General features: G+C 44.4%; 1 long non-coding RNA gene across 2 annotated transcripts; it reads right to left on the bottom strand.

Annotated features, from left to right (window-relative positions):
* Window positions 1–3330: 3330 nt before the first annotated feature.
* On the bottom strand, window positions 3331–47345 carry LOC147433770 (uncharacterized). 2 transcript variants are annotated; one of them, XR_015185298.1, is made up of 2 exons: window positions 46351–47345; window positions 3331–7691 (listed from the first exon to the last, which is right to left on the bottom strand). It is a non-coding gene; the product is annotated as an uncharacterized LOC147433770 (long non-coding RNA). The 2 variants fall into 2 exon arrangements; XR_015185297.1 differs by lacking the exon at window positions 46351–47345 and adding an exon at window positions 46195–46343.
* Between the last annotated feature and the right edge of the window lie 24744 nt (window positions 47346–72089).

Here is a 72089-nt window from a genome sequence, read left to right on the forward strand (position 1 = left end):
GACTTGGCTCTGTTATCACATAGGCTTTTTGCACAAGGACATGATTACCCATTGACAAGGTCGTTGATCAAGGGATTGTCGTGTAATTTTTTAATGTCCCTGTGTATAGGCAAGCATGTTGTGATGTCGATATCTCCAATGTGTAAGAGTGCCAACAACTCCCACATTTGCTTTGTCTTACTCTGTACTCCACCACAATGCTCATGCCAATACTTTGTAGTCAAACTGCACTCCTCTAAGGTGCCAAACCTCATGAACTAAATGCCTTGCCATTACACTATCATCCTCCACAACTACACCTTTTGCCATTCATTGAAGGTTGCATTATTATCCATCTTTTATCTTTGTGAAATTTTCACTAAATTGAATGGTTGTTGTTCCTTACCAGCTTTCCTTGAAGAGAGTCTTGAGTATGCTATAAGGGACATTGAGATCAATTGATTGAGCAATGCTTAGTGGAAGCACAAAAAGGTGTTGTCACTAAGAAAGGTCACTTGCAACTATACCATCATTGTATGATTACAAGGGCAAGCTCTAGGACCTCCCTTTAATATCGAACTTTAGAATGTGTGTGTGTGTGTGTGTGTGTGTGTGTGTGTGTGTGTGTGTGTTTTGGACAAAACTATCATTTTCAACTAATCTATTTGAATCAATAAATTTTTGGATCTTTGGAACATGTTGCGTCCCCAAGGCAACTTAAGATCTTTTGAACCTTTTATCTTATATATATCTATCTTAAAAAGGTTGAAGTACTCATCCACGTGGTAGCATTTCCCTTCCTCTCGCCTCTCATCCCCCTTCCCCTGGAATGCCAGCAACCACACCAACAACACTCCACGCTAGACAAAGGCCACGTAGCAGCGCTCCACAACAAACCTGCCAATAGTGCTCCTCAATATGCAGGTCTTGCCACTGTTGTTCCTCTGCTAGCTCCTTGACATGCTCTCTCTCTCTCTCTCTCTCTCTCTCCTTGAGTTGCGGGGTGTGTGTGTGTGTGTGTGTGTGTGTGTGTGTGTGTGTGAGACCACAATGAGACACCTCAACGCATCAACATCTCTATACAATCAACACCTCACTGCATCAACAGCTACCCCCCATCAACAATCTAAGCCCTTGCACCTCCCCACCATTTGTGCATTAAGCTTTTGTACCTTGTATTGTTGCTTTTGTAACTTAAGCTACCATCTCCTTTGCAAGTCAATTAAGGCCTTTTCACACACGTCCACCCGAACGTGTGTGCAAGTGAGATGGCCAAAATCCATTGGCTAGTTGTGACGTCCGCCAGAGCAGAAATGCAACTAGCTTCACCCCCTCGCCCAACCTCGGCATTCATTCTCTCTCTCTCTCTCTCTCTCTCTCTCTCTCTCTCTCTCTCTCTCTCTCTCTCTCTCTCTCGGGCTACTTTGGAGTCTTGCATAGGAGACTATGCAAGAAATGTAGGGCTCTCTCTCTCTGCCAAGCACCCCAGAGAAATGTAGGGCTCTCTCTCTCTCTCTCTCTCTCTCTCTCTCTCTCTCTCTCTCTCTCCGACGGTGCCACCGCCGAGGTGGTGCTTTATGCTAGTTTTTCTCTATTTCTCCTTTTTCCCTTGCCCTTAACTAGCATTTTTGAAATTGAAAATGGCACGATATTAAGCTGAGACACATTTTTCATGAACACTACTCCATTAACATGTCAAATGTGTTCTAATAATCACTAAATTTATTATAGAAAAAAATGTTGCCTTATTGAGACCATCGTGAAATCTTCACATTGTTATTAGAGTGTTGACATTTTTTTACCTCTTTTTTTTAAGAGGGGCATGAGTATTATAAACATTATTTTTTATGCTTTTGATATATATTGTAATTTAATTAGTTCATCATTAAGGATAATATCAAAAAAAACTTAATATTTTATTATGAGACCACATGTTTCAAAATACTAGTCATTATTTTATTTTATTACATGCGAATCTTGCTAGATCCGTTCATTTGCTGTCTAGCAATAGCGCACAAGGCAAGCAAAACTCCTGCAGCAGTGAATTCAGATTTGAACCTAAGATCAATAGTGCCAGAAGTTCTCGCGCTAACCACCTCAGTCGTCTGCTTTTGCAATTGCCATCTTGTGCCTTTAATCTCAAAAAAAGCTGTTGCAACCTCCTCCGAGCATGTGATCCACCTATGGTTGCCACCTGATGTTGCCTTGATTCTCACGTCCTTGCGTTGACATCCCCTTCAATTATGAAGGCCATCATCACCCCTCAAGATCATCGCCTTTTTTTTTATTTCAACTTGGTCATCAGAATCTATTCAAGATTCACCACCTACCTTCTTTCTTGAAAATCGTAGGGACATACTAGTCATTTCCCATGTTTCTCACACAAAGAAACCTCTTACTATGAAATCCTTCTCAATAGCCTTAAGTAGGCCATAGTGAATTTTCACCTTCTTAGAAATTCAATCCTTGTGCTTTTTGGATAACAGCTTTATTGGTGAAGGCTTTTCAATCTGTGGTTGCCATAGAGTGATGTTTAATAATATAAATAAACCTTGTGATGACAATTTTTTCCTAGGTGCTTTGTCAATTATTTCTATGCTTTGTATTACAATAATTTCATGTTCATGATATATTTGATCAATTTTCTTTATTTTTTATTTTTTGTTTCGGATATGACTGGTACAAGCAGGAGTTGAGGCTACCACAAAACTAGGTCGACTCGTGACAATTTTTTGGTTGATAGTGGTTCTAGTGATTCCAACAAGCTATACTGCAAGCCTGGCTTCTATGCTGACAACCAACCAATTGACTCCTAGGGTTAAAAGCTTTTCAGAGCTACTAAAAAGTCGCCTACCACTTGGATATCAAAGTCGAAGTTCTTATACAAGAACAATCTTGCAAACAGTATACCATGTAGATCCCTCCAAGCTGATACCATTGGACAGTAAGAGAGAATATGAACAAACTTTCCAAAATGAACAAGCAGCTGCCATCCTTGATGAGTCACCCTACATCGACAATTTTCTCAACTCGAAATGTGGCTCATATGTCAAAGTTAGCGATGTCATTACATTCGGAGGCTTGGGATTTGTAAGTGAATTCTTTTATCATGTTAATTCCTTAAGTTTCAAAGAGAGAACCTAGCTGAAGAAAGTATTAACAATGAACATTTGATCAGCTCTACACTAAGTAACATTAAGTAACACTAGTAAAACAGTGCCGCCTTCGGCGGCAACATGGCCCCTCTTACCCTCAAGCCCCTTCCTCCTCGCAAATTTCATAAAGCAAATCAAAAAAAGTATATTCTCTCTCTCTCTCTCTCTCTCTCTCTCTCTACTTTTGGTCTCATAGATCATAATGGCCTTTTGGAGGCATGGATATAACATTTTGTTTCATTTTGTTTCATCTCTATGCAAAGGCATGTTTGAATTTTCGAAAATAATTTGACACAATCATCACAACTTTCCAAAAAGAAGGCTAAATACTCCCAAAAAAAATTTAGACCCTAATCATATTGGCATACTCTACATTAAGTGTGACCCATGACATAACTTCAACCTTGGAAACCTGACTATTCTGCTCAAATTGTTAGCTGCTCTTGCTTTCTAGCTTCCAAGTATTCAATAGCCGATTACCAAAATGAAGCATTGTACCCAGATCTCCTGGAAAGACACCTTTTCTTGTGATACGCAAAAGTTTCAAAAGCGGATCCCGCTCGCTCTTTACCGTGACACATAATATTTATGAGACTTGGATGTAAGGAGCTCACAAAAAATTCCTATCACATAATTTCATGTGGAAGGAGTGGTGTAGGCTCCCAACACATTGGAGAGAGAGAGAGAGAGAGAGAGAGAGACGTTCGACTAAGCGTCATCCAAGTGTGAGATGAGAAGCTGAAAACAGCTGCCTCGTGCTTTAGAGATGCAAGCGCATGTGACTCCATCTAGAGAAACACCCTCGCTTCACATCCGCCAAGAACAGCCCAAAAGCTTCTTGGCCCTGCCCAAGTTCGAAAGATCCCGCAAATCATTACATTCCAAAAGATGATGACATCCCAGACAGGAAGACCCTCAAGCACTTTGTGCGCTTTATGAAGTGTACCATATTTGGCATACATGTTGACAAGGGAGTGCCAAGCACGACATTTTCTTTCAACAAACCCCGGCTGACAATATCATCGTGAATTCTTTTGCCCATAAAAGCATCTTGTGTAATGCCACATGACGTCAAGGCACAAGTATACATGGTTGCATCGGGAGAGATGCTCGCCCGAAGCTGACCCTTGCCTTCAAGATCCAAGCGCGCATATGATTGCATCTCGAAATACACCCTCGCTTCGCATCCGCCAAAAACAGCCCAGAGCTTCTTGGTCGTGCCCAAGTTGGGTAGATCCCGCAAATCAATGCTTTCCAAGAGACGACGACATCTCGGACAGGAAGCTCCTCAAGCACTTTATGAAGTGCACCACATTTGGCATGCATGTTGACCAAGGCAATGCCAAGCACGATGTTTTTTTTTTAACAACCATCGACTGACAATATCATAGCGAATTTGTTTGCCCATATCTGCATCTTGTGTAATGCCACATGCCTTCAAGTGTTCATTATTGCATTTGCAGAGATGCCTCCTCTCTACATTCGCTGAAAACAGCCCGGAGCTTGCTGACCCTTGCACTCATATTGCAAGCGTATGTAAGTGCATCTGGAGGGAGACCCTCCGCCGAAAACAGCCCAGAGCTTCTTGGCTCTTTCCAAGTTGGGCATATCCCGCAAATCAGTGCATCTCAAGACATAACGACGACATTCCGGACAGGAGGCTCCTCAAGCACTTCGTGTGCTCTATGAAGTGCACCACATTTGGCATACATGTCAACCAAGGCACTGCCAAGCATGTTGTTTTCTTTCAACAAACCCGACTGACACTATTATCGCAAATTCTTTTGCCCATATCAGCATCTTGTGTAATGCCACATGCCTTGAAGGTGCAAGTGTACTTGTTTGCATTTGGAGAGACGCCCTCTCTCTGCATCTGCTGAAAACAGCCCGGAGCTGACCCTTGCCTCCAGGTTGCACGCGCATGTGATTGCATCTTGAGACACACCCTCGCTTCCCATCCACCAAAAACAGCTCAGAGCTTCTTGGCCCTACCTAAGTTTGGTAGATCCTGCAAATCATTGCATTCCAAGAGACGACGACATCCCAGACAGGAAGATCCTCAAGCGCATTGTGTGCTTTATGCAGTGCACCACATTTGGCATACATGTCCACCAAGGCAGTATCACCATCTTGCTTGGTCTCATGTGCGTTGAATATGGAACCGCTGATGAAGTGCTTCTAGAGAGACACCCTTGCTTTGCATCAGCTGAAAACAGCCTATAACTTCTTGGCCATGCCCAAGTTGGGCAAATCCCGCAAATCAGAGAATAAAACAAATCTCCATCTAGAGAAACACCCTCGCTTCGCATCCGCCAAGAACAGCCCAAAGCTTCTTGGCCCTGCCCAAGTTCGAAAGATCCCGCAAATCATTGCATTCCAAGAGACGATGACATCCCGGACAGGAAGATCCTCAAGCACTTTGTGTGCTTTATGAAGTGTACCACATTTTGCATCCATGTTGACCAAGGGAGTGCCAAGCACAACGTTTTCTTTCAACAAACCCCGGTGGACAATATCATCGCGAATTCTTTTGCCCATAAAAGCATCTTGTGTAATGCCACATGCCGTCAAGGCGCAAGTATACGTGGTTGCATTGGGAGAGATGCCCGCCCGGAGCTGACCCTTGCCTTCAAGATCCAAGCGCATGTGATTGCATCTTGAAAGACACCCTCACTTCGCATCCGCCGAAAACAGCCCAAAGCTTCTTGGTCGTGCCCAAGTTGGGTAGATCCCACAAATCAATGCTTTCCAAGAGACGACGACATCTCGGACAGGAAGCTCCTCAAGCACTTTCTGTGGTTTATAAAGTGCACCACATCTGGCATGTATGTCGACCAGGGCAATGCCGAGAGTTCAACAGCGAATTTGTTTGACAATATCATAGCAAATTTGTTTGCCCATATCTGCATCTTGTGTAATGCCACATGCCTTCAAGTGTACATGATTGCATTTGCAGAGATGCCTTCTCTCTGCAATCGCTGAAAACAGCCTGGAGCTGGCTGACCCTTGCCTTCATGATGCAAGCATATGTGATTGCATCTGGAAGACACCCTCCACCGAAAACAGCCCAGAGCTTCTTGGCCCTTTCCAAGTTAGGCATATCCCGCAAATCAGTGCATCTCAAGAGATGACGACATTACGGACAGGAGGCTCCTCAAGCACTTTTTGTGCTTTATGAAGTGCACCACATTTGGCATACATGTTGACCAAGGCACTACCAAGCATGTTGTTTTCTTTCAACAAACCCGGCTGACACTATTATCGTGAATTCTTTTGCCCATATCAGCATCTTGTGTAATGGCACATGCCTTTAAGGTGCAAGTGTACTTGTTTGCATTTGGAGAGACCCCCTCTCTATGCATCTGCTGAAAACAGCCCGGAGCTGACCCTTGCCTCCAAGATGCAGGCGCGTGTGATTGCATCTCGAGACACACCCTCACTTTGCATCCACCAAAAACAGCTCAGAGCTTCTTGGCCCTACCCAAGTTTGGTAGATCCTGCAAATCATTGCATTCCAAGAGATGACGGCATCCCAGACAGGAAGATCCTCAAGCACTTTGTGTGCTTTATGCAGAGCACCACATTTGGCATACATGTCGACCAGGGGAGTATCACCGTTTTGCTTGGTCTCACGTGCGTTGAATATAAAACCGCTGAAGAATTGCGTCTAGAGAGACACCCTTGCTTTGCATCAGCTAAAAACAGCCCATAACTTTTTGGGCGTGCCCAAGTTGGGCAAACCCCGCAAATCAGAGAATTCCAATAGACAATGACATCCCGGACAGGAAGCTCCTCAAGCACTTTTTGTGCTTTATGAAGTGCACCACATTTGGCATACATGTCGACCAAGGCTGTGCCAAGCACGTCATTTTCTTTAAACAAACCCCGGTTGACAATATCATCGTGAATTCTGTGAGCAGACTTGGACACTCCAAGTCGAGATTCTACCACGACACAACAGAGATTCACTTCAAAACAGTTCACAGTTCACAATTGATTCGACACTGGCCCTGCGGAGTTCCGTGCCTGGAGATGTTGGCCCCAAAGACTCGCGCCCCTTTCGGTATTTCTTTTTGTATTAATCTGTTGCACAAAGTACACGGAGTGGCTGGGTCTCATTCTCAGACTCTGCGTCCAGATGCTCTGAGAAGTGAGAGGCCAAGCCACACTTATAAAGAGTTACAAGGGATGCCAAAAGCAGAGCCCCAAAAGCTGCCCATTGAAAATAAAGCAACTTTTAAAAAATAAATTCCTACTCTCAAACTTTGCGTGGAAACTAAAGCAACATTTGCGTAAACTTTTCCAACTTAAATTTGCGTAGAAAAACAGCCAGACATCAGCGTGTGCTTTTCCGTACTGCCAGCCACATCATCCCCTACGATGCCGTACACGCCACGTCAGCATAACAGCGTGGGTTCCAGAGAGCTGCCACGTCAGACTTTCCACCAGGGGCGGGTGTGTGCGTGTACAAGGCAGCCATGTGTGTACAGGGCAGCCACGTCACCAATTTGTGACATACCTCCCTCTTGAAAGCATTGTAATCACCCTCGATTACGCCTGCAAAACAGACAGAAGCCATAAACTGTCTTAGCAGACATTGACTGTTAGTACCGACGCACTAGGAAAAACACATCTAGCACATGTACCAATCGACAGTCACATCACAAGACATCTCTTGACATCACATGACAAATCACATTCACAAATTCATTCGGATCTTAGACCATGATTTATCGGCAACATAGCAATCACATCTAGATCCACTCAGGACCTCACAGATGCCCGATTTACTAATCCCTATTGCAACCATGTCTATCGAGATCATTTAGACCAAAATGTTGCAGTCATTTCGTCTATCAATTCCTGCACTTAAACAAGTCAAGAACAAATCAGTATCATATTAACTGGAATTCCAGCTCATAAAGTCATTACAGCAGAATACTGTCAACTCACAGTATCCCTGAAACTCAAAGACACATCAGTGACTTTAATATCAAAAACAGAGGCAATATGTTGACGAAGGAGCGGAGCAACTCCCCTCTTGTGCATACCCGCTACATTAGATTCCGCCCAAGCTGAATTCTGGGTTCCATTTAGAATAGACTATGCTAATCCAAATGCTTCAAGGTAAAGATTCACAATCAAAGGTGTATATGCTAGGTCCTCCTCCTCTATCCACTTCGCATCAAATGCAAGATAGTTCTTGAATTCAACCAAGAACTGCCTTATCGCTTTACCCTTAATCTTTCTGTCTTTATGTGCCCATATCTGTTCGGAAACAAGAATCTCCTCGTTTTCTTCCACTTTGGGTTGCTCATTAGGCTTCCCATCTTCGGGTACATCGTCTTTAAAAGGCTTCAAGAGACTCACATGAAAAGCATTGTGAATCCTCCAAGTGTCGGGCAGCTTCAATCTAAAGAAGACATCATTTATCTTTTCGGAGATCTGGAAAGGTCCGTAGTATCCAAAGTTTAGTATCACATACTAAACTTTGGAAAAAGCCTCTCCTTTCTCTTTTTCTTTCTCAGGCATGCCTTCTCAAAACATAAGAGCACCCAATCGTTCTCCTTCAATTTCAAATCGCGACAATGGAGATTTGCTACCTTTTTCTATCTTTCTTGAGATTTCTGCAAAGCCTCGCGGACCTTGACAAAAGTTGTGTCCAAGTCACGCGTGTACTCATTGGCTTCAAAAATCTTATCTTTCGTGCTTAGGAAGGGTGGAACCTTCATAGCACGTTCAATAATCTAAATGGCGCCTTCCCCGTCGAAGAGTGTATCGTGTTATTGTAGGCAAATTCCACCAAAGGTAAATACTTTTCCCATTGAGTCTTCTAATTCGAAATGTAAGACTTCAATAAATCTAGTACCACTGAATTGGCAATCTCAGATTGCTCGTCAGTTTGTGGGTGGAAAGATTACGAGAACTACAACCACGTGCCAATGTTCTCCGAAATAGCCTTCCAAAACAAACTCGTGAATCTGGGGTCCCTGTCTGAGACAATCGTCTCGGGCATACCATGTAATCTGAAGATCTGGGCCACAAACAGTCTCGCTAAGTGATCCGGCTTGACTGTTTTCTTCACTGCAATGAAATGAGCCTGCTTGCTAAATCTATCAATAACAATCCAGATACCATCATGACCACTCTGTGTTCGTGGGAAATCAAAAATGAAATCCATCGCAATACTTTCCCAGGGGCGGGTGGGTAGGGGCAAAGACTGTAACAATCCCTATGCTTTATGCATGTCAAACTTGACCTTCTGGCATACCAAGCAACTATGTACAAAATCGTCCACATCCTTCTTGAGTCTCGGCCAAAAGAAGTATCTCTCTAGCCCTTTCAAGGTGGTAGCAATGCCGCAGTGACCCGTAAAAGGTGGACAGTGGCATTCGGTCGTAACCTTTTCCATCAACGGCTGTGTAACGAAGAACATGGTTTTCCTCATCAAGTAGCCATCTCGAATGGAATATCCCGCTACTATCTCCCTATTCCGTATCCGAGTGAAAATATCTGCAAATCTGTATCTGTGGCATACTGATCGACCGTATCCTCGAAGTTCCTATGATGAATCGCAGAAATAGCCAGAACCAACGGCTTCCAGGGCAAAGCATCTGCCACCAAATTCTTTTGTCCCTGCACATGGACAATCTGGAAGTGAAACTATGACAAGATGTTCGCCCACTGCATCTGCTTTTCTAATAGCTGCTTTTGTGACAAGAAGTAGCGTAAACTCTGATGCTCTGTGAAGACAGTAAAATCCGCTCCGAGTAAGTAATGTCACCACTGAGTAAGAGCATGGATAACCGCCAAAAGCTCTTTCTCATAAGTCTGTGTTGTAATTCAGGCCTTGACAACATCGGCTCTCATAGGCAATGACATAACCTTCTTGCATTAAGACCGCACCCAGACTACGACCACGAGCATCACAATATACTTCAAATGACTTCTACAAGTCCGGCAAAGTCAAAATTGGTCCTGTAGTCAATTTCTCTTTCAGTGTTTGAAAGGCAGTCACCTCTGTGGGTCCCCACGAGAAAGGGACTCCTTTCTGTGTCAAAATATGCAAAGGGGAAGCAAGCTCTGCAAACTTTCTAATGAACCGCCTATAGTACGAACACAAGCCCAAGAAGCTTCTGCCTTCATGGACATTCTTCAAATCGGGCCAATCACGGATAGTCTCTATCTTGGCTGGGTCTATCTGCACTCCTGTTGCTGACACAATGTGTCCCAAAAAGTGTATCTCTAGTAGGAAAAATTCACTTTTCTTCGCATTAATCACCAACTTGTGATCTTGTAATGCCTGAAAGACTTGTAGCACATGTTCTCTATGTTCTGTCTCATCGTTGGGAGAAAACAATGATGTCGCCAAAGAAAGTGCAAACAAATAGTCTATACTCTCGAAAATCATGTCCATCATCCGGTTATATGTCGCAGGAGCATTGGTTAGCCCAAAGGGCATCACCAAAAACTCAAATAACCCAAAAGTCGTCCGAAAAGCTGTCTTGTAGACATCTCCCAGCTGTCTTGTAGACATCTCTTGGCGCGATTCGGATCTGATGATATCCGCTCTTCACATCGATCCTGCTAAAGCACGAGGATCCCTGTAGAATATCATTGATCATAGAAATCGGAAATCTGTTCTTCATGGTGATTTTGTTGAGAGCTCTATAATCGATGCACATTCTCCAAGATCAGTCTTTCTTCAAAACCAACAACACTGAAGAGCAATGCGGTGAAGTACTAGGCTGGACAAGACCCTTTTCCAAGAGGTCTTTCACTTAGTTCATATTCTCTTCATTCTGGGCTTGGCTTACATGGTAAGGTGGCCGATTCGGTGGTGTGCTTCCAGGTATCAGATCAATGATATGATCCTCAAGACGAGCGGGTGGTAACTCGCCTGGCAGGCCCTCTAAAAGCAATCGGCTTGAGTGTGGAGAAAATCTTGGCATTCTTTATCACATTCTGACATATTTGTCCTATTCTCATCACTCAACTCTCTCAAAAAGATAAGAGTAAACAAACAGACTGGATTTTATTAATTTTGAAACGGCCGAAGCCGATACAATAGGGACAGACTCGCCCTTAAGTTTCACATCAAGTACAATGGTTCGGCCCTTCTCTGTAGTCAAAGTCGCTTTTCTCGCCCGATAGACGACCACGGCGTTGTTCATATGGTACCAGGGAATTCCCAAGAGGACATCACAACCTTCCAAGGGCATTATGTAGAAGTCCTCGTGTCCCAAATACACATGACAATGCAACCGAAATTTGCCAATGACACGTGTAATGGCTACGTCCCTGCCATGTGCCACTAGACTGCCTCTGCTAGTGCTCCCATCCGATTGGGTGTGATCTCGAGCCGCGCCGGCAATTCAGGTAAAATGAAGTTTGCCTTGGCTCCTCCATCAAAGAAAATCAGGGCTTCCTGGTCTTTCACTCTGCCCCAAGCTCGGCAAAGTTCTGTACTCTCATCAATCGTGCTTGGGTCAGTACCCATGCAATCTAGAGCCAGCCCTGCTTTCATCTTGCCTTTTTGTCCACGTTCCTCAGCTGCTTTTCGAACTCTCAGAACTATCTTCATCCTTGTTGTTCTGTTCTTTCTGTGCCTTTTTAGGGCACTTCGCGGAGATATGCTCAATTTCCCTGCATCCAAAGCGCTTTCTCTCTTTGATGTAGAGAGCTCTCTCTCGAAGAGTAAGCTTGGGTGGTGCATCCTTTTCTTTCTTTTCTGGTTGCTCTTCTTCTTTCTACTTTCATTGTTCGAAGTTTGTTCGGTCCTTTGCATCATGATTTCATCTGTGGGTACATCAAACTGCCTTAGTGAATGGTAAAACCCCGTTTCGCATGAATTCCTAAATGGAATCTGACTTTTGCTCTAAGCAGTGATCTCGGATCTCTGTAGAAAGTCCCAAGGTAAACCGCTCAATCTGTTCTTTGAACGAGATCTTCTTAAGTGAAGAGACTGGTAGAAAAGAGCTCCAGAATCTCTCGCAATAAGCGTCCAATGAATCTCTCTTGGTCATCCGAAGATGGTTCCAACTAGTTCGTATGTCACGTTCGTACTCCCGAGTCAACCAGAAAGAAATAAAAAGCCTCAGCCATTTAATTGGCGCTTTCTTGTTCAATAGAAGCGTGGACCACCAAGTTTGAGCATTTCCCCTGCAATAAGAGGTAGTCCTCCGAATCTTGGAGTGCTCTGAGTAACACCCTCCAGAGAAAGCTATGTCAAATTGTTGTATGAAAGCCTTCAAAGCATATACCTAGATGAATCCAGGATAAGCCCAGATTCACCCTTGAAGGAAAGTGCAAGGTATAGACCCATGGTAGTCACCCACAAGACAATATAACCATCAGCTCCATCATGCATAGTATTGACTAAATACCACGACATCCCCACTAACGTCGTCAGTGCCCAATAGTGGGTGTAGAACTAGGTACTAACATATGCTCCCCAACACAGCACACACCACACGCACACACACACATGAGCATACATCAACACAAAGTTTAGCGTGCTAAATTTATGTCATGACTCGGGAGATCAAGGGCAGACTCAGCCATAATGAAGCCTAGCACTAAAAGAAGCATTAAATCGAAAAAATTAGAACAAAAATGAGGTAGTTGATAGGGCATACGCACCACAAAAGATAGAAAGAATTAGCACAATATCAACTGGTCGTAACTCGGACGAAAACTTCACAATGTGAAGTCTGCATGTCCGCAATACGACTAAAAAATATACCTAGATGAATCCAGGATAAGCCCAGATTCACCCTTGAAGGAAAGTGCAAGGTATAGACCCATGGTAGTCACCCACAAGACAATATAACCATCAGCTCCATCATGCATAGTATTGACTAAATACCACGACATCCCCACAAACGTCGTCAGTGCCCAATAGTGGGTGTAGAACTAGGTACTAACATATGCTCCCCCACACAACACACACCACACGCACGCACACCAGATATATAACATCACCCAAGAGGTGCTGAGTTCTCAGACTCTAGATCCAGGGCAGACTGCCGAGTGAGAAGCCTAGCACTAAAAGAAGCATTAAATCGGAAAAATTATCACAAAAATGAGGTAGTTGATAGGGCATACGCACCACAAAAGATAGAAAGAATTAGCACAATATCAACTCGTCGTAACTCGGACAAAAACTTCACAATGTGAAGTCTGCATGTTTGCAATACAACTAAAAATATACCTAGATGAATCCAGGATAAGCCCAGATTTACCCTTGAAGGAAAGTGCAAGGTATAGACCCATGGTAGTCACCCACAAGCCTTCAAAGCATCTCGAAATCCAGAAAATGTGTCAAATTTAATTGACTGTCACCTTCTTGAACTCTCGGACTTTCTTGCTTTTATCTTCGAGAAAGTCATACTGGTAGGCTTTGTAAAAATTCTTCTTCCTTGCATAGAATCTGCGGTCATCGGAGTCCGAACTATCCAAAGACGAGTCCTCCGTAGAATTGTTCGAAACTGGGCGAGATTTAGACTTCTTTGCCTTTTTCTTGCCCTCTCCGAAGAGTTGCTTTTTACTTCGCTTTTTGCCTTTTCTATCTTCTTCGCTCAAATCGAAAGAGCTAGAAGAACTCCAAGTGAAACCGGCCCGTGGGGCGATAGGCTTTGGCTTTCACCCGAAATTCTTTACTTTAGACACACACAGAGAGAACGTGCAAAGGAAACCTCTGATGGGAATTAACACTTAAGCACACACAAGGCTAGGAAGCTAGAATGCTCCGAGCAGACGCCGACAACCTGTAGGCCCCAATATTGGCTTCCCTTTCGGTATTTCTTTTTACTTCAACAGAGGGAATAAAACCAGTGATTTCCTACGAGCTGTCCCGCATAATCCGGGCTGAAATCCACCTGTTCTGGGCCGATTTTGGCAACATAACTATACTAGGACGCTTCACAGACAATATCCCCACGCAATAGATGACTTTCACGACGCATACGCCGAATTCACATGTACCTGCAGGGGATTAGCCACTAGCTAATCCAGTACCTATGCAAGAGGCTCTTGCCTCGGCAATCGTGCATGAACCCACACAACTATACATCAATTAAATGAAAAGCCCTCTTGTGGGGCATCACATAACTGCACGTAGGCGAGAGAGAGAGAGAGAGAGAGAGAGAGAGAGAGAGAGAGAGAGAGCAGTGTATCGTGTGCACAGGATCACTCCTAGCACCACACTGTACATAGAGGGGAAAGGAAGCACTTCATAGCTCTTAACCTGTGACAGAGAACTCCAAAATGAGCCTCCCAGCTATAAATTCAGCGCTACCTTCTCTTGCATGAGGAAAGTGCACAGAAATGTGCCACTTGGCACAATTACACGCATTTTCTTGTTTCAGGGTTGCCGCCTAAAAATCTCCCGACCAGTTGCCCAATTGACTTCGCGACAGAGTTGTAAAATGTTCCCAGTGTCATTCCAAAGGTAATGACGCGAACACATTTCACGGCCCAAAATAGCAGTTTCCTAAATTTTAGGAGATGCTTCCGTTGGGCTCCCAATGGTCATCTAACCATCTATCCTCATTGGGACCGCATCCAAAAGTGCAATGTGGCCCAACTATTGGATACTTTCTGTTGGTGATTCCACCTTGACTTTATGCCTTTTATTGAGTTCACTTCCTAATATCCACCAACTTGCTAAGTGCGACGGTGGGACCTACATGACCTTGCACTGAGCCTAGACATCCTCTTACTGTACGAAACAAATTCCAATGCCGTCCAACTTCCCGTCTGCGGGTGAAACTACCGTTCACATTGGCCATACAATGTCCGACCATTTGCAACTTCAAAAAGAGGATCTCAAAAATAAAACAAAAATCATTAGAAAGAAACCAACAACTAAGGTTAGCAGCTGCCACGTCCTCGTGACACGAAGAAGAAGAAGAAGAAGAAGGTAATCCTTCAAACCGCACACGCTTCTTCTGCTTTCTTGCCGAGGCAAAAGTAGATTGACGACCCAAATAACCCGAGAAGTCAATTCCTTTCTTCTGCTTTTTGTCATGCTTTTTAGTTTTGTTCTGCACGTCAACAAGCTAAGAAATCCGTGCATCAACCACCTCTTCTAATTCTTGCTCAGTAAACATCCTTGGAGTAGGAGGTTTCTTGAGTATCAGTTTGGGGGTTGGTTCCGTAGTTTGCTTCCACTGTGCATACACCTCGTCGAAGGAGGTCTGGGTCATAAATTTTGCAAAAGTAGATTGACGACCCAAATAACCCGAGAAGTCGGTTTCTTTCTTCTGCTTTTTGTCATGCTTTTTAGTTTTGTTCTGCACGTCAACAAGCTAAGAAATCCGTGCATCAACCACCTCTTCTAATTCTTGCTCAGTAAACATCCTTGGAGTAGGAGGTTTCTTGAGTACCCATCTCTTCAAGCTCCGCCGGAGTAGGCCGAGGTGGGCCGTACTCACGTGAATCTTCTTCATGATCTCTTCCCGCATCTCCAGATGCAGAAGGAATCGATTGATCTCTGTCAAAATCCATAAGTGCCACGTAAGAAGGATCGGATTTCCCTGTAGAAGAGAAATCGGCCGCGCTCTGATACCCCTATAACAGACTTAGACACTCCAAGTCGAGATTCTACCGCGAAACAGCACAGATTCACTTCAAAACAGTTCACAATTCACAATTGAATCGACACTGGCTGGCGAAGAGATGTTGGCCCCAAAAACTCGAGCCCCTTTCGGTATTTCTTTCTGTATTAATTTGTTGCACAATGTACATTGAGTGGCTGGGTCTCACTCTCAGACTCTACGTCCAGATGCTTTGAGAAGTGAGAGGCCAAGCCACACTTATAAAAAGTTACAAGGGATGCCACACGCAGAGCCCCAAAAGCTGCCCATTAAAAATAAAGCAGCTTTTAAAAAATAAAGCCCTCTCTCTCTCTTTCAAACTTTGAGTGGAAACTAAAGCAACATTTGCGTAAACTTTTCCAACTTAAATTTGCGTAGAAAAACAGCCAGACATCAGCGTGTGCTTTTCCATACTGCCAGCCACATCATCCGCTTTTTCTGGCACTGCCGTACAGGCCTACCACGTCAACAAAACAGTGTGGGTTCCGAAGAGCTGCCGCGTCAGCCTTTCCAACAGGGACGGGTGTGTGCATGTACAGGGCAGCCATGTGTGTACAAGGCAGCCACGTCACCAATTTGTGACAAATTCTTTTGCCCATATCCGCATCTTGTGTAATGCAACATGTCTTCAATGTCACGTGCACATCTAACCCTATGTATACGTGGCCAAGCTACTTCATGACTAGGGTTCAGTTAAGTTCAGTTCAGTTAGCTTAGGAAGTGTTCTGGCACTTTTGTGAGTCTGTTCGCAAGCACTTAGAGTAGATGCATATCCTCTGGTTACACACAGCATGATCATCAACATTACCGTCATATTCCATCAGGAGCATTTTACAATGCTAAAAACCTATTTTCTCTATTTTAGCCATTTTTCACTTATTATTTTTAAGTGACTTTTGTTGGGAAACTGGGTAGGGCAATTTGACAAGCAAGTATATAAGAAACCTAGCGCTAGCATTATCTAGCAGAAGAGGCAGCAGGGACCTGTGTCCAATAGTGCACCTTCTCAGCAAGACCCCCCTCGGACAGTCAACCTAGCGTTTTCAGCCATCAACAAGAATCAACCAACGTTTTTCATCAATTGCAGATCAGCCCCATCATTTTGCATTTGCAGACCAACCTGGCGATAGCAGACTCAGCAGATCCCCTAGCGTTTTTACAGCAAGTCAGAAATCAGCCTAGCGTTTTTGGACAGCAAAACCCTTAGCATTTTGCAGATTCACCGCGACAGAACCAACACATGCATTAGCGTTTTGCATTTTCAGCATCAAGACACCGCAGAACAGCCCCGAACTTTGCAGATCTCACCTTTCCACAACAGATCCTCGCCGCACCGTTAGATCAGCCAAAGTTTGCAAATTCAGCTCGGAAAACGCAGATTTCAGCATCTGCGTTTTCAGCGCGTCGTCGTCGCATCGTCGTCATCGCCATCGTCACTGACATAGAGTCAGAATTCAACAGATACCAGATCTGCAGATTTCTGCCATTAGAGTTTTAAGCTTTCAGCCCATCTCGTCGTCGTTCTCATCGTCGGCAAGTCCATAGCATTGTAGAGATTTGTGCAATCAATGATAGACCGCTCTCGCCGTAGAGAGTGGGGCCTTCGGAGGAGGGTTTGACAACATTCTGGTGTTGTATTCTCTCTCTCTCTCTCTTAGTCTCAACACCTTCATTCACAGTGTTTATCCACTTGTTTGTGATCATTTGCACTCTCTCACTAAAGGAATGGAAGGCTCTCCCTTCAGTAAGTAAAAGGAACCCTTGAGTACAGTTCGGAGCACTCATCTTGAGCAAAGTTCAACTTTCACTTCCGCTGCACCTTACATTGATATCAGAGCTTTGGCAGTGTTATGTATCACTCAAGGAAAGAACCACAAAAAAAAAAATTGCTTGTTGTCGTCGCACATAACCCAAGTCCACTTGGGCGTGTTGATTCCTAATCGTGTTTTTGGAGAGTGACAGGAAACCCAAGAAAGAAGGACTTGTCCAGCCTCCCCTTGTTTCTCTTTTCACTCATTGAGAGTGGACCGTGCACTTAGCGGCCGGCCAATCGACGTAAGGTGGGAAAAAGCAACCTTGGTGTGAGCACAAGGCCGCCAAGGGGTGCACCCGCGGGAAAGAGAAGAGCTCAGGTAAGAGAAGATTCTTCTCTAACACAGATTGCAAGCTAGAGAAGAACCTCAAGACTCAAGAACCTCAAGAACCAAGACCCACAAGAACCCAAGTTCCTCGTGAACTTAAGCACCCACGACTTCAGTATATGGCCATTACTCGAAGCGGAATGGATACTTCGCATGGAGGTGGTGAGCATGGAAGTGGCGAAGAAGAATTGTCCCCACCAGGAGGTTTTTCCGACCCTCCCCCTTCCCCATCTACGCCAAGGATTTCACTAACTCCTATGGAGGCTTTCAACAAGATGATGATGGACAGGAAGTTAGAACGCGAAGCAAGAAAAGCAGAAAGGCCGACTTTGAGCGTGAGCCCAAGCAAGCGCGCTTGCCGGCCGACAAAAGAATTGCCGAATTGGATCGTGAACACAAAGAAAGAATAACCGAATTCGATTGCAAATGCGAAGAAAGACAGTTAGAGCGTGAAGCACAGAGAGCCCAACACATGCAAGAGTTGGTCCTACTTTTTTCTAATGTAAAGGCGCAGATTGCAAAGAATCAAAAGAAGGAGACTCTCTTAGTCTTTTCTTCTCCAAAGCATGACACACATGATTTGCATGATAATGATAAGCATGATGATTTGCATAATAAAGACGTCATTGTTCACAAGGATGTGATTATTCACGAGCATAATGATGTGCATGACAAAGACGTCATTGTTCACAAGGATGATGGTTTAGTTGATACTTTGTTTAGTCAAGCTAACCTCATTGCAGATTCGATCAATCATAAAGAACCGATCTTAGCTCTCGAGTCGAGGTCCCACGAACCCCACAGCAAGTATTATGTGCGAGCATGATTAGTCAACAAGCATTGTTTGAGTGTTTCATTCGTGATAGTTTCCTGTATTTTAGTCACCGTTTTTATGTGATCCCTTTTCATAGGGATGAAATATTGTACGATGAACACAATTCACTCATGATTGAGCACAGATGTATGCAGATTACTCATGAAAAGATGAAATGTTTGCATTTAAGGAATTCGCATTCCATGTTTCTTCCTTGGTATGACACACTATCCAAAAGAGCACAAGAAGGATTGAGCATCAAGCATCGACATTTCCATAGTGATTTGCCACAGTTGATTGATTTAGATCGAAAAGTCAAGATTCGACCCCATTGTGTGCGTGTTTGATGAACGGTTTGGCACTCACTCTCTTTGTTCATCTACATTGCATGCACAGTCTTTAAAGAACTCTATAATTTTTCCAGCCACTTTACATGGAATGGGTCGTGTTTTTGTGTTGGAAGTGGTTTTGAGAGTTTTCATCCTCGGGAATTCTTGAAGAAGGTAGACGCATGACTATAGACGAAGTTGAAGCATCGAAGGAGCCACAAATGACTGTCGCTTTCAGAGCGGCCCAGAGAAGCAAGCGTTGCAGACCTTTATGAAGTTCAAGTATCACATGACCCACGCATCAGAGTTGGCCGGCGAAGAGTCCTTCCCAGGATTCCACGCACTGTTGGCGATCTCCCACGACGCCATACAGTTCGGTACCAGTACCTCAGTTTGAAATTTAGGGGATTTCGCGTCCAGATCTAACCCTATGTGTACGTGGACAAGCTACTTCATGACTAGGGTTCACTTCAGTTCAGTTAGCTTAGGAAGTGTTCTGGCACTTTTGTGAGTCTGTTCACAGACCGTGCATGTCCAGGCACTTGGAGTAGATGCATATCCTCTGGTTGCATACAACATGATCATCAGCATTACCATCAGATTCCATCAGGAGCATTTTACAGTGCAGAAAACCTATTTTTCCTGTTTTAGCCATTTTTTACTTATTATTTTGAAGTCTTTTTGTTAGGAAACTGGGTAGGGCAATTTGACAAGCAAGTATATAAGAAACCTAGCGATAGCATTATCTGGCAAAAGAGGCAACAAGGACCTGTGTCCAACAGTGCACCTTCTCAACAAGGAACCCCCCCTCCCCCCCCCCCCCCCCCCGCGTTTTTAGTCATCAACAAGAATCAACCAGCGTTTTTCATCCATTGCAGATCAGCCCCAGCATTTTGCATTTGCAGACCAACCTGGCGACAGCAAACTCAGCAGATCCCCTAGCGTTTTTGCAACAGGTCAGAAATCAGCCTAGCGTTTTTGGACAGCAGAACCCTTAGCGTTTTGCACATTCACCGCGACACACCCAGCACATGCATTAGCGTTTTACATTTTTAGCATCAAGAAACCGCAGAATAGCCCCGAACTTTGCAGATCTCACCTTCTCGCAGCAAATCCTCGCCGCACGGTTAGATCAGCCAAAGTTTGCAGATTCAATCGGGACAACGCAGATTTCAGCATCTGCGTTTTCAACGCGTCATCGTCGCATCGTCGTCATCACCATCGTCACCGACATAGAGTCAAAATTCAGCCAATACCAGATTTGCAGATTTCAGCCATTAGCGTTTTCAGATTTCAGCCCGTCTCGTCGTCGTCCTCATTGTCGTCGACATCGTCGGCAAGTCCATAGCATTGTAGAGATTTGTGCAATCAATAGTAGACCGCTCTCGCCATAGAGAGTGAGGCCTTCGGAGCAGGGTTTGACAATTCTGGTTTCGTATTCTTCTCTCTCTATCTCTCAGCCTCAGCACCTTCATTCACTGTGTTTATCCACTTGTTTGTGATCATTTGCACTCTCTCACTAAAGGAACGGAAGGCTCTCCCTTCCGTAAGTAAAAGGAACCCTTGAGCACTCATCTTGAGCAAAGTTCAACTTTCACTTCCGTTGCACCTTACATTCAAGGTGCACGTGTACATGATTGCATTTGCAGAGATGCCTTCTTTTTGCATTCGCTGAAAACAGCCCGGAGTTGGCTGACCCTTTCCTTCACAATGCAAGCGTATGTGATAGCATCAAGAGAGGTTCGCATCCGCCACAAACAGCCCATAACTTCTTGCCCGTGCCCCTCTTGAGCCTATGCAATAATTGATATGCTCCAAAGGACAACATTTTGGATAGGGCGATCCTCAAGTGTAGGTGATTGTAACAGACTTGGACACTCCAAGTCGAGAATCTACCGCGACACCACAAAAGATCACTTCAAAACAGTTCATAGTTCACAATTGATTCGACACTCGCCCGGCGGAGTTCCGAGATATTGGCCCCAAAGACTAGCGCTCCTTTCGGTATTTCTTTTTGTATTAATCTATTGCAAAGTACAAGTGGGTAGCCGAGACTCACTCTCAAACTCTGCGTCCAGATGCTCTGAGAAGTGAGAGCCCAACTACCTATATAAAGGTTTACAAGGGATGCCAAAAGCAGAGCCCCAAAAGCTTTAAAATCTGTCCCAAAAGCTGAAAATCAAAAGCTTGAAAAATAAAGCTAAAGAGGCTTCTCTCTCTCTGAACCTCTTGCATCAAATAAAGCAAAAAGGTTCTCTCTCTCTCTCAAGCTCTCTTGCATAGAAAAAGCAAGGCCCAAAAGCTCTCTCTTATTTGCGTAGCCAAAAGCAGAACACTGACTGACGTAAAATCCGCCACGATTTGCGGGCTGCCACGTCATCAACCGTACGGAGTTGCCACGTCAACATTTCGCGTCGTTTTCGGTTTTCTGCAACCAACCAGCCACATCACCATTTCTTGCCAGAGGGTGTGTGTATGGACAGCCACGTCACCAAGTTGTGACATAGGGCCCTCTTGAAAGCATTGTAATCGCCCTCGATTACGCCTACACAACAGACAGAAGCCATGAACTGTCTTAACAAACACTGACTGTTAGTACCGACGCACTAGGAACAGACATCTAGCACATGTACCAATCGACAATCACATCACACGACATCACAGGACATCACTTGATATCACATGAGAAATCACATTCAACATTCATTCGGATCTTAGACCATGATTTATCGGCATTGTAGTTAGCAATGGCATCTAGATCCACTCAGGACCTCATAGATGCTCGATTGACTAACCTCTATTGCAACCATGTCTATTCGAGATCATTCAGACCAAAATGCTGCAGTCATTTCGTCTATCAATTCCTGCACTTAAAAACAAGTCAAGAACAAATCATTTTCATATTTTTTCCGGGATTCCATTTCATAAAGTCATATAGTAGAATATTGTCAGCTCTCAGTATCCCTGAAGCTCAAAGAGACATCACTGACTCTAGTATTCTAAAATCAAGGCATCTGTTGACAAAGGAGCAGAGTAACTTCCCTCTTGTGCAACCCACTGCACCAGATCTCCGGCCAAGCTAAATCCGGGGTTCCATTTGGAGTAGACTATGCTAAACCAAAAGCTTCAAGGTAAAGGTTCACAATCTGAGGAGTATCTCCTAGGTCCTCCTCCTCCATCCACTTCGCATCCAATGCAGGATAGTTGTCACGAGGACGTGGCAGTTGTTAACTATGTCACGAGGACGTGGCAACTGTTAACCTTAGTTGTTAGTTTCTTTCCAATGATTTTTGTTTTATTTTTGAGACCCTCCTTTTGAAGTAGCAAACGGTCGAACATTGTATGGCCAATGTGAACGGTAGTTTCACCCGCAGACGGGAAGTTGTTGGCATTGGAATTCGTACAGTAAGAGGATGTCTAGGCTCAAAGCAAGATCATGTAGGTCCCCCCGTCTCACTTAGCAAGTTGGTGGATACTAGGAAGTGAACTCAATAAAGGCATAAAGTCAAGGTGGGACTACCAACAGAAAATAACCGACAGTTGGGCCACATTACACTTTTGGATGCGGTCCCAATGAGGATAGATGGTAAGATGACCAGTGGGAGCCCAACGGAATCATTTCCTAAAATTTAGGGAACTGCTATTTTGGGCCATGAAATGTGTTCGCGTCATTACCTTCGGTATGACCAGCGGAACGTTTAACAACTCTGCCGCGAAGTCAACTGGGCAACCAGTCGGGAGATTTTTAGGCAGCAACCCCGAAACGGGCAAAAGCCTCTAATCGCGCCAAGTGGCAAATTTTCATGCACTTGCCTCATTCAAAAAATTAGGCGCTAAATTTTAAGCTGGGAAGAGGCCTCATTTGGTTTTTGTCACACAGGTTAATAGCTATGGAGTGCTTTCTTTCCCTCTCATGTACAGTGTGGTGCTAGGAGTGATGCCCTGCACGCTACACACTGCTCTCTCTCCCCCCTACGTGCAGTTATGTGATGCCCCACAAGAGGGCTCTTCATTTGACTGATGTACAGCTGTGTGGGTTCATGCTTTTGTGCTGAGGCAAGAGCCTCCTTGAGCAGGAACAGGGGTAGCTGACTGCTACTCTAAAGCAAGCACCGGTGAGGGTCATAACCTCACCGGACGGGTGCGAAATCAGCACTGTGTATGCACTGTAAATTGACTGTTTTTCAGCCATACGGACGCCAGAACCATTGGAAATCGTGCCCCACTGGCAGAGGACAATTAGGGGACTGTTTGGGGCTGAAAACAGAGCAAAAACCAGTAAATACAGCATGCTGTATTTACTGTTTTTGGACAGGAATCAAAGGGTATACGCCAGTAGAAGTGAATTCTAGCAGGGAAATTGGTTTCACGCAAGTTTTGGGGCTGTTATGCTGCCGAAATTTGGCCAAATCAAGTAGTATCTCGCGGGATACAGGTAAAGGATTCCCACGACTCTACTTTGTAATTTATCCTCTCAAAGAATAAAGAAATACCGAAAGGGGCGCCAATTTTGGGGCCTACAGGTTGTCGGCGTCTGCTTGGAGCATTCTAGCTTCCGAGCCGTGTGTGTACTTACGTGCTAATTCCCGTCACAGGTTTCCTTTGCACGTTCTCTCTGTGTGTATCTAAAGTAAAGAATTTCGGGTGAAAGCCAAAGCCTACCGCCCCACGGGCCGGTTTCAAGGTTCCGTTGCCGGGACATCAATCACTTTTTCCTCAAAGAGTGAGCCTCGGTTGTTTTGGGTAAAGACACAGAGTACAAGAACGCGGGATTACACTATGGCCGACAAAGGGAAGGGCATCATGGAAGAGGGTTCCTCTTCAAAGGACAGACAGGAAATCCCTATGGTTTTCGAGATTGGCGAGAGCTAGTGTGTACCTCCTATCGATGTGAATGTCCCTCCAGTAGTACAAGGCTTTATGACTGGGCAACTTGAGGATGATGCGTTCAAGACTCGGTTAGTTGCCGCGGTGAATGTCTTTTCGCAAAACTGGTGCAGAATCCAAAGTTTATGGAGTTCTTGCAATCACCACCAGTGCAACAGCAAAATAGGCAACCTACACCACGTACGGAGCTTGTTGAGGCTCAAGCCCAAGTACTTAATGCGACTCAGCAGGATAGGGAACACTCGCATGTTGCGGAGTCAAGGGCTCCAAAATAGGTTCCTCCCGTGCTTGAACAGATGGTTGTTCCACGAGTTATGCCAGTTCAGCCCGCCACCTTCAGAGCCCGCATGTTGTCTTGAATGGACAGGAAACTGGTTACCAAGCAATGCACCCAATTTTTCCACCACCCACGGTACATCCTGGGTATTTCGGGGGTGGATCAATATTCCAAAATATTGTTGGTTATGCGCTTGGAAGTTAGTCATAGATGACAGGAACAGTGTTTGGGGGTATGCAAGGCATGATGCCAAACCCCATGTATGGTAGTATCGGCATGCAACAAGGATTTCAGTGCAACCAGGGCCAGTTTGGGGTGCCACAAGGTCAGCAGCCAGATATCGCACCTCTGACGCAAAATGTGAATGCCAAGATGCTGATCATGCCTACTACAGTGCCCATGTTGCAGACCATTCCTTATGACAACTTGGGGGCACTGGAGAAGCCGAAAGCTTACAAAGAAGGTGGTGCAATTGTAAAGTTCACTACTTTCAGTGGCTTTGAGGATAAAGCAAAGGCCCTCACTTTCCTCCAGCAGTTTGATAAAGCTTATGCAGGAGGGAATTTTACAGAGGCCTCTAAGGTCAAGAAAGCTGCCACTTTCTTAAAGGACAATGCGCTTACATGGTGGACGACATTGTTAATGCAAGGACAGATACCCGCCACTTGCGTTTACTTCAAGCAAATGTTTGCATCTGCTTGGCTGTCAAATGAATTTAAAGCCGACGTCATGACAGATTGACACCAACTTACTTCGGCTACATGCAAGAGCTTGTTGGAGTACAATCGGAGGTTTTGTAAAGCGTTACTCTCAATGACCTCCTATAGATTTGTGTCGTTGATAGAGCAGATAGAGAAGCATTGTTGTGGGCTGCCTAAAAGCTTTGTTGTAGAGAAGCGTCACAAGGGTCGGAAAAGGCCACCAAAGACAAGGATTCAGCCGGGACTTCTGGAGCGCAGGCAAAGAAACAGAAAAGCTCGCTGGAGGAAAAGAAGGTCCTAATGGCTGAAAATAAATGCTTTTTATGTGAGCAGCCTGGTCACTTTGCTACCAATTGTCCACAAAGGAAAAGAGCAGCTAACTCAGAGGATAAAGACGACCAGAAAGGCAAGAAGCCTAAACCCACGGCAGGTTTGGTGCCAGGCCCAATACAGATGCCAATGAGTTATGCAGGGCATGGGGTAAAGTTAGGGATCAAACAGCACTCATCTTCTTTGATCCAGGTGCCAAAGCCAACTTTATCTCACCAATGTTAGCTATGAAGCTGGGCATCAAAGCTGAAGAGATGGGGTACACAGCACATGCAGGGTTGGCATGTCCTGGCGACTCAGAGTGTGTTACTCCCATTATTGGAAAGTTGTGTCTGCATATTCAGTCATATGTGGATACGGAAGAGTTTTATATCATGCCATTGGAGCGATGCGCTACTTGGGATTCCCTGGATGTTCCCTGGCAAGACGATCACCCTTCAGTATAGGGGCAAAACTCATGTTTTGGATGTAAAGCTCAAAGGGGAGTCTGTCCCTATTGTATCTGCTTCTGCTATCACTTCTATAATAAAGAATCATCATTCTGTGTACTTGATTTTTGCACGTGCTGTCTCAGATAGTGATCAATCCAATTTATCTGTGTTAGATAAAGAAAGGTCAGCATTTTTGCATTTTCTGATTCATTACCGTCGCAATTACCGCCAGAAAAACCTGAGGACCATCGGATAGATTTGGTGCTAGGGTGTAGCCCACCAAATAGACCTTCCTACAGGGTTAGTGCGGCGCAACAGAAAGAGATTATGGGCCAGGTTGAGGAGTTATTAGAGAAGGGGCTGATTCAGCCTAGTTCTTCACCCTTTTGCTCCCTAGTGCTCCTAGTGCAGAAGGAGGATGGCTCATGGCGCATGTGTATTAATTACCGTGCATTGAATAAGAATACAATCAAGAATAGGTTTCCTATTCCTCGAATTGATGATATTCTTGATCGTTTAGAGGGTGCTGCAATTTTCAGCAGGATAGACCTTAAGAGTGGGTACCATCAGATTCGTATAAGGCCAGAGGATGTGCACAAGACTGCGTTCAGAACGACATTTGGTCTTTATGAGTTCTTAGTGATGCCGTTTGGTCTAACAAATGCTCCTGCCACGTTCAACAAATGATGGACCAGATTTTCCACTCGCATCAACAGTTTGTTGGAACGTTCTTCGATGACATGATAGTCTATTCGAAGAATGAAGAGGAGCATAGGCGTCACTTGACCATTGTGTTCAAAGAGCTGCGCAGTCAACACAGGCTACTTGTCAATCCTAAGAAAAGTGAATTCTTCTTGGGCCACATAGTCTCAAAGGATGGTGTCAGAATGGATCCCACAAAGGTCGAAGCTATTAAGACATGGCCAGACTTGAAGACTGTGCACGATGTCAGAAGCTTCTTGGGATTGTGCTCCTACTATAGAAGGTTTATCAACAATTTTGCAGAGATAGCATCGCCTCTTCACGCATTGCAAAAGAAAGAGGTCACTTTCAGATGGACCCAAAAAGAGATTTCAGCTTTTAGTCTCTTAAAGGAACAGTTGACTTCAGATCCAGTAATTGTTTTGCCAGACCTCAGGAAGTCATTTGTGGTCGAGTGTGACGCGTGTGGCAGTAGCATCAGAGCAGTGCTAATGCAAGATGGACGGGTAGTAGTTTATGAAAGCCGAATTTTGCAAGGGCCAGAGAGGACTATGCAAGTCTATGAGAAAGAGCTCTTGGTCGTGATTCATGCGCTTTCTAGCTGGAAGCACTACCTCTTAGATGCTGATTTTGTTGTTCAAACAGATCATCAGACCTTGCGATACTTCTTGACACAGTCAAAGTTATCCAAAAAGCATATGCGATGGGCAAACATTCTTACTATGTTCCACTTCCAGATTATGAATGTGGAAGGCAAGAAGAATGTTGTGGCTGATGCGTTAACAAGAAAGCCACAAATTTCAGTTGTGTCAATTCCTTATCATCATGAGTAGATGACATGAAGGAACAGTATGCTACTGATGAAGATTTTGCAAGGATCTTTGAACAGTTGCAAGGGCAACATCATGAGCACTACCTCCTCAGAGATGGTTTTATGATGATGCATGGCAGACTTTGTCACTAGGCCATTGCGACATAAGGTCATGGAAGAGTCATGTCCCACCGCATGCAGGGCATCGTGGTATTGATGAAACAGTTAAAGCGGTAGAGACATTCTTCTATTGGCCTACCTTGAGGAGAGATGCGGATGCCTTTGTGCGAGCATGTATAATTTGCCAAAAGGTCAAGTTTGACAGGCAAAAGGCACCAGGGTTGTTACAACCACTGCCGATTCCAGATAAGCCATGGGAAAGCATTGCTATGGACTTTATCTTTTATCTTCCAAGAGCGCCAACAGGGAATGATGGTATATGGACCATTATCTGCAGGTTCAGCAAGCAAGCCCATTTTATCGCTGTCAGGAAGAAGATAAAATCTGATCAGATGGCACGCTTATATGGACCATTATCTGCAGGTTCAGCAAGCAGGCCCATTTTATCGCTGTCAGGAAGAAGATAAAATCTCATCAGATCGACCATTATCTGTAGGTTCAGCAAGCAGGCCCATTTTATCGTTGTCAGGAAGAAGATAAAATCTGATCAGATGGCACGCTTGTTCATGTACAATGTGTTTAAGTACCATGGTATGCCACAATCAATTGTCAGTGATCGTGATCCTCGCATGACCAGTTTGTTCTGGAGAGGATTGTTTGAGAACATGGGCACTACGCTCAAGTTCTCGTCTTCGTTTCATCCACAAACTAATGGACAGACAGAAGAGGCTAATTCTACTGTCTTAGATCTGCTGAAATGCTATGTGTCAGATAATAAAGGCAAGTGGGAACAGTATTTGCCTATGCTTGAGTATACGTACAATAATACGGTGCATTCGTCAACTAGCAAAGCACCTTTTGAGATTGTTTTGAAGGCGGCAAAAAAGTTCCTGTCATTTTACATACAAAGGACAAGATCTTTGAGGCAGATCGATATGTTGAGAACATGAATGAAATGTATAAGAAAATTCAAGTTGCCTTCGAGAAGACTCGGGCAAAGCAGAAAAAGGCTGCTGATCGTCACCGTCGTGAATTGCTGTTATCACCTGGTGACTGGGTATTGTTAAGGTTCAAAAAGGCAAGGTTAAAGAAGATGAAGGGCAAGGAACAACTGTTTCCTAAGCTCAGTATGCATTACTATGGGCCTTTTCAAGTGCTTGACAAGATCAGTGATATGGCTTACAGGCTGAAATTGCCTGATGCATGGAAGATTCGCAATGCGTTTCACGTGAGTCTTCTAAAACCCTTCATGGGTGATGTGCTAGATGAGGATCAGCCAAAAGTTGAGGAACTTGATGAGATCCTAGTACTTGAGCAAGTTTTGGCACACAAGGACAAAAAAGTTAAAGGACAAGTTGCAAGACGTTATTTGGTGAAGTTCAAGAACTATCCGCCTATGGATGCAAAGTGGATGGAAGAGCATGAACTATTAGAGTCACCAAATGTATTGCAGCTTTACCTTGAAGCCTTTGGGTTACAACCTACTTATGCCCCAACCCAACGTGTGCAAAGGGGGGGTAATGATAGAGCTAGCACAACAAATGTACATATGAATTCAGTGTAATAGATGGAAATGACAAAAGTATGAAGGTCTCATAAAGTCATTTGTATCTATGTGTACGACCTTTCTTGCGGATACATCGATGAGATAAAAGAGTGTTGATAGCACAAGATCATCAGTGGCGTGTATTTATGGTATGCAATCGAGGAAGTTTGCGATGAGGGGGGTATGTCACAAGGACGTGGCAGCTGTTAACTATGTCACGAGGACGTGGCAACTGCTAACCTTAGTTGTTGGTTTCTTTCCAATGATTTTTGTTTTATTTTTGAGACCCTCTTTTTGAAGTAGCAAACGGTCGGACATTGTATGGCCGATGTGAACGATAGTTTCACCCGCAGACGGGAGGTGGTCGGCACTGGAATTCGTATAGTAAGAGGATGTCTAGGCTCAGAGCAAGATCATGTAGGTCCACCGTCGCACTTAGCAAGTTGGTGGGATACTAGGAAGTGAACTCAATAAAGGCATAAAGTCAAGGTGAAAGTATCCGACAGTTGGGCCACATTACACTTTTGGATACGGTCCCAATGAGGATAGATGGTAAGATGACCAGTGGGAGCCCAACGGAATCATTTCCTAAAATTTAGGGAACTGCTATTTTGGGCCATGAAATGTGTTCGCGTCATTACCTTCGGTATGACCAGCGGAACGTTTAACAACTCTGCCGCGAAGTCAACTGGGCAACCAGTCGGGAGATTTTTAGGCAGCAACCCCGAAACGGGCAAAAGCCTCTAATCGCGCCAAGTGGCAAATTTTCATGCACTTGCCTCATTCAAAAAATTAGGCGCTAAATTTTAAGCTGGGAAGAGGCCTCATTTGGTTTTTGTCACACAGGTTAATAGCTATGGAGTGCTTTCTTTCCCTCTCATGTACAGTGTGGTGCTAGGAGTGATGCCCTGCACGCTACACACTGCTCTCTCTCCCCCCTACGTGCAGTTATGTGATGCCCCACAAGAGGGCTCTTCATTTGACTGATGTACAGCTGTGTGGGTTCATGCTTTTGTGCTGAGGCAAGAGCCTCCTTGAGCAGGAACAGGGGTAGCTGACTGCTACTCTAAAGCAAGCACCGGTGAGGGTCATAACCTCACCGGACGGGTGCGAAATCAGCACTGTGTATGCACTGTAAATTGACTGTTTTTCAGCCATACGGACGCCAGAACCATTGGAAATCGTGCCCCACTGGCAGAGGACAATTAGGGGACTGTTTGGGGCTGAAAACAGAGCAAAAACCAGTAAATACAGCATGCTGTATTTACTGTTTTTGGACAGGAATCAAAGGGTATACGCCAGTAGAAGTGAATTCTAGCAGGGAAATTGGTTTCACGCAAGTTTTGGGGCTGTTATGCTGCCGAAATTTGGCCAAATCAAGTAGTATCTCGCGGGATACAGGTAAAGGATTCCCACGACTCTACTTTGTAATTTATCCTCTCAAAGAATAAAGAAATACCGAAAGGGGCGCCAATTTTGGGGCCTACAGATTGTCGGCATCTGCTCGGAGCATTCTAGCTTCCGAGCCATGTGTGTACTTGAGTGCTAATTCCTGTCACAGGTTTCCTTTGCACGTTCTCTCTGTGTGTATCTAAAGTAAAGAATTTCGGGTGAAAGCCAAAGCCTACCGCCCCACGGGCCGGTTTCAATAGTTCTTGAATTTAACCAAGAACCGCCTTCTTACTTTACCCTTATTCTTGTTGTCCTTATGTGCCAAAATCTGTTCAAGAACAAGGATCTCCTCGTTTTCTTCCACTTCGGGTTGCTCATCCGGCTCCCCATCTTCGGGCACATCACCTTTAAAAGGTTTCAAGAGACTCACATGAAATGCATTGTGAATGCTCCAAGTGTCAGGCAGTTTCAATCGGAAGGAAACATCATTGATCTTTTCGGAGATCTGGAAAGGTCCGTAGTATCGCATACTAAGCTTTGGAAAAAGCCTCTCCTTTCCCTTCTTCTTTCTCAGACATGCCTTCTCAAAACATAAGAGCACCCAATTATCCTCCTTCAATTTCAAATCGCGACGATGGCAATCCGCTGCCTTTTTCTCTCTTTACTGAGACTTCTGCAAAGCCTCGCGGACTTTGGCAAAAGCCGTGTCCAAGTCGCGCGAGTACTCATCGACTTCGAAAATCTTATCTTTCGTGCTTAGGAAGGGTGGAACATTCGCAGCACCTTCAATAATCTCAAATGGCGCCTTCCCCGTCGAAGAGTGTATCGTGTTGTTGTAGGCAAATTCTAGATACTTTTCCCATTGAGTCTTCTGATCCAAGATGTAAGACTTCAATAAATCTAAAACCAATGAATTGGCAATCTCAGATTGCCCGCCAGTCTGCGGGTGATAAGATGACGAGAACTGCAACCGCGTGCCAATGTTCTCCCAAATTGCCTTCCAAAACAAACTCGTAAATATGGGGTCCTTGTCGAAGACAATCATCTTGGGCATGCCATGTAATCTGAAAATCTGGGCCATAAATAGTCTCGCTAAGTGATCCGGCTTGACTGTTTTTTTCATTGGAATGAAATGAGCCTGCTTGCTAAATCAATCAATAACAATCCAGATACCATCATGACCACTCTGTGTTCACGGGAGATCAAAAATGAAATCCATCGGAATACTTTCCGAGGGGCGAGCGGGTGGGTGGGGGCAAAGACTGTAACAATCCCTGTGCTTTATGCCTGTCAAACTTGAGCTTCTGGCATACCAAGCAACTGCATACAAAATCATCCACATCCTTCTTGAGTTTCGGCCAAAAGAAGTATCTCTCTACCCCTTTCAAGGTGGTAGCAATGCCGCGGTGACCCGTAAAAGGTGGATAGTGGCATTCGGTCATAACCTTTTCCCTCAACGGCTGTGTAACGCACAACATGATTTTCCTCATCAAGTAGCCATCCCCAATGGAAAATCCCGCTATTGTCTCCCCATTCCGTATCCGTGTGAAAACGTCTGCAAAATCCGTATCCGTGGCATACTAGTCGACCATAACCTCAAAGCTCCTGTGGTGTATCGCGAAAATCGTCAGAACGAACGGCTTTCGAGACAAAGCATCTGCCACCAAATTCTTATGTCCATGATGGACAATCTAGAAGTGAAACTATGACAAGATGTTCGCCCACCGCATCTGCTTTTTCGATAGATGCTTGTGTGACAAGAAGTAGCGTAGACTCTTATGGTCTGTAAAGACAATAAAATCCGCTCCGAGTAGGTAATGCCGCCACTGAGTAAGAGCATGGATAACCCCCAAAAGCTCTTTCTCATAAATTTGTGTTGTCAATTCCGGCCTTGAGAACAATCGGCTCTCGTAAGCAATGACATGGCCTTCTTGCATTAAGACCGCACCCAGACTACGACCACAAGTATAACAATATACTTCAAATGACTTCTACAAGTCCGGCGAAGCCAAAACTGGTCTCGTAGTCAATTTCTCTTTCAATGTCTGAAAGGTAGTCACCTCTGTGGGTCCCCACGAGAAAGGGACTCCTTTGTGTGTCAAGATATGCAAAGGGGAAGCAACCTCTGCAAACTTTCGAATGAACCGCCTGTAGTACGAACACAATCCCAAGAAGCTTCTAACTTCATGGACATTCTTCAAATCGGGCCAATCACGGATAGTCTCTATCTTAGCCGCTTCCATCCGCACTCCTGCTGCTGCTGCTGCTGAGACAATGTATGACAAAAAGTGCATCTCTGGTAGGAAAATTTCACTTTTCTTTGCATTAATCACCAACTTGTGATCTCGTAATGCCTGAAAGGCTTAAGCTGCTAATCTCTATGTTCTGCCTCATCCTTGGAGGAAACAATGATATCGTCAAAGAAAGTGCCAACAAATAGCCTGTACTCTCGAAAAATCTTGTCCATCATCCGGTTAAATGTCACAAGAGCATTGGTTAGGCGTAAAGACATCACCAAAAACTCAAATAACCCAAAAGTTGTCCGAAAGGTTGTTTGTAGACATCTCCAGGCGCGTTTCGGATCTGATGATATCCACTTTTCAAGTCAATCTTGCTAAAGCACGAGGATCCCTGAAGTCGGTCAAGTATATCATCGATTCTAAGAATTGGAAATCTGTTCTTGATGGTGATTTTATTGAGAGCTCTATAATCGATGCACATTCTCCAAGATCCGTCTTTCTTCAAAACCAGCAACATTGGAGAGCAATACAGTGAAGTACTAGGCTGGACAAGACCCTTTTCTAAGAGGTCTTTCACTTGGTTCATAATTTCTTCGTTCTGGGCTCGGCTCACACGGTAAGGTGGCCGGTTTGGTGGTGTGCTTCCAGGTATCAGATCAATGGTATGATCTTCACGACGAGAGTGGTAACTCGCTTGGCAGGCCCTCTGAGAAGCAATCGGCATGAGAGTGGAGAAAATGTTGGCGTTTCTTATCAAGTTCAAACATATTTGTCCGATCCTCATCACTCAACTCTTTCATAAAGATCGAGTAAACAAACAGATTGGATTTCATTAATTTTGAAATGGTCGAAGCCGATACAATAGGGACAGACCCTTAAGCTTTACATCGAGTACAATGGTTCTGCCCTTCTCCGTGGTCGACATTGCTTTCTATAACCGGCCTATACAACGTAGAGGGCGGTACTATTTCAATTACCTGTTAACTTTACACAGAGCACTGAGAAGGGAAGAGAACACAGTTGCGTCCAGCGACTAGAATGTCACTGCGCACACGAGACCGACACCCTGTAGGCCCCAAAGACTGGTGCCCCTTTCGGTATTTCTTTATTCAAATTAAAGTAGACGATCCCATCACTTCGCACAAGCTTTCACAAAGCTGTCCAAACCTGGCGAGGGCTGAAAACGCAGGTTTTCGACCTGATTTTGGCAGCATAACAACGCAAAAACCCCTATAGATCAAAAACACCTGTCTAGGACGGATTCCCTCGCTATCTGGAAGCTTTCTATTGAGCTGTCACAGAAATTCAGCGGGCTGTAATTCCCTGTTTTTCACTGCCAGGTGCCCAAAAGCCTGTAAACGCATCCCAAGGCTCTCACGAGACTCCCCCAGTGTTCCCTTGCAGTTTAGGTGCGAAACCCTAAACCTGCAGAAAAACACAGCAGGCTGTAATTCGCTGTTTCGGATCGTTATTAGCGGAGCGAACACGCCTACGCGTGTCCCAAGGGCTCCCGCACGCAATGGGACAGTTCCCCTGTGAATTGGACGAGTTTTTCACACGAGAAAACTCTCCGAACTCGCTATCTTTCGCGATGGAACTGTGCGTACCTGTGGGGTTTAGCAATTAGCTAATCCGGTTCCTGTTCAAAAGGCTCTTGCCTTGGCAAACGCGCATAAACCCCCAGATTTGTACATGTTCATCTGAGTAGCCCAACTAGTGGGGCATTACCATACGTGCCAAAGGGAAGAGAGAGATGCACGAGAGCAAATCATCGCGCTACATGAGACAAAGGAGAAGGCAAGCTTTCCATTAAAGCTATAGACCTGCACCCACTACTCACACACACACTGTAGCTCACTTATGATCAAAAATCAGCCTCCTCTCTCAAATTGGGCGCCCCCTCTTCAGCTGGAAGTGGCAAACTCTCCAAAAGACGCCATGTGTCCAGTTTGCCCCTTTTGAGTTAATTTTCTAGTTCCCACTGACTTATAAAGTTATAAGTGACTTTCTGAGTGGCCCAGATTTCATTTGGCCCACACAAGCTTCCATACTCATCAGAATTCAGTGCTAACTGGCCCGACCAGTCCCAGAATGACCGACCAGACTCCCGTTGTGAGAAACCTATTCGGCCACAGCCGTTTCACACTGGCCATGCAATGTCCACTTGCACCTTTTCAAGGGGTCCGGGAAAAACAAGTAAAAATAAATAAAAATATCTAGTACTTATTTATGGAAGGCAACAGGAAAAATACACCTCCTGGTGACACACCCCACCCTTGAAATACTGCAAGCGACCTCGCTTGCATGCCAATAATCCATGCGGTATCTCCTGATATCAGATATATTCTATGATGGGAATCCAAGATATACATGCTTCCGGAAATGTAGCGTTGGACGATTAAACAATCCCACCAACCTGGCTACGACACATATATCAAGCATAGAAGTCTTCTAGTGTACTCTCAAGCACAAACTTCTCTAGCTAAATTCTGTATGGAAAGAGTAGATACAATTGCTTAACTACTCTCTTGAGCATCATGAACCATGCTCTTGCCTTGCTCCAGAAAAGGGTACATCAAGTCACTGTGGGTTCCATCTGAAAGGCTTCAAGATACAATTGCAATAGCTGAGGTGAATCAACCAATTCAGACTCTTCCATCCATTTGGCATCCAATGATGGATAGTTCTTGAACTTCACCAAATAGCGTCTTGCAACCTTTCCTCTAACCTTTCTTTCTTTATGTGCCAATATCTGTTCAGGAACAAGGATTTCATCCAATTCTTCCACTTCGGGTTGTTCCTCATCAAGCATATTCTCTGGCACATTACCAACAAAGGGTCTTAGAAGGCTGACATGAAAAGCATTATGTATTTTCCATCCTTCTGATAGCTTTAACCTGTAAGCTACATCGCTGATCTTTTCTGAAATCTGAAAAGGACCATAATATCGCATATTGAGCTTAGGAAACAAGCATTCCTTGCCTTTTCTTTTCCTTAACCTTGCCTTTTCAAAGCGCAAAAGCACCCAATCACCAAGTGAAAATACAAGTTCACGACGGTGATGATCAGCAGCTTTCTTTTGCTTAGCCTGAGTCTTCTCAAGAGCAATCTTTATCTTCCTGTATGTTTCATCCATATCTTGCACATACTTGTCTGCCTCAAAAATCTTGTCCTTAGTCTGCAAAATGGGCGAGACTTTCTTCCCTCCTTCCACTATCTCAAATGGTGCCTTACCTGTTGACATATGCACAATGTTATTGTAAGCATATTCAACCAATGGAAGATGGTGTTCCCAAGTTGCCTTGTGCTCTGACACATAACATTTGAGCAGGTCCAGAACAATAGAATTTGCCTCTTCTGACTGTCCATCAGTTTGCGGATAAAACGAAGAAGAGAACTTTTGCGTAGTGCCCATGTTCTCAAACAATGCCTTCCAGAAAAGACTCGTCATAGGTGGATCCCTGTCACTGACAATTGACTGAGGCATCCCGTGATATTTAAAGATATTGCTCATGAATTTCTTGACCATGTGTTCTAGCTTTATCTTCTTCCTCACAGGAATGAAATGGGCCTGCTTACTGAACCTACAAATGATAGTCCAAATCCCATCATTGCCTGTTTGCGTCCTTGAAAGATCAAAGATAAAGTCCATTGCTATGCTTTCCCATGGCCTATCTGGGATCGGCAATGGCTGCAACAATCCGGGTTGCTTTTGTCTATCAAAATTGACTTTTTGGCATACTAAGCATGATCTTACAAATGTGTCAACATCTTGACGCAAAGCTGGCCAATAGAAGAATGCCTCAACCCCTTTCACTGTCGCATCAATTCCACGATGTCCAGCATAAGGTGGAGCGTGACTTTCCATCAAAACCTTTGGTCGTAACTGTTTAGTAACGCATAACTTTCCATGCATCATGAGAAAGTCATTCTTAAGCATATAGTGCTCATGATGTTGCCCATCAACAAGGTGGTCATAGATCCTTGCAAAATCTGAATCTTCAGCATATTGTGGGTCATTTCGTCTAGTTCACAATGGTACGGAATTGACACTGCTGAAATTTGGGGCTTTCGTGACAACGCATCAGCCACCACGTTCTTTTTCCCTTGCACATGCACAATCTGAAAATGGAACATTGACAAGATGTTTGCCCATCGCATGTGCTTCTCAGACAACTTCGTCTGTGTGAGAAAATATCACAAGGTTTGATGATCCGTTTGGACAACAAAATCACCCCCTAGCAGATAGTGTTTCCAACTAGTGAGAGCATGAATTATTGCCAGCAATTCTTTCTCATAGACTTGCAAGTTCCTTTCAGTCTTCAAAAGAATTCTGCTCTCATATGCGACCACTCGGCCATTCTGCATTAAAACTGCACCAAGACTATGGCTACACGCATCACACTGAACCACAAAAGGTTTCGAAAGATCTGGCAAAATGATTACCGGATCTGAAGTCAACTTCTCTTTCAAGTGTTTGAACGCTAAAATTTCCTTGGCTGTCCACTTGAAAGTAACTCCTTTTCCTTGTAGATGGAGTGGAGAAGCAATCTCAATAAAGTTTCGAATGAACCTCCTGTAGTAGGAACATAAGCCTAGAAAGCTTCGAATGTCATGTACGGACTTCAAGTCTGGCCATGATCTAATTGCTTCCACTTTAGCGGGATCCATGCGTACTCCATCCTTTGAAACAATGTGCCCAAGGAAGTGAATCTCTTGCAAAAAGAATTCACTCTTCTTTGCATTAATGAGTAGTCTGTTCTTACGTAACTCATTGAAAACTGCAATCAAGTGATCCATATGCTCCTCTTCAAACTTCGAATAGACAATCATGTCATCAAAGAAGGTACCCACGAAGTTTCTATGTGGTCTAAAAATTCTGTCCATCATTCTATTAAACGTGGCAGGAGCATTTGTGAGACCAAATGGCATGACAAGAAACTCATAGAGACCAAATGTTGTCATGAACGCAATCTTATGGACATCTTCTGGCCTAATGCGTATCTGATGGTAGCCACTCTTTAGGTCTATCCTTGTAGACAATGACGCTCCCTCAAGCCGATCAAGAATGTCATCTATCCTCGGTATGGGGAACCTGTTCTTGATGGTATTCTTATTCAAGGCGCGATAGTCAATGCACATGCGCCATGAACCATCCTTCTTCTGCACTAAGAGTACAGGCGAACAAAAAGGGGATGAACTGGGCTGAATCAGCCCCTTCTCTAAAAGCTCGTTGACCTGACCCATAATCTCTTTCTGCTGGGCTGCACTAACCCTATATGGTGGTCTATTCGGTGGACTAGACCTGGCACAAGATCTATAGTATGATCCTCAGGTCTCTCAGGAGGTAACTCCCCTAGCAAAGAGTCCGAAAAACAATCACTAAAACCACTCAAAAAAGTTGACCTGTCTTTATCTAAGGTAGACAAATTAGATACAACTTGAGGTACTTCTTTTGCAAAGATCAAGTACGCAGAAAGATGATTCTTTATTACAGATGAAATAGCAGAAGCAGAAACAACTGGAACAGACTCGCCTTTAAGCTTTACATCAAGGACATGAGTCTTTCCTCTATGTACAAGGGTAATCTTTTTGTTGTAAGTATCCACCATAGCATGCAACCTGTAACACCATGGGATACCCAGTAACACATCACAGCCCTCAAGTGGCATAATATGAAATTCTTCCGCATCCACATAGCTCTAATGGGAGTAACAGGCTCTGAATGACCTGGGCATGCCAAACTTGCTTCCCCTGTCATACCCATCTCCTCTGCACCAATGCCCAACTTTGATACTAATTCTGGTGATATGAAATTTGCACGGGCTCCTGGATCAAAGAAAACCAGCACTGTCTGGTCTCTAACTTTGCCCCAAGTTCTGCACAGCTCCGTGGCATCTGTGTTTGGCTGGTCTCCAACCAAATCTGGAACAAGTCCTGCACTTGGCTTTGGCTTCTTCCCTTTATGGTCTGACTCGTCATCCTTATCCTATGACTTCTTCTGTGGGCATTCATTTGCAAAATGTCCTTCTTGTTCACAAATGTCGCATTTCTTGGCCTCCCTAAGAGCTTTCCTTTCTTCAAAAGTTTTGCCGGAAAAATGCCTTTTTGTCCTTGTCCTCGTCCCGAAGAAGACTTAGACTGCTTCTTGGACGTATCACCTTCTTCAGTGGAGGGCTTCTTTGTGGGAGGCTCAGAAGGCTTTGCTGCAACATTGCCGTTGGCTGAAAACTGTTTGGACTGGGAACCTTTCTTGTGGCTATTAAATCCATCAGAATCTCCCTTCGACAGATTGCTGGCCACTCTTGCATTCTCTATCAACTAAAACATATTCATGACAGTAGTCTTTGTGCAATAATCCCTGATTTTCTTGGGCAATCCGCAACAGTACTTCTCAATCTGTTCTGACAATGGCACAAACCTATAAGAGGTGACTGGCAACAGTGCGGCCCAAAACTGTTTATTGTACTCTTCCAAATTCGCACACTATTTAGCATTCAACTCGTGCCATTCTGTCATCACATCCACTTCAAAAGTGTTTGTCAACCATGCAGGCGCAAAAAGCTGTTTGAATTGGACCCACGTTGTTGGGGCTTGACCCTGGTTCAACAATGCGGTCCACCATTGAAGCGCATTCCCTTTCAAGAAAGTGGCAGCCTTGCGTATCTTTGAAGATTCCGTGAAGTTTCCTCCAGCATAAGCTGCATCGAACTGATGTATGAAGGTCAAGCCTTCAATTGATCCTCAGTTCCTCTAAAAGTTTCAAACTTCACTCCCTGCCCACCTCCTTCAACTGACTCAAAGGAGCCACATTATCATAAACAGGTGCCTGTAACAGTGGTGCTCCATGATTGTTCATTCAAGCACTCGCATCAATTGTTTTACCTGTCATATCTGCATTTTGTACGTATGGCTGCGAAAAACCAGCCATACCAAATTGTGTTCCACGCACTCGAAACTAGCCGTAGGCACCCTGAAAACCTGGTTGAACACCCTTGTTCGCGTACATAGGGTTACCCATGCCTGTTTGCATTGTCCCGAACACATTCCCTAGCATATAACCTGTGGAAGGTCCAGCCATAGCTTGAAACACTGAACCACTTCCAAAATAACCAGGATAAGTATTAGGTAATAGAAGGGTCTGACGCATAGCGTGTTCATTACTCCCTTGACCATTCACAAACGGTTCCTGTCCAGCTAAAGCAAGCTGCTTTGGATCATTGGACACCGCTAGTTGCTCAACCACATGGGCTTTCCCTCAAGCATCATGAGTCCTCTGCGCATTGGAAATCTCCTTTTTCTACAACGGCTCAGTCATGCCCTGTGTAGGAGGCTGAAAACCCTGTGTCAGAGCCTGTAAGAACTCCTGCATCCTTGGGTTGTTAGCCAACTGTTGAAACATGTCCATGCAACAATGCAGTTGGGTTCTAAACAACCTGTCCTCTTCTTGAAGAGTTGAAGGAATCTGCTCTGTGCCATGTGAGGAAGATCCCTCTTCAGGTGCTTGGTGTCTCTTCTCTGCCATATCGACAAGCTCTGTGTTGCTTTCACCCACAACAATCCACGCTGCACTTTTTGAAGAAAAAGTGACTATCCCGTCGATGGAACCATATAACCGGCCTGTACAACGTAGAGGGCAGTACTATTTCAATTACCTGTTAACTTTACACAGAGCACTGAGAAGGGAAGAGAACACAGTTGCGTCCAGCGACTAGAATGTCACTGCGCATACGAGACCGACACCCTATAGGCCCCAAAGACTGGCGCCCCTTTCGGTATTTCTTTATTCAAATTAAAGTAGACGATCCGATCACTTCGCACAAGCTTTCACAAAGCTGTCCAAACCTGGCGAGGGCTGAAAACACAGGTTTTCGACTTGATTTTGGCAACATAACGGCGCAAAAAACCCTGTGGATCAAAAACACTTGTCTAGGACGGATTCCCTCGCTATCTGGAAGCTTTCTGGTGAGCTGTCACAGAAATTCAGCGGGCTGTAATTCCCTGTTTTTCACTGCCGGGTGCCCAAAGGCCTGTACACGCATCCCAAGGCTCTCACGAGGCTCCCCCGTTGTTCCCTTGCAGTTTAGGTGCGAAACCCTAAACCTGCAGAAAAACACAGCTGGCTGTAATTCGCTGTTTCGGATCGTTTCTAGCGGAGCGAACACGCCTACGCGTGTCCCAAGGGCTCCCGCACGCAATGGGACAGTTCCCCTGTGAATTGGACGAGTTTTTCACACGAGAAAACTCTCCGAACTCGCTATCTTTCGCGATGGAACTGTGCGTACCTGTGGGGTTTAGCAATTAGCTAATCCGGTTCCTGTTCAGAAGGCTCTTGCCTTGGCAAACGCGCATAAACCCCCAGAACTGTACATGTTCATCTGAGTAGCCCAACTAGTGGGGCATTACCATACGTGCCAAAGGGAAGAGAGAGATGCACGAGAGCAAATCATCGCGCTACATGAGACAAAGGAGAAGGCAAGCTTTCCATTAAAGCTGTAGACCTGCACCCACTACTCACACACACACTGTAGCTCACTTATGATCAAAAATCAGCCTCCTCTCTCAAATTGGGCGCCCCCTCTTCAGCTGGAAGTGGCAAACTCTCCAAAAGCCGCCATGTGTCTAGTTTGCCCCTTTTGAGTTAATTTTCTAGTTCCCACCGACTTATAAAGTTATAAGTGACTTTTCGAGTGGCCCAGACTTCATTTGGCGCACACAGGCTTCCATACTCATCAAAATTCAGTGCTAACTGGCCCGACCAGTCCCAGACTGACCGACCCAGACTCCCGCTGTGAGAAACCTATTCGGCCACAGCCGTTTCACACTGGCCATGCAATGTCCACTTGCACCTTTTCAAGGGTTCCGAGAAAAACAAGTAAAAATAAATAAAAATATCTAGTACTTATTTATGGAAGGCAACAGGAAAAATACACCTCCTGGTGACACTTTCAAAGCCCGATACTCGACCACGACGTTGTTCTTGTGGTACCAAGGAATTCTCAAGAGAACATCACAACCTTTCAAAGGCATTATGTAAAAGTCCTCATGCCCCAAATACCCCTGACAATGCAACCGAAGTTTACCAATGACAGGTGTAATGGCTACGTCTTTGCCGGGTGCCACTAGAACTGCCTCAGCAAGTGGTCCCATCCGATCGGGAGTGATCTCGAGCCGCACCGACAATTCCGGTGAAATGAACTTGGCCTTGGCTCCTCCATCAAAGAAGATAAGGGCTTCTTGATCTTTCACTTTGCCCCAAGATTGGTAAAGTTTTGTACTCTCGTCCATCGTGTTGGGATCGGTACCCACGCAATCTGGAACCAGTCATGTTTTCATCTTGCCTTTTCTTCCACGTTCCTCAGCTGCTCTCAAACTCTCAGGCCTATCATCGCCCTTGTTCTGTCCTTTCTGTGCCTTTTTAGGGCACTTCGGAGAGATATGCCCAGTTTCCCCGCATCCAAAGCACTTCCCTTCCTTGATGTAGCGAGCTCTCTCCTTAGGAGTGAGTTTGGGTTGTGCATCTTTCTTTTCTGGGTTGCTCTTCCTCTTTCTACTTTTATTTGTCAAAGTCTGTTCGGCTCTTTGCGTCATGATCTCATCTGTGGGGTAGGTCAAACTGCAAGAGTGAATGGCAAAACCCCGTTTCGCATGACTCATCAACTCTTGAATGGAAAATGACTTTTGTTCTAAGCAGTGATCTCAGATCTTTGTAGGAAGACCCAAGGTAAACCGCTCAATCTGTTCCTTGAACAAGATCTTCTTAAATGAAGAGGCGGGTAGAAAGAGCTCCAAATTCTCTTGCAACAAGCGTCCACTGTATCCTTCTTGGTCATCCGAAGATGGTTCCAAGCAATTCGTATATCGCGTTCATACTCTCGAGTCAGCCATGAAGAAATAAAAAGCCTCTTAAATTTCAGCCATTTAACTGGCGCTGTCTTGTTTAATAGAAGCGTGGACCACCAAGTTTGAGCATTCCCCTTAAAGTAAGACGCAGCTCTCCGAATCTTAGAGTGCTCTAAGTAACGCCCTCCCACGAAAGCAATGTCAAATTGCTGTACAAAAGAAAAAGCCTTCAAAGCATCTCTATAACCAAAAAACGTGTCAAATTTAATTAACTGTCCATCTTCCTTAAACTCTCTAACTTTCTTGCTTTTGTCTTCCAGAAAGTCATACTGGTTGGCTTAATAAATATTGCGTAAAAGCCGCTGTCTTCAGAGTCCAAACTCTCTGTAGACGAGTCCTCTGTAGAACTGTCAACCACGGGGCGAGATTTAGACTTCTTTGCCTTTTTCTTGCCCTTTCCGAAGCGTAGCTTTTTGCTTCGCTTTTTGCCTTGTCTGTCTTCTTCGCTCGAGTCAGATGAGCTAGAAGAACTTTCAAAAGAAGAAGAAGAAGAACTAGGTACTCCTTCAAATCGAACACGCTTCTTTTGCTTTCTTGCCTTTTCAAAAGTAGACTGATGACCCAAATAACCCGGGAAGTAAGCGCCTTTCTTCTGCTTTTTGTCGTGCTTTTTAGCTTTGTTCGGTGCGTCAAAAAGCTGAGCAATTCGTGCATCAACTACCTCTTCTAATTCTTGCTCTGTATACTTCCTGGGAGTAGGAGGTTTCTTAAGAGCGGGTTTGCGGGGTGGTTTTGTGGTCTTCTGCCACTGCGTGTGCACCTCATCAAAAGAAGTCTGGCTCATGAATTTTGCAAATTTCGGGTCCTTCGCAAAATTAAGCATCATCTTTGTTGCATCGCCGATCAATTGTCGACACTCCATCTCTTGACGCTCGACCGGAGTAGGCCGAGGCCGGCCGTACTCCTCGCGTGAATCTTCGTTGTGATCCCTTCCCGCATCTCCGGATGCAAAGGGAGTCGACTGATCTTTGCCTGAAACCATAGGTGCCGCGTAAAAAGGATCGGATTTCTCGTAGGAGAGAAATTGGCCGCGCTCTGATACCACTGTAACAGACTTGGACACTCTAAGACGAGAATCTACCACAACACCACAAAAGATCACTTCAAAACAGTTCACAGTTCACAGTTGATTCGACACTGGCCAGGCAGAGTTTTGTGCCTAGAGATATTGGCCCCAAAGACTGGCGCCCCTTTCGGTATTTCTTTTTGTATGTTGCAAAGTACAAGTGGGTAGCCGGGACTCACTCTCAGACTCTGCGCCTGGATGCTCTGAGAAGTGAGAGCCAAACTATCTAAATAAATGTCTACAAGGGATGCCAAAAGCAGAGCCCCAAAGCTTCAAAAGCTGTTCCAAAAACTGAAATCAAAAGCTTGAAAAGCAAAAGAGGCTTCTCTCTCTCTCTGAACCTCTTGCATCAAATAAAGCAAAAAGGTTCTCTCTCTCTCTCAAGCTCTCTTGCGTAGAAAAAAGCAAGGCCCAAAAGCTCTCTCTAATTTGCGTAGCCAAAAGCACAACGTTGGCTACCATAAAATCCACCTCGATTTGCAGGCTGCCACGTCATCAACTATACGGAATTGCCACATCGGCATTTCGCGTAGTTTTCGGTTTTCTGCAGCCAGCTAGCCACGTCACCCTTTCTTGCCAAAGGTTGTGTATGGACAGACACGTCACCGAGTTGTGACAATGATTGCATGTGTAGGGATGCCCTCACCTCGCGTGAATGTTGAGCGTGATGCACAACCTCCAAATTACAAGTATAGGTGCTAGCATTTTCCACATTTCCACATGTGATAAAAAATCAACCAAAAAGCTTCTTGATCTGCCCAGGTTGGAACATACATTGCTATAAGTCCAATTTCAAAGACCACACATAACTGTTGAAAACAATGCCAAACATAATGGCTTTTAGCAATGCCTTACATGTTGCCACATACCTCCAAAGCCAAGCATAGATGATCAGCCCGTATGGCATACATGTCAAGACCAAGGCAATGCGCTCTTCCCCTCAATGTTTTCTTGTGGAGCGGATATTGCGCTTTCTTGGCATTGCCTTGCTAATTGCATCTCTAGAGAGAGAGACCCTCGCTCGGCATCATCAGTGGAAAACAACCCAAAATTTCTTGGCCAAGTTGGGGTATCGCACTATGAGTGCATTCCAAGAGAGAACATCCAGGACAAGAAGCTCCTCAAGCACTCTTTATGCTTTATGAAGTGCACCACATTTGGTATACATGTTGACCAAGGCAGTGCGCTCTTCCCTCCATGTTTGCTTGTATAGCAGATATGTTGCTTTCTTGGCAATGCTCTGTTGATTATATCTAGAGACAGTGAGACGCCCCTCGATTGGCATCTGCCAAAAATAACCTAGAACTTCTTTGCCAAGTCAGGTGTATCCCACAATCAATGCATTCCAAGAGACGACAACCCGAACCGGAAGCCTCCTCAAGCACTTTTTGTGCTTTGTGAAGTGCACCACATTTCGCATACATGTGGACCAAGGCAGTGCGCTCTCCCCGTCCATGTTTGCTAGTGTAGGGGATATTGCTTATTTCTTGGCGCTTCTATGCTAATTGCATCTAGAGGGACACCCTCTCTTTGCATCCGCCAAAAACAACCCAAAGCATCTTGACCAAGTTAAGCGTATCCCACAATCAGTGCATCCCAAAAGACGACATCCCTGACAGGAAGCTCCTCAAGCACTTTTTGTGCTTTATTGACCAAGGCAGTGCGCTCTTCCCCTCCATGTTTTCTTGTGTAGCGGTTATTGCTTCTTTCTTGGCACTGCTCTGCTGATTGCATCTAGAGGGACACCCTCTCTTTGCATCCGCCGAAAATAGTCCAAGGCATCTTGGCTTAGTTAAGGGTGTCCCGATTCCCACAATCAATGCATTCCAAGAGACAACATCCCAAACAGGAAGCTCCTCAAGCACTTTTTGTGCTTTATGAAGTGCACCACATTTAGCATACATATCGTCCAAGGCGAGTGAAGAAATTGGGCACTCGCTTTATAGAACAAACTTCAACAGGGTGTTTACTACAGCCTACAAGCTACAACCCATTGGAGGAGCGCATAAGAGAGAGAGAGAGAGAGAGAGAGAGAAGAATTAACAACAACAGCAACACCTCGTGTCATGCGACTTCAAATTTTTTCTTCAAAAATGTATATTTCTAATTCCTAGAATTATGTGAGGCAGGTTGTAGGCCTGGCCTCTATTGCATCGTATTCAGAGTGTTGCGTCGCTACCATCCCCGGCCAATGGCTACACGTGCCCTTGGACCAAGTGCCCACCCTAGCACCCTTCCTTTGTAAATTGGCACCCGCTTTTTTCAACTCGTAATCTGGATAAGGAGTCCGACCAACCATCATAAGCGATCGAAATACTGTCTAGAGTTTGCTTTGCTTTTCTTTCACCAGAATATTTCCTAGGGTTGCAAGGACATGATCTGCAGGTGAGAGGATTTAGCCATACCGTACCCCTCTACCCTCGACCTCTCATGCTTATCCCTCTCTAGCCACAATATACTCACCTTTTGGCTCCCATAGTTGAAATGACCGAACCCAACCTAACATAGTTGCAATAGCATCCATGTTTATGTTCGTGAAAACAAATCTCCACCCAAGCAAAGTGGCCAAGAAGGTGCGTCTTATGGTGATCCTGCCTTTGTCGCATGGCCAACCTCAGTAGACAAACAACAAGGGCCCTCCCTCTCTCTCTCTCTCTCTCTCTCTCTCTCTCTCTCTCTCTCCACACAAAAAAGGCCATTTGACTTCTCCAACTTCTTCTGATCAAACTGTAAAAAGAGAAGGCACGAGAGAAAAAAGAGAGAAACAAAACTTGTTGTTGCTCTGTACTTTCCTCTGAGTGTCTTGCTTCACCCTTTTAAGTAGTTGCATAAAAAGCAGCATGCAGTTCTGCTACTACAAACATGAGAGACAAAAAGGTTAAACCTGAAGCACGCTTGTGTGTGTGTGTGAGAGAGAGAGAAGGTACCTTTACCGTGATGTAGGCTTGGCACGAATGTGGCCTGCAGTGGGCAAGCTAGCATTGTGATTAACCTGTTTTTTTGTGAGAGAAAGCTCTGTGCGTGTGTGTGTGTGTGTCCGTGCGTGCACATGAGAGAAATCCTTCCTACGGAGTGCTTTACCTTTCTTCTAATATCAAAGCTTTGCAAAACTCACAAACTGTAAGTGAGAGATATGAATTAAAAGCAAAAAATTTACAGATACAACCATGCTTAGACCGAGCCATGGCTCCAAGATCACCTAAACATCCCCAGACACCATATCCAAACCAAAGGAGGCCGAACAGGGGAGGCCATCCCCGACAAACAAAGACTGAAATCCAAACCTCATATAGCTGATTGGGTAGGACCCGCAGTCCCCATCACCAAGAGATCTCTCAAGGTGCCACCAACGAGGTGATGTTGCCATTGGAACACTCATTGCCCCGACAAGTACTCCACCAGCTGAAGACGAGCCAGCCACAGACGAGCCAGCAAGAGACTATTATGCCGAGAAATGCACGAGAGAACTGTGTGTACCTGAGAGGGACTGCCACTCCGCCCAAGGATGCCCAACACACAAACGGAGAACAATCAACAGTAACCGCCAAGCAAGGCAGAATCAGTACCAAACCCCCACAAGCTTAGCCAAACCAAGAACGACACAGGCCAGAAAAAGGGGTCCAAGCCCCATCGTCACTGAAAGTCGATGCCACCAACCAGAGCAGCTTTGCCACAGTCACCCAGCTGTTGACCTGCATCGCCACAGCCTCGAAGCGGTCTTCGAAATCCCCTCTGAGGGTTGGGAGGAAGAACTCTCCCAAAGGCAACAATCAAGGGGAGGTAGAGAAGACAGGACGACAAAGAAGCAGACACGAACGGACCCCGCGTCTCACCCAACACGGCATCTAATGAACGGCCCCGCACAACGTGTTGTTGACAAGCCCAGCAAGCCTCCTCCCAACCATGGAATCAATTTGGACCATCGATCTCTTAAAACTAAACTCGGGATCTCGAGTTTAGATTATTCAACTCAAAATTTCGAATTTAGTTTTTATCGACCAAGGGGGACCTAATCTCGAGATGCTCGCGCTTCCCTAGTTGAGATTTAAACCCTCACTACTAGCTTGAGAGTTTCTAACCTTAACCATCACGTCCGCGTGCATTTTCTTAAAATAGATGTATTTTTTCATAAACTTAAATTAAAAACAATAGATTTCGACATAAAAATTAAACTCGAGATCCCGAGTTTAGTTTTTACGCATCAACGGTCGAGATATGCGAGCGCCCTTGATTTTGCACAAGAGCCATTGATCCCATGGTTGGGACCCCGTGGCACTTAAAGCTGAGGGCGAAACCGTAGCTCTAACAAGGCCTCCCAGGTTCAATCCAAAATCTTCTATATAGTTATTGCAACTTTAAATGATACTAGTAAAACGCCGTCGCCTTCAGCGGTGGCATGGCCTCTCTCTCTCTCTCTCTCTCTCTCTCTCTCTCTCTCTCTCTCTCTCTCTCTCTCTCTCTCTCTCTCTCTCTCTCTCTCTCTGGCTGCGTTCAGACGATGAGGCGGTAAATTTCTTCACGCAGGGGCATCAAAATTTTGTGTCTCACACTGGTTAGTCACAGCTGTGGTTTCTCTTCCGTCGGACCCGCCACTTCTTCCGACCCCCCCCCCCCCTCGGAACACCTGCACGCCTCTCTCAAGCTCTCCCTCTTTTCCACTCTTCCTCCTCCAGCGTCGTTCAGACTAGGCGACGGCAAACCTAAAGCTGGCTTGAGTTCCACCGCACTGGTCTGAACCCAACCTATAGCTCTCTGTCTCGCTCTCCCTCTTCCTCTCTCTTTCTCTATCTCCCCAATGTCTCTCTCTCTCTCTCTCTCTCTCTCTCTCTCTCTCTCTCTCTCTCTCTCTCTCTCTCTCTACCATGTCAATCAACTTCAAAATCTGAAGCAATCTCACGTGCGTCTTCCCTAGATTTGTGAGTGGATTTGTCGCCACTCGGTGCTTAGTGAGAACAAAATAGATGAAGCTGACAGGTAGTTGTCAGCTTCGTTATTGCCTGTGTATGTGTGCATGCAAGCATGTGTGCCTGCATTCAAAGTGTGCACCATCATTGTTCAACAACTTCAGGTAGCTCACTGTAGCTGAGAGCAGTGTTCGAAAAAATGTGTCTCAACTTAATATCGTGCCGTTTTCAATTTGAAAAATGCTCGTTGAGGGCAAGGGAAAAAGGAGAAACCCCGCCCCGAAAAAGAGAAAAATAGTGTGAAACCCCGAAAAATAAACCTAACTTTTTAAAATGTCCTCCGACAGTGTTCCAAAAGAGAGAGTGAGAGGCCACGTATTGATGATGTTGATGATAATCCAGCTCATGCTCTCTCTCTCTCTCTCTCTCTCTCTCTCTCTCTCTCTCTCTCTCTCTCTCTCTCTACCACGTCAATCAACTTCAAAATCTTAGTTGAGAGCAGTGTTCGGGAAAAATGTGTCTCGACTTAATATTGTGTCGTTTTCTGTCTGCAGCTCTCTCTCTCTCTCTCTCTCTCTCTCTCTCTCTCTCTCTCTCTCTCTCTACCACGTCAATCAACTTCAAAATCTAAGTTGAGAGCAGTGTTCGGGAAAAATGTGTCTCGACTTAATATTGTGTCGTTTCTGTCTGCAGCTCTCTCTCTCTCTCTCTCTCTCTCTCTCTCTCTCTCTCTCTCACAACTCCTCATCGGCTAGATCTTTAAGGTCTCTTGGGATAGTTTCCTACGACGTTAAAACTCTCTTCTTCTTCTTCTTCTTCTCTCTCTCTCTCTCTCTTCTCTCTCTCTCTCTCTCTCTCCGTCTTGCTCTCTCTATCTCTCTATATAGCTCTCTGTCTTGCTCTCTCTCTCTCTCTCTCTCTCTCTCTCTCTCTCTCTCTCTCTCTAGCTCTAGCTCTCTGTCTTGCTCTCCCTCTCTCTCTCTCCCTCTCTCTCTCTCTCTCTCTCTCTCTCTCTCTCTCTCTCTCTCTCTCTCATGTATTGGCAGTCTTTCTCTCCCCATTTCGCTCAATCCGTTTTTATGAAGCCCAGGGAACTACCTCCTTGGATTCACCGCCCAACCTCCCGTATATATAGCCCTTGGCCTGAATCCCCAGTCCACATTGGTAGCCGGCCGCTTGGCCGGGTTCGTGACCACCCCTGAGAGGCCCTTGGCATTACATTACTCCCTCCTTGGAGAAGTGTTTTCGTCCTCGAAAACAAAAGTGGAAAACTTCTTCTTAAGAACGCTAATGTTTTCCCAAGTGGCACCTTTTTCAGGTCGATCTTTCCACTTATTAAAGCTTGACGATGTACATGATGACGTGTATGTAAATCATGATAGTCAAGAATTCGCTCAAGTTCATGCGGTGGGGTAGGAGGTTCAACGAAATCGACCAAAATCTGTTGATCAATGACATTGTCGTCCCCATGTAATTGTTTACGTAAACGGCTTACATGAAATACCGGATGGACACGAGAGTGTGTCGGTAACGAGAGTTTGTAGGCACGATCACTAACTCGCTTGAGTATCTTGAAAGGCCCACAATATCTTGGAGATAATTTAGGTGTTGGGCACTGTTAGGAAAAATGTGTCTCAACTTAATATCGTGTCGTTTTCAATTTCAAAAATACCAGTTGAGGGCAAGGGAAAAAAGGAGAAACCCCGCCCCGAAAAAGAGAAAAATAGTGTGAAACCTTGAAAATAAACCTAATTTTTTAAATTTTCCTTCGACGGTGTTCCGAAAGAGAGAGCGAGAGGCTACCTATTGATGATGTGATGATAATCCCGCTCGTGCTCTCCTCTCTCTCTCTCTTTCTCTCTCTCTCTCTCTCTCTCTCTCTCTCTCTCTCTCACATGTATAGACAGTGTCTCCCTGTTTCGCTCAGGCCGTTTCTATGAAGCCTAGGAAACTACCTCCTTGGATTCACCGCCCAACCTCTCGTATATATAGCCCTTGGCCTGAATCCCCAGTCCACACTGGTAGCCGGCCGCTTGGCCCGGGTTCGTGACCCCCCTTGGATGCCCTTGGCCTGACATTACTCCCCCCTTGAGTGTTTTCATCCTCGAAAACAAAAGTGGGAAACTTCTTCTTAAGAAGACTGATGTTTTCCCAAGTGGCGCCTTCTTCAGGTCGATCTTTCCACTTGATTAAAGCTTGACAACATACATGCTGACGTGTACGTAAATCATGATAGTCAAGAATTCGCTCAGGATCATGCGGTGGGGTAGGAGATTCAACGAAATCGACCAGAATCTATTGGTCAATGACATTGTCGTCCGCATGTAATTGTTTATGTAAATGGCTTACATGAAATACCGGATGGACACGAGAGTGTGTCGGTAATGAGAGTTTCTAGGCACGGTCACTAACTCGCTTGAGTATCTTGAAAGGCCCACAATATCTTGGAGATAATTTAGGTGTTGGCCCAGTCTTCAGACTTTTTCGAATGTTCTGGCACACACAAAAACACTTCTTCCCCTTCCTCAAAGGTAACTTGCCGACGTTTCTCATCACCGTACTTCTTATACGGATCCTGCGCTTGTCGGACATTCTGACGAGCGAGTTTCAGCATATCCATATGTTGAGATGTCGAGCTCTACATCTTGAGCTGGCATTCACTACGGGTCTTGGCCGCTTACGTCATTTACTCACTGGCGCGTTAGGTGACCGACACGGAGGATCTCTGCCATTGATTCTACAGCTGGACTACACTTATAGTGCTAGCCTAGTACGTTTCTAGCGAGTTCACACTTAGTGACCGCATGTACATATGTGCTACTTTTCAGCTTTAGCACTTAGTCATTTTGTACTCTCTTTTCTAAGCGAAGAAGAAGAAGAAGCTTTCCATCTCTGTGTGCTTTGTGCTTGTCTTGTGTAGCTCTCTTGCATCCTCATTCTTTACACCATATGGTCTTGGAGAAAATCCTTAACCTGCTGGAGTTTTTCGGTTGCCAACCCCATCGTAACGGGTACTTTTTCTTCACTAATAGGATAGGAGAAGCCCATGGTGAAGAACTTGGTTGAATAAACCCTTTGCTAAGATAGTCAACAAGCTGATGTTCCACCTCAGCAGCTTGAGAATAACTCATTATGTAGGGAGGTTTACTCACTGGTTTATTGCCTGCAACCACGTCAATGCCATGTTGCACAGATCGTGTCGGCGGTAATCTTGATGGCAAATCATTAGGAAAAACATCATGAAATTCCATTAATAAATGTTTTTGCTGACTAGCAACGTTTGCTTGTTAAGAAGTAGCCATTGTTGGAAGCGATGAGAGAGAAGCATGCGGTGTTGAGGAATGTTCAATAGATTCAACATTGGAAAGAAAATGACGCAATGAGTAACACAATAAAACTTATTCTATTTCATTATTAGAAACGAGCTTCATAAGCTCTACTGTACATATCAGTGGTGAGGAAGGCACATCCTTCTCTCCTAACAACAACACATGTGCGCCATGGGATTCAAACATTAGACTATTGTGCTCGTAGCTACGCTTCAGTGATGTGTCTTGGTCTATGCAACCATTCTCTACCAAGTACCACATTTGCCTACTCCATATTCATAACTTGGAAATCCAAGGATGTTGAATAGCCTTGTATTTCCAACGGTAGAGCTCTGACTTGAGTATCCCATACTTCAACATCATAATTGTTCATCATTGCTACCTTGTAGTGGTGGGAACTCAGAGTTTGAGGCAATTTGAGTTTTTTCACTAATCCATTATTAATGAAATTGTGAGTAGCACTGTCATCTGCCAAGATACGCACCTTGTGCCCTTGAAGAGATCCGTGCATATGCACTAACTCATGTGGACCAAAAGTCTGTTGCCACATGGAAGCTGTGATACAACATTCATACACCACATCGGTGGTGTTACCTCCACCTTGGAGAAACGTGAGGAAGACTCAACAGACAACAGCTACACCGTGTGCACTGCTTTCTCTTTGTCGTGAGCAACAGATTTTCCCTTGGGACAATCCTTTTTGCCATGGCCTCTTCCCAAGCATTGAAAGCATAACTTCTCTTTTTTATCCTTCTCAAATTCCTCTGAAGAGACAGGGCCGCGAGACCCCTTGGGTTTTTTAGCTGCTTCAAAATTGGCTACTAGAAATTTCCTTTTATGGTGCCCATGTTGTGTGCATGTATTACCATGTGTATTAGCAGGCACATGATTATTATGTGATTTCTTTTCATCTGGATCATCATGAATGTGGGCTTTTAGTATGGCCTCCTCAAGGGTATTAGGGTCCTGAGTCTTGACGTGCTTCTTAAACTCTGGTGTCAGACCACGGATAAACCCATGTACTTGTTGAAAGGTTTCTAACCTGTCCAACTTGAGGATAACATCCCGATAGTGAGAGATATATTCAAGCAATGATGGGTGTTGGCACATGGAACATGTGTCCCAAGTCGTCCAATTTCTATCTGCCTCATTTGTGGGCAAAAACTCTTTTCAAAACATAGCCTCTGTGGTATGATATTCTTCTCCTTGAGAGACATCCACCATTTATAGGCATTGCCTTCCAGAGTTAGACTTGTCTGTAGTGCTTTGACTGCATTTAGAGTACACCATAAGGCGTGAATTCCATCCCACTTACTGAGAAAGATATTCATTGCATCCTTATTGAGGTCTCGGTCCTCTCTCTTAAAAGTTGGTGGCTTTTGTATTTTTCAACAAATCATCCACCTCCTTTGTATTGAGAGAGTGCCGAGAATCTGAAGATGGACCTTGTCCATGACCAGAAGGGCCTTGCCCCTGATCGGCAACGTGCTCATGCATATGTGTGTCAACAGGACCCTTGACCTTCTGTTGCATAAATTATATCACTAAAGTGGATAATTTACTGACATTTTCATTTAGGGATGCAAAATTCGTTTCCATTACTGAGATGCGTGCTTGAAGTGCTCAAAATTCTTGGATATGAGCAATTCATAAGTGTCTATTGGGATCGGAGAGCACACACACAGAGAGCCAGCACGAAGAAGGAGATAGACACAGTGTGTGGCGGGGCGGTACTCACACTACAATGTGTAGTTATGAGTATAGTTATTATGAATGAGTAAATGAATGGCTGTACATGGGCGGCTGAACAACGGGCAGCCGGGCACACGGGCCTTTAACCCAACAATCTCCCACTTAAAGGCAGTGTGCCTTTAAAGTGGCCAAAGTACAGCAAAAGAAGTCAAGCCATACCCATCAGCGATTTACAGTGTGCAAACCGCTGTGAGGGTAACGACTTCGTGAGTAGATCAGCAGGGTTATCGTCAGTGTGTACCTTGACAAGCTCTATGCGCTTGTCCTCTAGCACCTCTCGTATGAAGTGATACCTCACCTCAATGTGCTTTGTCTTCGCATGGAAGACAGGATTCCGTGCCAATGCTATGGCACTCTGGCTATCACAATGTAGAATCGGAGCATCACCAACCATACCAAGATCTCCCACTAGTCGTGAGAGCCATACGGCCTCCTTGGCAGCCTCAGTGGCAGCCATATATTCAGCCTCTGTAGTGCTCAAAGCAACGCATGGCTGTAAACGTGATGCCCACGAAACCGGTCCACCTGCAACTGTGAACACATAGCCGCTAGTAGACTTCCTCGAGTCCACTGACCCTGCATAGTCTGAATCTGTATATCCACAAACAGACATATCCTTCTCACCATAACATAGGGACAACTCTGAAGTCCCTCTCAAGTATCTGAGAATACCTCTCACTGCATCCCAATGATGCTTGCCCGGGTTAGACATGTACCTGCTAACCACACCAACTGCATGAGCAAGATCTGGACGCGTAGCCACCATGGCATACATCAAGGAACCAACAGCTAACGCATAGGGAATATGAGACATCTCTGTAGTCTCCAAATCTGTCTGAGGGCAGTCATCATGGCTGAGTTTTACATATGGAGGCAACGAGGTACTAATGGCCTTCCCCCCTTCCATATGAAAACGCTCAAGCACCCTGTCAATGTACTCTTTCTGACTAAGAAAGAGCATCTTGCGAGAACGATCACGAGTGATCCGCATACCCAAAATATGACTGGCATCCCCAAGATCCTTCATGGAAAAGGTCTCATGTAGCCTATGTTTCAAGGCATCCACATCAGAAATACGCTTCCCTGCGATCAACATGTCATCCACATACAAAACCAAAACAATAAGACTACCATCTGCAGCCTTGCGAGTATAGAGGCATGGGTCCTCATAACTGCGTACATAACCCAATGAACTCATGAATGCATCAAACTTACGATACCATTCACGAGATGATTGCTTCAGCCCATACAAGGTCTTAAGAAGCCGGCATACCATCTTCTTTGAACCATGAATAACAAACCCACTTGGTTGCTCCATGTACAAATCCTCGTGCAAGTCCGGATGTAAGAAAGCTGTCTTTACATCCATTTGCTTCAACTCCATGTCTTCTGTAGCTACAAAGGCAAACAACATACGCAAAGTAGACATCTTCACCACTGGGGAGAAGATCTCGTCAAAATCAATGCCCTTCTGTTGCTTGAATCCTTTAGCCACAAGCCTTGCTTTGTACCTAGGCTTTGCATCCATTGAACACAATTTTATCTTGTAAACCCACTTGCATGGTAGTGCCTTCTTACCCTTTGGCAAAGGAGTAAGCTCCCACGTTTCATTTTGGATCAACGAATCCATCTCTGACTGCATAGCTTGCTCCCACTTGAGCTTGTCAACACTAGACATGGCCTCATCATAACATGATGGCTCCCCGCAATCAGTCAACAATACATAATCCATAGAAGGCACAAAACGCTGAGGCTGTCTTGCACGCCGCTCTGAACGCCTCAAAGACTGTGCAGGAGGTGCATCTGGCTGTCCCACATCTACATGATCTCCCAACAAGGGCTGATCTCCCACTTGAGGGTCAATGGGCTGCCCACGAGCAGCCATGGCGGGACCATCATACCGATGACCATCCTCCTCAAATATCACACGCCGAACCTCAACAGTTCGCGGTGATGCTCTATACATAGAGTCCTCATGAAAAACAACATCATGGCTGCGCACAATCTTTCTGTCAATAGGATCCCACAATCGATAACCCATCTCACCAGAGCTACCATAACCCAAGAAGATACATCTCTTGCTCTTTGGATCCAATTTGCTGCGTTTTGCCTTAGGTACATGTACATAAGCTTCACAGCCAAAAACACGAAGGTGACCATACGAAGGTGGCAAACCTGTCCATACCTCTTCAGGCACTTTGAAGCCCAAAGGAACACTAGGTGAACGATTTATCAAATGCACAGAAGTGGCAACAGCTTCAGCCCAAAATCCATTTGACAAACCAGCCATAGAAAGCATACTACGGACTTTTTCCTGTATAGTCCTGTTCATGCGCTCTGCCACACCATTTTGAGGAGGTGTATAGGGAGCACTAAGCTTGCGCCGTATACCCTTCTCAACACATAATGTTGTGAAAGCATGAGACATAAATTCACCCCCATTGTCCGTACGTAAGCACTTCAACTTACAACCTGATTGGTTCTCAACAAGAGCCAACCATTGCTTAAATATATCAAACACCATATCCTTCTTACGAATGGGGTATGCCCATACCTTCCTGCTAGCATCATCAATGAACGTAACAAAGTACATAGCACCTCCAAGAGAAGCATTGGGCATCGGCCCACATACATCACTATGCACCAAAGCTAGCTTTTCCAAAGATCTGTGTGGAACACTTTTCTTATGAGAAGACCGAGCATGTCGACCATAAAGGCAATGCTCACAAAACTCAAAACCACCAAAATCTGAAACGGGAATGTAATCCGCACGTGCCAACAACTTCAAACCTTTCAGTGACATATGCCCCAAACGCTGACCATAAAGAAGCAGGAGGTTGCTCAGTGATCCCCACAATGTGATCAGCCACACTAGCTACACAAAGGGAATACAACGTATTCCTCTTAGCACCTTTAACCAAAACAAGGCTGCCCTTAGTGATCTTCCAACCTCCATCACCAAAAGATACATTGAAACCAAGTGAATCCAACTGACCCACACTAATCAAGCTTTTTGCAAGAGCCGGCACATGACGCACACGCTGCAAGACAAACGTAGTAGAGTTTGGCATAGCCAAATGAATATCCCCAATGCCATGAATCTGCATAGAACGCCCATCGGCAATCCTGACAGTACCTGTGCTCGAAGCATCATAGTCATGAAACCACGACCTATGAGGCGTAACGTGAAAAGAAGCACCACTGTCAATGACCCAATCCATAGGCATACTACGCTCATGAGTGAGAAGAAAAGCGTCATCAAAATAGGATGCAAGCAACACATCACCAAGCTCTTCACTAGTAGCACTAGTCGGAGCACATACATGGTCATCTTGAGAGCTACACTCTCTCTGTGTTGCATTTAACTCCTCAATCTTGACATTGGATTTAGGCTTGTCCTTAGCATCATGGTCTTTCTTCTTACCATCTCCATTTTCCCTTTTCCACTTGTAGCAATCCTTTTTGAAATGGCCTTTTCTACCACAATGAAAACATTCCACATCCTTTTTACTTGTGCCTGCACGGGACTTGCTTCTAGATTTACCCCTGTTGGACTTATACTTGTCCATAGTCCTGCCTCTGACAACCATTGCACTAGAAGACTTACTACCTGCATTATTCTTTCGATTAATCTCTTCCGTGAGAAGACTAGACTCCACATTAGTACTTGTCAACTCATTCGCAGGAACCGAGTTACTTATGGCTGTCCTAAATGTGTCCCATGACTCAGGCAACGTGACAAGTAAAAACATAGCTTTTACATTTTCCTCAAACGTAATTTCCTGCGTAGCAAGTTGGCTGAAAATTGTATTGAACTCATTCAAATGCGCATTCATGGAAGCACCTTCCTCCATTCGCAAATCAATAAGCTTTTTAATCCAATACACCATAGAAGCAGCCGAATGCTTATCATACATATCGCAAATCCGCTGCCATAGCTCATAAGCTCCACCCTGTGCATCTTTCACATTGTAATAAACAGACTTTGAAAGGGAAAGCCTAATGGTAGACCTGCACATCTCATCCAACTCCTCCCAATCATCCCTCTCCATGTTCTCTGGCTTAACTCCCTGCAACTTTAGAGGTCGAATCTGTTTCTTCTGCACCAAGACATCCCAAATCTGATCTTTCCAATATGAGAAGTTGGCACCATCCAACTTCTCAATATTGAAAACTGTGTCCTCTTTAGTGCCCATTACAACAAGAATGCAACAATGAGAAACCTGTAACCAACCAACAAACTGCCACAACAAAGTAGTGTTGCAAATCTGACAACACCTGCTGCTCAATCAAAGAGCAAACGCATAGAGTATAAATCAGCCCATAATATGGTCAAAAAACGTACGTAGAAATCCACAAACAAATGCATAAACCCATGACACCTGTAACTCAACCGGCCTAGGCAAACCGTGCCACAAAATGCATCAACAATGAGCTGTCATAGAGGCATAAACATACTCCATGTCTGAATAACCACAATAGAGACATAAGCTGACCAAGCTTACACAAATCCGTGAGCATAAATGGATCCAAGTGAGCATATAACCAATGCACAAAGCTCAACGAAGTCCAATCTCTACTGTCAACCAAGTACCTGTCCGTACTCAAACCGCAACACTGCAAGCAAGAGCAAACCCGCTCTATGTATAAGTGAACCAAATCTCCACAATATCATGCATAAAGAGTGTCTGTCAAACTGCCATATCCACATCCATCAACATACATAGATGATGTAAACCTGTAGCTCAAGAACACACATAAACAGACTGCCTAGAAGAGTAGAAGCTCCCACTCAAACCACAACCATATACATGGCTGTCCCACAGTCAAAATACATGTTTTGTAACCACAGAAGAAACCTGTATCCAAAGCTCCCTGTAACCTGTAACCTGTAACCTGTACCCGTACCTGCACCTGTACCTGTACCTGTAGTCGAAGAAGACAATGTCGCCAAACTCCCACTCTATCTGTGTGTATGAGGCCACTCCAAGAAGAGGCTACACACTCTCAAATGAGCTGTGGGCTCACGTAAGTGGAAGACACTACAACAATGGCACCTGTAATGGCTATGGAAGCTCTGGCAGCAGAAAACTACCAAAGAGAGCTGAAAAACGCAGCTCCTAGTCTGTAGCTCGGATGGGATTTCTGATGGCACGAATGGCTCCGAAAGGGGGGTTAAACCCAGGACGCCTGCTGAAAATACTCGCGGAGTGCTGAACCTTCCAATGCCAAGCTCAGAAAAACCTTCTGCTCTTTAGAAATGCGCACGTGCACGAAATCGAAAAACGGCAATGAAACAGCAGCAAGTTTCAACACACTCAACAATGATGATGAAGCTCTCAATGCTCTCACTACCAAGCTCTGATACCACTTGTTGGGATCGGAGAGCACCACACAGAGAGCCAGCACGAAGAAGGAGATAGACACAGTGTGTGGCGGGGCGGTACTCACACTACAATGTGTAGTTATGAGTATAGTTATTATGAATGAGTAAATGAATGGCTGTACATGGGCGGCTGAACAACGGGCAGCCGGGCACACGGGCCTTTAACCCAACAGTGTCATCTCCTCCCGTAGCATCACAGACACCCTCCATGAGAGTATCTGGGCGTGAGTCATCATTGGGAGGATGCGTATTGTGCTCGATATCAAAGATCATGTTGATTCCGAATCCATGGCGATTGTGCAATGGGAGGAAAATAAAGAAGAATACCTTGATTTCAAAAACCACCTCATAGCCGTAGTATGTACCACCGATATTGATAGTTGGTCGGGCTAATGATACCCACAACCGTATGGTCATCGAAAGTCACAAATCCGGGAGATCAAGCTTGTCGTGAAATCACCATGGTCGATTTGCACTACAAGCGCACTCTGTTGAGCTTTCCTTGAATTAATATTGATGTTCAATCCGAAAATATTACCGTGCAAAATTATGCAACTTCAGCGACTGGTGGCTTGTCAAAGGATGTGCCAAGATGCAAAACCTCGCCATATTGTATATGCCGAGGTTGTTATTGCTTGTATGGGGTGAGCCTTGCCTCGCGTTCCCGTCAAGCGCTACCACGAGTGGTTTGGAGCCGGTCGTCTCGTCACCTTCCCTCGCCTCAAGAGGCTCTGCACACGGACCTCCTTCGTTTTCGTCCCCGCCTGGCAAGTGGTGAACTCCATGGTGCCCTTGCATGTACATGCAAAAAGAAAAAGACCACGCCACTTGCCTGGCTAAGTTTAGCTCTGATACCACTATGAAGCCCAAGGAACTACCTGCTTGGATTCATCGCCCAACCTCCCGTGTATATAGCCCTTGGCCTGAATCCCCAGTCCACACTGGTAGCCGGCCACTTGGCCCGGGTCCGTGAACCCCCCCCCCCCCCCGGGATGCCTTGGCCTGACAGTTTCGCTTAGGCCACGCTAGTGAAAATCTGGAAGGAGAGCGTATGTCCACTGAGCTGGCCATCGCTCTGCCAATTCTAGTCCCAGTTGTGCTTCATTGGCTGCCATCCTTTGTGGGACCCCTTCACAAAGACTGCCTACACATCGCCGACTCCCCCTACATTCGTCACCAACGCCAAATTAAAACTTTCATGCCCATTTATCATAAAGCGCACGGCTCCCTTCTCTTTTTTTCCCAACAAAGCAGGGCACGCCTCCCTTCTCGCAAGCGAGCTGCATCCGGCAGTCACTACGTTAGGTGAGGGCGGCACGCATGCTGCCTGTCTTTCTCTCTCTTCGTGTAGGCATGCCGCCTTTTCTTTCTCTCGTTGATCATAGGCCACGTGCCACCTCTCTTTCTCTCTCTTTGCATAGGCGTGCCGCCTTTTCTTAATTTTTAAAGGCATCCCCTAAGGTGCGAACAATTTGAAGGTGAGTGCTCCGGCGGAGAGCTTGCTGCACTCCTCCGGTCACTTTTCATTTTCTGCTTGCTTTCCATTGTCGCAGCTCTTGATCTTCTGCATTCGCAGCCTTCGCCCATGGCAGCTCGCTTTTCCATGTTATGCCAGTCCTTCGTTCACTTCTCTGCACGTTCCTCCCGCGTTCTCTCGCCATCATATTGCTCTGATCAGCACGTTTCCCTCCCTTTGATCGCATTGTATAAGATTGCTCGCTTCCAAATCCGAAACTTCTTTTGTTCGCTCCTTCCTCTTCAACTTGTATGCTCCTTCTTGTTAGTTTTGGCTGTTGCAATCACAGGAAGAATGAGTTTATCAGCTGGCTCTTGAAACCAGAACTCTGTTGCACCTGTGCCTTGTGAAAAATGAGGGATGCTATCTTGGCTAGGAAAGCTGTTTTCAGCATGCTGGCGGTTCTTTCTCTCGCTGAGCGCTGGGTTCAGAGGAAACAAATTTGACGACCGTCTTCTCTCTCTCTCTCTCTCTCTCTCTCTCTCTCTCTCTCTATGTACACAGTGTATCTCTTTCTCTCGCTCAGCACTTGTGTTGCCAAGTTTGCAGGCCACACTGGTCGGAGCAAGCAAATTGCACCTTGTGGCAAGGGGGCCCCGAAATCCCTCCTTCATTTATTATAATATAGATGCTTACACCATTGATTTTTACTATTTCATACCTCCCTTTGCCTCAACTCACTTCATATTTGAACAAGGCATATGGAGATAGACGATGGCATTGCCTTTCACTCCGAGAGAGAGAGAGAGAGAGAGAGAGAGAGAGAGAGAGAGAGAGAGAGAAGTAGAGGACATGTGAGAGCGCAGGAAACGAAGAAAGACTATAGATTAAAGAGGAGAAAAATAAAACATACCTTCCAAAAATTGGAAGGGTGCTCCGTTGTACATGAGCTGAAATTCCGTCGTATTTACACTCCCTTTCTATAGAAAGACGGTGCCAACAAAGTTTGGGTAACCATCCAAAAAGCTTTCTAGTTTTAAATTGAGCCTTCTTTTCCTGATTATGGCATGCAATATCATCCACATTTGCTCCAAAGTAAAGAGCTTGCTGGAGTCATCCACAATGGTAGCCTTGCCATGGTTCTCCTTAACCACTATTGGTTTAGCCTCGGGGTCCTTCATGCTATCTGCAGTTTTCGATTCTAGGATCACAACAAGATTTAGGGTAAAACAATAGAAAGTTGGCCCAACAAAATGGAACGCTACAACATTGTTCTTTTTCACCTTCCTAATTGTGGTTTGAAGCTTGCTAGAGTCATCCACAATAGCAGTCTTGCCATGGTTTTCCTCACCCACTATTGTTGCATCATATTTTGCAAGAAGGGCTGTCATCCATGGTTGTGTCCTTGAACAATTGAAAACCATCAAATAGTTCTATATTGTTTTTGTCAAATGCAGGTAGCAGAGAACTTTTCTAAGCATTGGTTTCTATGGAGGAATGATTACGTTAGACTCGTGACGGACTAATCTCATGGCAAGTGAAACTAAACTGAGTATGGTGAACTCGCCCGTGCACTCTGTGTATGCAGTTCCAAGCACCTAGCACTTGGCAATCTCTGGAATCTTTACCATGCACATTTGGTAGGTGCACTCTGACATGGCGTTGCATAGTACTGCAAAGCAAAATGGGTGATACTTGTGTTGACATTCCAACAAGAAAACCCATGCCATGTGGTTAGCTCAGAGGGGTTTTTACCAGCAACACATTCGCCACCAATATCTGCAACCGGTTTCAAAAAAGAGGCCCTTATAGGTGGTGAAGGCACCATGAAGGCTCTACTCTCCTGCTACATATACTGAATTGTTGTATACATGAACAAGACGTGTTTTATTTGGACATGTACATTTTAAAGAAAAATTCATAAGAGAGAGGGGTTTGTTAAATCATCCTGGAAGTTTCTTAAAGAAAGAGGGTCATTTTATTATCTCACTAGCTTGACCGGCAAGGTCTCTGAAGTTCCCTATGAACACTATATAGTCAATTTAGTATAGGTGAACCATCCGATGGCTTGAAGATCCCCAAATTCTTCTCTATAAGGTTGCCTTTGACAATCTATATACACTGCTTACTCCTCCACCTTCGAGCTAGCTAGCTGCAATCAAGGGGTCTTTCTCTCTCTCTCTCTCTCTCTCTCTCTCTCTCACACACACACACACACACACACACACACACACACACACACACACACATAAATATCATAAGAGTTGGAGGTTCTTGCCTTTCTGGCAGTGATGCTTGACTTTCAATTGGACCAAATTAAGTAGCATTCAATATTTTAGCATCTTAAAAATATCATTCATAGGAATGAACCTTTGTTTTCAAAGGCGGTAAGTGATCAAAGTTCATAGTGATGAGAGAGAGTACAAGGTGCAGCTTGCAGTGAAGTCAGAAAGATTCCTTTCATCTAGGAAAAGTCCATTGTGGAGCAAGCAACAGTAGGTTAGATGGATGAAGGAAATGGACAAGCTTCTATGGGATATTGGGGTGAGGTAGGTGGCGAAGCTTCAACTATAGCCGGCCACCCCATGAAGACGAGGTCACAGGAAAAGTTGGCTAATTGAACAATGAACATGTCTTAGGAGACAAGTTTCAAGGCAGTGTGGTAAAACAATTATCCAAACTAACGAGATCAATTAGAGCTGAGTGCTACTCACAACCACTATAAACAATGGTAGCACGCAAGTGGCAGAGGCTAGGACCAACACCAACTCCAACAAATAGCTATGGCAAGCTATTGAAAATGTTGCACTCTCTCTCTCTCTCTCTCTCTTTTTGTCTCTCTCTCTCACCGTGTGTGTGTGTGTGTGTGTGTGTGTGTGTGTGTGTGTGTGTGTGTGTGTGTGAGAGAGAGAGAGAGAGAGAGAGAGAGAGAGAGAGAGAGAGAGAGACGAAGATGAAGAAGAAGAAGGAGAAGAAGAAGAGAATTTTAACGTCATAGGAAACTATCCCAAGAGACCTTAAAGAACTATCCGACGAGGAGAGTTGAACTCAAGACCTATTATTCAAGAGGGAAATGGCACAACCAATCTACCACACTTGGGTGATAGAAAGGTTATACCAATCTCCTCTTCTTATTAGCATGCGCACGTGCGTGCGCACGCACACACACACACACACAGACACACACACACACACAGACACACACACACACACACACACACACCCAAGAGACATGTCCAATTATGTCATGTAAAATGAGCATAGACTTTAAGCGAGATGAGCCTTATCAATTAGCATAACGGTGTTGCAGCTTGTGTTTCACCCGTTGCCCCCAAAAATGTGCCTAGCCAATCAACTCCACCTACACACAGTCAAGCTAGCCAATATTTAACCTTAGCCCAATGAGTGATGTTGGTCAGCTAGCAAGGTAGAGAAGGTCCCTCGGCTGGCAAGAAAACCTTGCATCACCACTTCCATTGCTAGAAGCTATCTAGTGGGCCACACAATTGTTTCTACATCAAAAATTCAGGTTGATCACCCTTTCCATCCCTTCCCTCTTCTTTGACTTTAGGCCTAGGCTTACGTAATAGAACCTCAAACTATTCCAATGGTAATCCTTTGGCCTTCTAGTACAATAGAGACTAGATAATCCTAAGAGGCCTCAAAATGTATTTGACAATCTTGAATTGAAAAAGGGAATTGGGGTAACAATCTACCACACCAGAGAGAGAGAGAGAGAGAGAGAGAGAGAGAGAGAGAGAGAGAGAGAGAGAGAGAGAGAGAGAGAGAGAGATCTATAGCAATCCAAGCATCATCAACCTTAGATGGTCCTTATACTTGACATTGCAATTATCTCTTATCATTTTTTGTCGTCACGATATTGTAATGATGTCTTCAAGATATATCCACCTAGATAGGGTATGAAGTGCAAGATTGGGCTATTCGATTGAATGCAATGTGATGCTTTCTTTATGAATGAAATCACATATGATTTTGCATGAAAGGCATGTGGCATTATTGAAGAACATGCCAGTGCCAAGAAAATTCATAACAAGATTGTTAGTTGGGGCTTCTTGGATAAAACAAGTTGATTTTTCTCAACATGTTGAAAGCATAGAGAATTGTTTGACCAACTTGGAATGTTATCTCTTGTAGTACATTGATTGCATGATATTTTCAACAAGTTCTTGACAAGCTTCTAGTGCTAGAGATCTTTCCTTGGACTAGACTTATTGCATGGTATGTTCCTCAACATGGGAAGGGCAAAGAATCACTAGGTAATTGAGTATCTCTTCACATGAGATCATTACACTTGAAAGATGAAGTCATGTGGCTTTTTGTTCAATTGCAAGGCTATGGTGTCGGGTGAAGTTTATGGTTTTGAAGGACACAAATATTATTTCTCTTTTATTGATTGTATTCTTCCTATGAACAACTTCTCTCCTTTTGTTGCCTACTATTGTTGGAGGTGGCAGGAGTTCAGTGACTCATGATATGCAATGCATGGAAGCCAACGCCTTTGAGATTGTCAAGGATATCATTTGCAATAATGATGAGATGCATGTAATGAGCTGGTCACGTCTGAGAGCTATTCTAGGTTGGACATTCAAAGCCAAATATCAGTTCAAATAGAGAGAGATAACAGATTCAGACTTTAAATGAAGATAGGAAAACAAACATAAACTTGACTAAAAGGTGACAAAGTCAAATATCGAACAAAAAGTACTAGAGCTGATATATTTATTTGAAATAGAGATACAAACTGATTACAATAGATATTGATGACAAAAGGAGCAATGGCTCGAGAATTACAAAGACTCAAAACAGCCTAATGGAGTGGCAACAATCAATGACCCCAAAATTGTTGGAATTAGGGTTGCAAAGAAACACACACAGCTTGGAGAAGATGAAGGAAGCTCAAGGCACACAATAGAGTGTGTGTTACTTAGTGTGTATTTGGAAAGATTGATAGCCCTAGAGTGATGGGCGTATATACAATGCTCAGGGGAAAAATTAGGGTTGCAGAGAAACGCACATAGCTTGGAGAAGACGAAGGAAGCTCAAGACACACAATAGAGTGTGTGTTACTTAGTGTGCATTTGGAAAGATTGATAGCCCTAGAGTGATGGGCGTATATACAATGCTCGGGGGGAAAAACCTCCTAAAGAGGGAAAAAATGCCCCGACGGTCCTAGTGTGTTCACACACATCACTACCACATGTATATGGTAACAAATCCCCCCCAGGAGTGATGCGGTGAACGAGAGCTGGCACATGAGTAAAGGGAAGTGCCATGCCCTGAGGACATGATCAGCCCACAAAGGGGAGTAAGCCCAAAGCTTTGCAGAAAGCTTCAAGCTTCTCATGAGACAATGCCTTTGTGAAAAGATCTGCAAGGTTGTCCTGTGTTGGCACATAAGCCAAGGTGATCTCTCCTTCTGAGAGCCTCTCCCTGACATAGTGGTAATGCACCTCAATGTGCTTTGTGCGAGCATGAAAAACTAGGTTCCTCGCAACTGCCAATGCGCTGTGACTGTTAGTGTAGATACTATTGGCAGTGTCCTCTTCAACACCCAAATCAGCCATAAGGCATCTGATCCATACACACTCAACCGTAGCTGTGAAGACTGCCTTGTACTCAGCCTCACAACTCGAAGTGGCCACAATAGGTTGCTTCTTGCTCAACCATGATATACATGAACTACCAACCATGATATACATGAACTACCAAGCATGAAACAAAAACCACTTGTGGACACTCGCGTGTCAAAACAACCAGCCCAATCTGAGTCTGAAAAAGCATGTAAGTCTGGTTGCAATGATCCCCCCTTGGGATAAAACAAGCCAAGATGTAAAGTGCCACTAAGGTAGCAAAAAATCCTCTTGACAGCCTGCCAATGCTTAGACCCTGGGCTATGCATAAATCTGCTGACCTGTGAGACTGCAAACTGAATATCCAGACTCGTGTTGCATACATAAATGAGGCAACCAACAGCAGTTTGATAAAGAGTGACATCAGCAGGATCGCCAGCATCATGTAGACTCAACTTCAAACTTGTTTCCATGGGAGTGGCAATAGGTTTGCAATCCTCAAGTCCAAACTTACATAGCAATGTCTCTATGTAACTTTTCTGACACAAGGCAATACCACCATCACCCTGCTTAAACTGTATACCCAAGTAATGATGCAACAACCCCAAATCTTTCATCTTGAAAGTAGAATTTAAATCAGCCTTAAATTCATCAATATGTCTCTCATTTGGTCCAATGATCAGCAAATCATCGACATAAAGAACCACAATGAGAAGTACATCACCCTCACGCTTTACATACAATGTGCTTTCTGTTGGATTGTTACGAAAGCCTTGTTTGACCAAATGAGTGTCAGCTTTCTCATACCAAGCACGAAGAGATTGCTTCAACCCATACAAATACTTGTTACATTTGCACACTTTGTCCTCTTGTCCTCTTGCACATTTACAAACACCATTTTGCTGAGGTGTATAAGGCACTGTACATTGGTGTTTTATCCCACGACTAGCCAGAAATGCATTGAATTCATGAGACATATACTCCCCCCCTCGATCGGAACGGAGGGTACCCATAGTACATTTCAAGACATTTTTAGCCATAGCCAGAAATTGTTTGAAATACATAAAAACTTCGGACTTCACTTTAAGTGGAAATACCCATGCATTCCTGGAGAAATCATCAATGCAAGTCACAAAGTAAAGGTAATTGCCCAAGGACGGAGTTTGCATGGGCCCACAAACATCACTATGCACAAGCTGCAACCTGCATGTGGCCCAAACTGAACCATCCTTTGGAAACTTAGAACGCTGCATCTTACCCAAAATACAGCCTTCATAAACATGTTTGACAGGTGCTTCAAGAGGCGGCAAAGAAGCAACCATATTAGATTTTTGCAAATGTAGAAAACTGGCAAAATTTAGATGACGAAAATGTGCATGCCAAAGTTTTGCATTTGAAATAGCCCTTGAATCTGCAACAACATTTGCAAAATGCTGTCCACACTTGTCATACAAAGTGAGCTTATACAGCCCACAGCACAAAAGGCTAGATGCAACAATTTCATCACCAAAACTGAGATCATGAACTGTACATCTGTCATCCACAAATTTGACTACAAGTCAAATTCTAGCAAGTGCGGATACAAACAAGAGATTCTTCTTGATCCCAAGTACATAAAGTGCATCAACAAGTGTGAAGGAACTGCCATTTGCAGTAGTAAGCACAATCTTTCCAAATCCCTGAACCGGATAAGAGGCATTGTTGGTACAAGTGATTGAATTCCCATGAGGGCAGACTCGAGAGAGGTGAACAATTCACGATGTGAGGTAATGTGCTTTGTAGCACCACTATCAAAATACCACACATGTGAATCTGCAGCAAACTGACAAGCATGCATCATGGACAGCAGGATTGTAAGTGCACTCTCCGCTAAAAGTCCATTCTGCATCAACATTAGTCTCCTTTTACAGAAGACTCAACAATGGCTGCATTTGTAGTGGAACCAACATTTGCAGTGGAACCACCCTCTTTCTTCTTAGCCTCTTTAGCCTTCAACTTAGGACACTGCTTGATCAAGTGATCATTAGCTTTACAATAATGGCAATGCATCTTCTTTTTGCCCTTATCACCAGAATTTCCAGACGAATTGTTGCCAGCAGACGCATTAGGAACATAAGTTTTGCCACTCGGAGCAGAACCATAAGAAGTGGCTGCATTGCTGTTACCACCCTTTCTTTGAGAAGCAATAAAAGCTTGTTCAACTGCACGCTGCCTAGTCCTGTTTTTTTTGGAAAGTGACTCTTGCAATAGCAATGTACATAATGCATCAAACTTGACAACTTCAGGATTTCCTTGGGTCATCAGTCTCCAAGTACTAACAAAATTCTGGTAAGAATCTGGTAAGGCATCAAGAACAGTCTGCACAAGGGAACTGCCAGAAACGACTTCATCTGCAGAAATAAGTTGCTCATTGATATCCTTGACTCCAGCAAGAAAAGTGTCCATATCATCTTCCTCATGCATAATCTTCGACTCCAGCTCTTTACGCAGCAAAGCAATTTTAGCCTCATTGCGGCTTGCATAAAGACCCGTTAGAATATCCCAAGCTTGTTTTGCAGATTTTGCTGAACGAATGTGAGGAAAAATGGTGCGCTTCACAGACAACGCAATCAATGCATGAGCTTGTGCATCCTTTACATCCCAACAAGATTGTTCTGTAGTAGGCAAACAAACTCTAATAGCAGCAATCCTTGCAGCAAGACCTGCAACATCCTCAACATCGCCTGCATCCTTAGAACCAGGACGTACACCAATGCCCTGCACAATATTCCAGACGCCCTTTGACACAAGAACATGTTGCATCATGTAAGTCCACATAGGGTAATTGTTCCCATCGAACCTGTCCTCAGCAGCAAACATCTTTAACACATCTGTGTTGTTGTCAGCCATCGTAAATGCTCCACCTGATGTGAAAACTGCCCAAAAAGAGGAGGAAAAAAGCGGGAACAACACGTGGTATATAGCACAAACTGTAGAAGAGTGTAAGGCACCTGTTATGTAGAAAACGACACTGACAGAAATTTTGCACAAAATGACAAAATTGCATGTGCAGACTTGCCTGTAGGGGAAACCGAGGCTGAAATGAGCCCGGATCAGAAATCTGAGCAGACTGTACTCTACGAGCTCACCCAAAACATTTGTCAACTTGCGAACGCTCGCCAAACCTCACTGTAATCGGAGAAAGTGAGCAGGCGTGTGCTGGAGCAGCTGGCGACTAACTAAGCTAGGAGGACGTAACCTGCTCTGATACCAATTGTTGAAATTAGGGTTGCAGAGAAACGCACACAGCTTGGAGAAGACGAAGGAAGATCAAGGCACACAATAGAGTGTGTGTTACTTAGTGTGCGTTTGGGAAGATTGATAGCCCTAGAGTGATGGGCGTGCATACAATGCTCGAGGGAAAAAACCTCCTAAAGAGGGAAAAAATGCCCCGACGGTCCTAGTGTGTTCACACAGATCACTACCACATGTATATGGTAACAAAAATGAGAGTAGCAGGTTCTATTTATAGGTGCTCGTACTGGGTTTTGATGGACCGTGCATTGATATAGTTACTACAACAATTACTATCGGTAAAAGCTAGACCCAAATAGGTATAGGTGTTTATATAAGGCTAGTTCCCACCATCTATTTTTTTCTCCCCTTTCGGTGTATTTCCAAAATTCTAGATAGCACACTAATGTCAACATTTGCGCTTTCGCTTATCTAGAGGTTTCTTTAGAGTCATCTTCTAAATTATTTAAGGGGGAATTTGAAGTGTTGCAGGTTGATCTCCTCCTTGAGAATTGGAGTTGGTGTTCTCCTTCTATATGAGTCGATAAATGGTCTCTTGTTCTGAATACTAGGATCATAAAGTGTCTTCTTTTCTCTAGTAAGTCTAGATCTGGCCAGCTTATGACATATCATTACAGTGTGAATTTGACCAGCTAGATCTGGTTGGTTGGTCTTGATCCGAGATTCAAACAGCATCTCAACCATCTCTTTAAATTGGGGTTCATACCTTACTTTGTTGGTTGATAATCTCTCAGGAACCTTCGATGCTTCTACTAAAAGTTGGAGCAGCTCATTGGTATACTTTATTAGCATGAGGATCTGTCTCTATCATTGCATCATCATTCCTTTGAAGTTGATTTACTTCAAATTTTTGTTTTGATAATGTTGTCTTTTGTTCTATCTCACTCAACATGTTTTTCTAGGCTACCCATAGAGCCTTGGTCTCCTCACACTAGTCTCTTATTTGATCTACTATTTTGATGTACCTTTGTTGATCATCAGATTCATTGTATTTGGGCTATAAGGCTTGGTAAAACCTAGGAAGATCATCATTCTTCATAGTAGGTAGGTCATACATAAGCACCGACAAATTAGGTACTACTACAATGTAGTTCATGACTATCTGGTTCTCTTGTTGTATCATTTTCCTTAGAATGCAAATCAGATGGAATAGACTCTTCAGTTCAATTTCTTGTTCTCGGAGACTCATTCTGGTTTTGGGACCTCTCTGTTGGACACATTATTCTCTAGAAGAATCATCAACCTTTGGTCTAGCATTTTTTATCTTTGTTAAGAGAGCCTGCATCTCTAGCCATATATCCTTCATACATTTGTGAAATGGGTAGTTTTCTAGTGAATACCCTGGCACTGCTCATTCATTGTAGTCAGTTGTTGATCTTGAGGGTTCACCGGCATATCATCTTTAGTGAGCATGAATCCAATACTTGGATTATATTAGGGTGTGGTGGTGGTCTTTAGGATGCTTGTTTGTGATAATTGATAATCTTCCATTGTTTGATCATTTGCTTTGCTCCAACAAAAAGCACATTAGAGAAAATTTGGACCCTCAAAGGGGCCCTATAAGGATTTTAACTTTCTCTCATCTAAAATGGATGCACCATAAAAATTTTACAAATGAAATCAAAACTTGTCAGACCTTTTGGTAATGGAATGTACTCATTGAGATATATCCATTGATATATAGCATACCATTACATTCTTCATATTCTAGAAGATTTTATTTTTTGATGTGACAACTCTATCTTATAAATGGAATCTCTCCCACATCTTAGCTTCAATGGGGAGGCCATAACTTCTACAAAATCAAATCCAAATCTGTCGGAGCTTTTGGATTTAGAAACTACTTTTTAAGATCTTTTCAATGGTATGTTGGCTGATGGGGCTTTGACAAAGCATTCATGGACTTCAACATGTTGGCCACTTTGGAAAATAGAGACAAAGTTAAACATCCTTATAGGACCCTTTTGAGAGTCCAAATTTTCCCTAATGTCTAAAACCTCTCTAAACCCAAATATGCATGATCATCGTGTAAGAAAATTTGGATCGATTGTAGGCTTTTATTTAGACTTGGGGACATTTTGGAGGTTGTCCACCATGCAATGGTAGCCTTCAAAATCAAATTCCAAGATTCGGACAAGAGTTCAAAGCAAAAGAATGAGAGAGACAAACCACAAGAAAAAGGACAAAATTCAAATCAAAATTTTCCTTCCAAAATTAATTTAACCACCAAGGAGAGAATTGATTATCCCCTAAAGATATAGAGAATTATCGTAAGGATAATAGATGTTTTGAATATGGTGAACAAGATAATTCTTACCACGCATGCCCCCAAAAGCATGTAAAGAAGGAATCCCTTACAACTGCAATGGTATTATCTATTCAGGAAGAGGGTGGTCTTCGACCTGGAAACTCCCTATGTTATGCACGGGAAAAAGTGAGAGAACATGATGCACCATACTCTTTGATTCTGGTTCCACACACAATTATATAAATGTGGGATTAGTATTAAAGCTAGGGATACATGCTCATGAAATGGGACAAACACATGCTATTGAAACACCCTTTAAAGGCCAAGAGACTCCAGTCACACCTTTGATTGAAAAGTTAAGGCTTCATGTTCAAGGGTATGTGGACAAAGAGGATTTTCTCATCTCTCCATTCAAGAATGAGGATGTGTTGCTTGGAGCACCAAGGTTTGATTGTATGGCTACGTCCATCAAATTTCCAGAGAGGTTGGTAGCATTTCAGCACAAGGGTAGAGACATCACTCTGTAAGTCAATGAGAAGGGGCACCCCACTCCCATTGCATCTCATGACTCCTTTGACAAATCAATAAAGAGTTTTATTTTTCTTAGATGATATTTGTCAAGGATGTTCCTAAAAACAATGTTCTCTTCTAATGGTTCATTAAAAGTAGAAAGTGATTTTTACTCATTTCTAAATGAACGTGGTGA

Source organism: Adiantum capillus-veneris, chromosome 19 (assembly GCF_014529385.1).
Source record: "Adiantum capillus-veneris isolate H3 chromosome 19, ASM1452938v2, whole genome shotgun sequence".
In the NCBI taxonomy this organism is placed as follows: Eukaryota; Viridiplantae; Streptophyta; class Polypodiopsida; order Polypodiales; family Pteridaceae; genus Adiantum; species Adiantum capillus-veneris.